Source organism: Brassica napus, chromosome C8, assembly GCF_020379485.1.
Source record: "Brassica napus cultivar Da-Ae chromosome C8, Da-Ae, whole genome shotgun sequence".
Classification (NCBI taxonomy): Eukaryota; Viridiplantae; Streptophyta; class Magnoliopsida; order Brassicales; family Brassicaceae; genus Brassica; species Brassica napus.
In genome coordinates, this window is record NC_063451.1 from 15373018 (window position 1) to 15445106 (window position 72089).

Below are 72089 nucleotides of genomic sequence, written 5' to 3' on the forward strand. Positions count from 1 at the left end.
GCATTGTTTTAGATATTTAATGCATCAGAAATATTGTCGGTTTGTTTACTTTTTTCCCCTAAAATACTCACAGACATCTTCATCGCTCTTTTGTTTAGTTTATAGCTTAATCCATAACTGTTCATATATGAGTGAGACAATTTAGTTTCTTACTGAAAACTACAATTATGGAAAGAAATAGACTGAACTGTGTATTTGTGATGAGAGGAAGTTTGCAACTAAGTAAGACCATCTCCAATGTTTTACTTTATTTTAGAGTAGTTTTTACTCTAAAATAAAGTAAGGTTTATCTCCAATGGTTTACTCTATATTTAACTCTAAAAATAAATATTCTTAAATATATTCTTTTTTATTTTATGATTAATACCTTTTGCTTACAAAATTTACAAATTGATCCTTTATATTTTATTTTTCACAAAGTTCTTATAAACTATATATTTATATCAAACATTTATTATCTTAAAAATTACATTACATTATATTAAAACATAATACATTTAACTTAAGCATCACCATTAGTTATCTTTCCCACAAATGATCTATTAACGAATTTCGAAACGCAAAATTAGATTCTTTATCTTTGATTTTTCTAATCCGACCAAACGAGCAGGAAGACTATAGAATCTCGATCTCAAGAACAAAGTAAATAACTCAAACTCAATCTCTTTATTAATCTTACAATCCTTAAGAAAACTCTCTCAAAAACTTAAGCTCTCAACTCACGCAACTTACAATGTGAGATATCAAATTAAGTCCCACATTGGAGAATTAGACAAAGAGTGTCTAATATATAAAGATATGTCCAACTCTAATTAGTACGAAGCCTTTTGGAAAGGAAACCAAAAGTAAATCCATGCGGACTTGCCAATTAGGCCCAAAGTGGACAATATCGTACTAATAGGATAATAAAGAGTTGGACACGGGCTTTCGCAATCCCAACAAAGACCATATGCTAACATCCGAAATGAGGCCGTTACTTTTTGCAAAGATGATAATCCAACCATGCCCGCTGCATTTCTTTTTATGTGAAGTAGTTGTCATAACTTTCAACGGCTTCGATTATACGAAGGAATAGAGGACGCGACATACGATCTCCTACGAAACATAACATCATTGTACATTGGCATCTCCGAAAAGTAATTAATCGTTGAACAATCTATACCTTGGTGATAAAAAACATCGGTTATCAATACCTTAAAAGAAGGAAATACTGAATTCTTTGAACAACTAAAGAAAACAAGAGCACAACGAGAATACCACTTGGAGATTCAAAACAAGAATTATGCTTTGAATGAGCTGGAGGAAGAAAACAAATATTTATTTTGTGACTTGAATTCAGTGCAAGGTCCAGAAGTTCGTGCATATTTTCAAGAGGAACGAACACGAATTTTGCACACAAAAAAAGACGTGGCCAACAACATGAACAAGAAGCTACTCCTTCATCTACCTCATTTGAACAATACTTTAACAATCTTGGTGGATCTGGAGGCAATTTACCAGAATATTAAATCACAATTATCTATGATTTTAATTTTATGTTATGTTTCTTATTTCTAATTTTAGTATTTGTTTTCTTTGACTAATTTTATAAAATTATTTTTAATTTTAATGCTTGTTTTCTTTGGCTAATAATAATAAGTTTCAAACGTTTGTATATTGTCTTGAAGAGAATTATGTGATGTTTGTATAATTAAATTACATAAATAGTTACAAAATGAAAAGATTAAAAAATTAAACGGACTAAAGTATAAATAAAAAGTTTCAAATAGAGTTAGTTACTCCAAATATAGAGTAAGAAATAGAGTTACACTATTTTAAAGTGAGATATAGAGTGGGGTTGGAGAAGATTTTACTCTATAATAGAGTTTGGTGTAGAAAATAGAGTGGGGTTGAAGATACCCTAAGGCGAGGCAATTTTTGGATATTTTGAGTTGATTATTACTGCCGTGTGACTAAATTTACATTAGATATGATCTAAAGCCAGAAGGATCAACTCAATTTGCGCAAGGGTGTGTAGTGATATCAATTTTAAAGCATTATTTTGGCTTGATTTTATTTTTAGTAAATAATTTATTACTCTGCGGAATGTCGCTTTAGGTGTTTGTATTGGCAAGGAACAAACATTCATAAAGTTGTTACATGAACAATGTTATAAAGGGTTACCAGAAAAATGTGGGAAATTACCAAAAAAATAACACATTTATAATAGAGAGAATTGAGTAAATATACTCACCTGAAGACAAAATTAGAGACTTACCTATGAAAAGATGTAATGGAAAATTACTCTACCTCTTATGTCTTGAAATGCCAAAACTGCCCTTATCTCTTTCTTCTTCATTAATTTTTTTCTGCATCTCAATTCAATAAGAACTTTCACTCTATTCTTTTAAATGGGAGATCTTCCAAAGAAATTCATCACTCTTATACTTTTCTAATTTTCATTCACTCTTATCTCTTTCGCGACGTTTACCCCATAGAAGCTCGCAACGTTTACTCCGACGTTTACCCCTTGCAATGATTTTCACTCTTACAATCTCTTCCTTAAATCCACCTCCACCAATCTCATCTATGAATCTCTCACTCGCCAGCTATTATATTTTCAGCTTTAATCCTCAAGTTAACACTTCTCAATATCACCTCTGTCAATGTCATTGAAGAAGATAATGATTTATTAATATAAAAATAGATAACTTAATTGTTAGCGGTTAATGATCATGTTAGCTGAATAAAGAATCAGTAACAATTATTTAAAAAATAGGTAACAATTGGGAGACCATTAACAAAGATATTTATTAATATTAAAAGAATCAATACTTTACTTAATTATGAATATTTATTTTTTGGTATCAAATCATATATCAGCTACAAAAGCACATATCAGGTAACAATCCACGTATCGACTAACATATCAAATAACAATTCATGCATCAACTAACAAACTATGTACCAAAAAATGTATCAGGTAACAAATCATGTATCGATTACTAGACCATGTATCAGTTAATGAAAACTATTTTGTAACATCTAATTAATCATTTATCAAATAGCCACAATCTATTTGTAACAGTCAACAATCCATGTATCAATTAATAAATCAGGTATCAGCTAATGATAACTATTTTATAAAATTTTATCGATCATTTATCAGTTAGTCGCCATCTATTTGTAACAGCTAACACAAATATGTATCTTAAATGACCATATAGAATTGAGAATCTCTTAAAAAATAAATAATATTGGGTAAGTAATAAAATACCGACGAACGTATATGTTATCTAAAGAAGAAACTTCATGAACTCTTAATCCACCACCTCCATCACCGCTTGAGTCATGGTTGACGAACTCGTCAAACCTTACCCAGTGAGTTACCCAACCACGTTGGAACAAGACCACAACACATATTTTTGGGATTGGAAACTTAAAGCATGTTGTGATTCAAAATTGAAACCAATGGTATTGGTGGGAGATGATGAGATGACGAACTCGTCAAGATTAGCAAGTTACTCGACCACTTCAGTAAAAGAGCACAACACATAATTTTTGTTGGGATTGGAAGCTTATAAAAGCTGGTTATGATTCGAAATTTGGAAACTATGGTATTGGTGGGAGATAATAAGATTAACATTATGGGTGTCAATGGAATCAGAGTAAAAAAAATAGAAATTTGTGATGAATAATGGAGGAGCTGAAGATACACGGTGAATTAGAAGAGGATTTGAAGAATTTGAATTTAATTAATGATTGGGTAAAGAGAAAATGCACGAGAGTTGAAGAGATTATAACATAGAAAAGAGAGAGATCTAGGGAGATAAGGGTAGTATGGTCATAAAAATGTTATAAAAAAAAGAGAATTGCCTAATTAGTGATGCTTCTGTGTGCATAGACACCAATTTCTTTTTATAATACCACTTTTCATGTTTACACTAATCACTTTTACGTTTACTTTTAAAGAGAGAAAAAGACATTTATAACCATAAGATTAATTAATCTAGACTTAAAGTTTAGAATTGAGGGGCGATGTAGGATTTTTGGAATGTCAAAATTAGAATTCTAATAAATATATAAATAAATAACCAACAAATTTTAAAAAAATTTAAAAAACTTTTAAAATTTTTTAAAAACAGTTTCAATTTTTTCGAATTTAAAAAAGAAATTATGAAAAAAGTTAGAAAAAAAATCAAAAAAATGTTTATAAAAAATTTTAATTTAAAAAGTATAACACAAAAAAAACTTATTTTTTTTTATATTTTTTTATTTAAATAATTATTTATTATATATATATATATATATATATATATAAAGGATATAAGAGTCTTTTACCTCTTAATGAATAATATATTTTTTGAAAATGTATTTTTAGTGGTGGTAAACATGAATAATTGTACTAACAAAGTGGTAAACATGAAAATTTCTCAAAAAATGTTATAAACAAAATGTAGAAGAAAAAAAAAGAAGAAGAGAGAGCTTAAAAAAATAGTAAGAAACAAAATCATGGAACTCCAACCAATGGATCACAGTAATACAACATCAAATATTTTCAAAACTACCACAAATTCATCAAACCAAATTATACATAATGTTGCACAAATATCAAATAACCCGCGCGAAGCGCGGACATACCACTAGTAACTAGTAAGTAATAATATAATTAATAGCATTAGAAAAGGGTCTAAGACTAGTCCTATAAAAGAAACTCTACAATCGATAGAACATGGAACCACCGCACATTCTAGTAGATTTAAACTTCGAGCTATCCTCAGTGACATCTCTGCTCAGATTCAAATCAGTCTCAAAAAGATGTAACTAGACAGTTGAAACTCATTATCTTATACGTCAGCAATTACAAGATACTGATTTCCTTCTTGTTGATGATAATTGAATTATCTTCAGAACTAGGAGAAGTCTCTTTGATTCGATCCCTAGCCTTGACCTTCAGTCGGCTGAGCTAGAGTTTGCAATTGAGACCATCTTTGATGATTTTTCTTCAAGTTGTGATGGTCTCATGTGCATATGTGATATATATATATATATATATATGTGTGTGTGTGTGTGTGGCCAATCCAAGCATTAGATGGTATCGACAAGTGCATGTCCCTTAAGTGAGGATTCAAGCACTCTTTCCAAAGTACAAACATAACCTACGGCAAAGATGTATTAACATGTCGGGACTAGCCTTAGAAGGTGGTCCTACTTGTGAAGTTTTTGATTTTGACATCAATTCTTGGAGGCATGTAGAGTCTCCTCCATACAAGATTATTGATGATAAATATGATCCTACTTACGTAGATGGATCACTTTATTGGTTCATCTGTGAGGAAAATACCAAAAGAAAAGTATTATCTTTTTATTGTCACACAAAGATTTTTCTAGTGATATCAGAGTTTCTAGCAATATGATGTATACATACATGTGCAATCTGAATAATCATTTGTGTATATCACAAGGGAATGGCTTAAGAAAAGACATATGGTTACTAGATCATCTGAACAAGACATGGGAGAAAGCATATACAATATATCATTTTTCTTTATCTTCTGAAGTGGACGTTCCAATCAGGGTAGCTCCCCCCTCTTGCAATTATTAAGAAGAAGAACTCTTGCTTTTTTTTTGAATGTGAAGTCCAAAAACTCATGGTTTATGATCTTGAAAAGCGATAACATTCTTTATCTTTAGAAGCCAAATCTGTGATATGGGTTCAGCCTTATTTTGCTAGCTTAATCTTGATTATATAATTATGTTTAATTATTGAGTTCTATTAATGTAATTTCAGAGAATGGCAGTAGTTTGCCTCTAGTTTAAATGTTCTTTCCTTCTAGTCTACTTTAAAATTGAATGATGCAAGTTGTAGACAGGACATGCTTTTTTTCTACGATGTAATCATGTAAATGTTATACGATTTAACAATATATATATTGAATTATCATGAAATGCTTTGTCAAATCACATATTCTTCTATAAGCAAACGTAATCGAGCAAACAATATTCGACCGAGGTTTCAAGTCATCACCATGGTTCGGTTTGAGATGTTTTTTCCATGCAAGTAGTCTTGAAGATTAATGATCTCGTTGAAATCAACCAAGGAAGAGGATGTCTACTTTGTTTGAAGAGTAGTATATATAATTATCTATCCTAGTATTTTTTTTGACTCATTTAAAAAGACCACCCTTAATGATGGCCTAACTCGTAAATCATTTGTTTTCCGCTGAATTTTTGTTTGTTTCATAGAAACACATTTTCCATATTTTCAAATATGGGCAAAGCACATTGAACGTTATACCGTAGGATCTTGGTGGGTCTATTTCGGGTTTATAAATAAGTGTTAGGGTTGAAAAAAATATAAGTTTTAGGGTAAAGAGGCTAGGATTTTCGGTGATACCAGAGGCAATCTTCAGTTCTAACATCCCCACCGTTCCAATGGCTTCTCTGTAAGGTTTCTTGAGTGATGTCAGGCCTCACAAGTGAGACGATCCACACTCCTTGCATGGCTGCTTGGTTTAGGATCTCGGCTCCACTGATCTGTTCGGTTTGCCACTCTGCACTTGTATCTCAGCTCCTCCGATCTGCTCCGTTTCAGTATCTCCATCATCTTCGCACCACCAACGGTCCAACGCCTCTCTCCTGTTTTGTCAGCCGTCCCCTAACAAATTTGTCTGATATACTTAGTTTGTCTTTGAGATCAATTGTTATTCTTATGTATAGACAAGTTTATCATCAATTAGACAATTATTGGCTCTAGGGATGAGACAGAAAGTGCATTTTGGTTTTGAGATTAGAGCATGGGAAGATCTATGGATTCCATCAATTCCTGCGAGGCTAGCTGGCCCAATATTCAGTTGTTCATCCAAGGATGGAAATGAGTGACTTTATTCATAATGAGCCTAAATAGTGGGATGTAGAACTTGGAGAGTCTAGTTTTACTGGAAGATATACCACTTATTCGGAGTTTGGCTGTAAGTCAATTCACTCAAGATGATAAGTTTTGTTGGAGTTATGCATTCCTTACTATTCCTAAATTTTTTTACCATTTATAAGTAATAGTTTTTCCTTTGCATTCCTTCTCATTCCTTTTATTTTAGAGGAATATAGAACAAATTTGTTCCTCCCTAAAATTGATAAAGAATCATTTTCCTTTTCATTCCTCTAAATTTATTCCTCTGCATTTTTCCCCTACTCATTCCTAATGTTCCTATAATGGTCACCAGTTAGACCCAAAGAGTAGTCATTATACTGTAAAATCGGGATATTGGGTGGATATGAATATTCTAAACCACAAACCTGAGGTCATGGTAACTGAACCTAGCATCACTAAGCTTCAAACTTTTCTTGAAAAAGTAGTGCTTCTAAGAAGATATGTCATCTTATATGGTAGATCATAACATGATATTTAACGGTAACGGAGAATCTGACATGTCGTTATATGCGATGTGATAAAAATTGTTCTCGGTGTGGGGGTATAGATGAATATGTAATCATGTGATTTTCGAGTGTCTCCCAGCTTTGGAAACTTGGGCATAATCATCTAAGCCTTCTTGCACATCTATTTTTCTTATTTCTAGCGTTTACACCAACTTGGACTATCTGTTCTAGCGGAAAAACGATATTGAACAACCAGAACTGTATCCTTATTCATGGGTAATCTAGTATCTACATAAAGCTCGATACAATTATTTAGAGGAATCACAAGAAATCCTCTAGAGCTAGTAAGCCACGTGGAGGGTGAATGTCAAGTGTGGTAAGCAAAATGTAAAGGACACAGCAGAGATGCAATCACTACATCATCCAATCCAATGACAACTCAAACCTTAATCTTGTTGAACATTTTTTTGGTGGATGGGGACTGTTGAATCACAATTCAGTGAATGTGAATGTGTTTGGAAAGATTCTTCAGGACATGACCAACTTTTGAAAATAAGGAATCAAAGGAGGCCTTGGCATATCTACATACAGAGTTGGAAACACTTTCTTGGGGTATAGAAATAATCTTACAATACTCAATATGTCATTATTTTTTGAAAGAATTGCAAAGACATGATTTCAATGATCCAAGAACCAACATCATGGCCAACCTTTTTAAAGGAATTGAAGGAGTTAGATATAATAAAATAAAGATTTCAAATTTTTTGTATTCCTTATATATTAAAAGATAAGCATTTGTAATAAATGTGTTCACACACTAATTGACAAATGACAGCTTTACAATCATTAAAAAATGAATGCTGACATGACAACCTCACAATTATTTAAAAAAATAATGTGTTAACACACTAATTTTCTTAACTCTAGCGAATACAATTTAATGTAATCACACAATAATTTTTTTTTATCAAATCATTTTAAGTTCTTGCATTTTTAACCTTTGTATTAGTGAATTGAAGTTATCTTCGTGCTACTATTGAATAATACCATTGTTGAAGAAAAAAATTACAAAATAATCAAAATTCGCATCAACTAAAATATTGGAATGAAAATGTTTTTTAGAAATTGAAAGTTTTGTACCTTGTTGTACTTGGCCATTGTTGAGGTTTTTTTTACACGAAGGCAGCAAATAATTGTGATTGGTTATGAATTAAGGAAACTGAGGTGAAAAACACCACACACAAAGTCAGATCTTTAGTTTAGCCAAATATTGATTTTCTTTACAGAATTTTCATTTCATACCAAAAATTTGAAATATAATCAAATTGCTCGAAAAAATCAGAATCGTAAAAGCTTTAAAAGAAAAGAAAATTCGCGAAATCGATTGAAAAATAGAATTCAAGTGTTGGGTGAACATATCACATTATTTTTGACGCAAATGCTAACCCTCTTTTCATCCATTGTATCGTGTTTTATTATATTTACCAAGATTTTTTATAAGAAAGTGCATGTTATTGGTTATAGACTACGTCAATTTTGCAATATACCAACGATATTGACACGACGTCCAACCATTTTTATTGGTATTCTTAATGTATGGTCAAATAATTATGTATGTAAAATAAGCCCAAAAATATATGCTTTACATTTATTTTATTTTGCTTTATAATAATATAAGAGATTAATTCTAGGAAAAGTATCTAGATCCGAAGAAAAGAACCAAACTTGATTTCAAACTAATACTAAACACAACTTAAAACTGATTAAGTACTCATATGGATCTAAAATATTAATATTTGATCCAAACTGAAATATTTTGGTTAACGAAAATATTTAAATCACAATTATATACTTGAATATATATAAATTATTTTTAATTTTATGCCTATTAGATATTCAAAAATATGAAAATATCTAAAAAGTATCAAAGTACTCACAAGTAAATATCTAAAAAACAATATTCAAAATACTGAAAATATATACTTGTTCTCCATCCAACTATTTAATTTGAACTAATTTTTATGTGAATTTAAGTATTTAGTTTTACATTATTCAAATTTTCATGTTTTATATTATTTTTATTTTTGGATTTTGAGGACTTAAGCATATTTGCATTTTTGTTAAAAACATAATTAAAATGGGTACCCAAACTTGAATCCGAACCGAACCCGCAATGATTCAAACCAAATCCAAAAAAAAATCAAACCGAAATTTGTAAATGTCCTAATTAGATTTAAATTTCTAACTCTAAAAAACCAAAATTCGAATAGATCAGTTGAATCCGAATGGATATCTCAATGTCAATCTCTAGAAAAAGCTATACGACAAATCCCTAAATACAACGTAAAATAAATAATCTGATCAATTGTTTCACTCTGCACACAGTGCGGATCGCTACCTAATTGTCTACTCCTCGAATGCAAAAGCGGAGTGCAAAATCTTTAGCAAACATTATATGTGTGTTTCACGTAGATTTGTTTTCTGTTGGTTGTTATATTCCATTTTTATTCTGTTATATTTCATTCATGCACTTCCTTTTCAAGTGGTCTATCTTTTGTCAGGTCCGGCCCATGCCCCAAGCAATGTAAGCAATGGTTTAGAGCTCAAAAAAAGTTTTTGAGGTTTTTAAGCTGAAGAAAAAAAAAACTGGGGTTTCTAGCTCTTGTGGTAAAGGGCTCACGGCTGTTAGTTCCGCCACCTGAGTTCGAAACCCGGCCATTTGGGAATTTACATGCGGACCCCCCAGCGCCCGAGACCGAAGACCGTTCACGGTGAGCCACATGGTGACGCCCTGGCAGCGTCCTTGCTCGCTTCGGTCTCTAGTCTGTACCACCACGGTGGGGCCAGGACACTCAGTTATCAAAAAAAAGAAAAAAAAAACCATATACTCGGAAAAACTGTTTATTTGGATTGCACTTGATGATGATCTGATTGGGAATCATTTAAGCAACCAATTTTTTTAAGAGCACTTAAATGTTCAAAAAGAAAATTTCTGTAGCTTAAGATCTATACATAAATCAAGTGCTTTGATTCATCGTCGCTGATTACATATTAACCATCATCAACCGTTAACATTAGCAAAATGTGTATATATGAGTTGATGTGTTGAAGAGGTTAATTAACTAAAGATTTTGAAGAGACTCGTATTTCTATATTGCTAGAGGTATTGAGTTTGTATTCTCTCTCTGTTCTGCTCCCACCACGTCTTTGCATGCACTTCCCCAAACCGTTCCCGGCTGTTGATTAAACAATAAAAATCGGGTTAGTTACGGTCTGATGTTGAGTTACAAGATGTATCACGTCATCTCTTTGTTAACCGACATTCTAAACTGGTATCCTAAACCGGTAACCAGAGTAATCAGAGGCTTTAAGCATTAAACGATTCACCCCAACTGTAAAGTCTTTTCGATGTTTGTTATACCTGAATCTGATCCGACGTAGCTCTCTAGTCCCCTCTGCTTGTTGTCTGATGGTAATGTAAACGCCAGTCTCATCCTCTTCGATCCACTCGGCCTGCATTTCACTAGCGTTGCTCACTGACGGTGGTTCATCTCTTGAAAAGGTGGTTGTTTGTGCTGCATCCATTGTAGGTACTCCATGATGACCATAGTTGCTAGAGCGACCATAGAAGTGATGAGGGACATTAACTCCTGGAGGTCTGAAGTTGTGTCTTGGAGTCCAGTCTTTGCTCTCTCTCGCTGATTCCATCTTGGAGTAAGTTGAATCTCTCTCTGACTGAAAAAAAAAACAATCAAGACAAAGATTCACTAAACGTTCTTGTCTGAAGAAGACCAAAGGAGAAGAAGGAGAAGAAGAACTCATCGCTCGCTGGAGCTTACTCAAATTGAAGAGAATTTAAGGCTGTTGACGAGAACAGAGGAGGAGGATGTTATCTTATGGAAAGGGAAGAATGATATCTAGTGTTGGCCTAATTATTAAGCTTAATGGCTCAAATAATATATGGAAAAATGTGAAAACGAAATGGGTCTATGGGTTCTTATAAAAAGTCTTGTTGGCTTTAATGAAATGAAGTTAACAACATTTCACATTGGTTGGGAGAGTTGATTTTGAGGAGTATATATATGTCTTCATGACATAAGAGGTTAAACAGCTCAGAGGAAGAGAGAGCTCCCCACGCGCGCGCCGCCGCCGCCGTCCGGCTCGGCTCGGCGTGGGCTTGGGTCTTGGGTCTTGGTGGAGGGCCTCCGGCCCGATAAGAATATTCTTTTTGGACCAAGTTAAGCTTAACATTTTATTTTAAACAACACGTAGTTCGTTTAAAACAACACGCTGTCTCTCTTCTTGACGATAAGTTTAAACGAGAAAAGATCTTGCGGAGGAAGTTTCGTAACGCCTCGCCTTCGAGATCCTCGCGAGATTTCCGCCAACGTGCGCACGTGCGGCATTAGTTACGGAAAATGGCTCGTCTTCTCTTCTTTATAAACTCGTCTCCTCCTTCATTTCTCTTTAAGTTTTTACGCAACAAAAAATCACCAGATCCCTCAACGTAAGTCTAGAGAGTGTTTCGTAGAGTTTATAGTTCAATAGAGCGATCACGAGTGAGGCGTGATTCGTCTGCCATGGTTGTATCCTGTGACTCTATATTCGTACAGTCCCGTCTCACCAACGGAGCGAATATTTTGAGTTAAGGAAAGAGATCATATCTCGACTCCATGTCTCTTTGCGAATACGATTTCTTATCGTTCTTGTATTCGTCTTTTACATTCGTTTATTTCCTTAACATCGCTTTTATTCTATCGTTTATGTCAGTCCGGTTTTCCGGCTTCTACAATCTTAACTCAAAATCGCTTTATGTTTAAAGCTTTAATCGGGTTGATAAACGATTAATATAAACGGGTTTTGGAACCGTGTTTGCGATTTGCTTTCTAGCATTTCCGCGAAACGTTTTGTTCTTATCTCACAACGATGTTTGCGATTTTCTATACGCTTATCCGCGAAACGTTTCTGCCTAAATGTGTTTGCGATTTGCCTTAGAGCACTTCCGCGAAACGTTTCTGGTTTATTTCATTACGCTTTGCGGATTGCTTTCTAGCATTTTTCGCAAAACGTTGATACATTCTTCAAACGTTATATACATGAATCGTTTCAGTAACCGTTTTCTTAAGCGAGTTTGTGAAACATTCTAAGTCTATAAAAATGGTTTCTGCGAACGCTTTTAAGCGAGTTTGCAAAACGTTTTTCCCAGACTTATATCGATATGATTTGGTTCAAATACCAAAAATGAACATCGATTTTAGACTATTATTTTTTTTAAAATAATATGTTATTTGTTGAATGGAGTACTAATCCGTTTTTTCATGTTTTCTCTACAGAAAAATGACAAACGATAACAACACCCCCATTGACACCACGAATGTCATTCAGACTCCACTCAACGCTGCAGCAACTGATGCAACTGGCGTGACAACCGCTACGACAAACATCACAGCATCTACCGCTGCAGCAACAACAAGCATTATCCTCCCTGCGGGAAATGCTGCTGATGAAACCACTCGCCGTAGCCTATTTGGTGCTGGTCTTTATCAGACGGGTTCAGTATCAGCATCTGCAAGTGCTCCGGTGGCAGTTCAAACTCCTCCGGCTGTACCTAGCTTGTTCACTCAAGGACTGATGCCAGACAAGTTTGATGGCAAAGGCTTCAAAACGTGGCAGAAGAAGATGATGTTCTTTCTGACAACGATGAAACTGGACAAGTTCATCCAGGAGGACAAGCCCCTGATTCCGTACGGAATAGATGATGTTCACAGTCTTGCAACTGTCGACATATGGGTGCATTCCGACTTCATCTGCAAAGGTTACATTTTGGGTCGTCTCATTGACCCATTGTACCGTGTCTACTGTGAGATCCCCACGGCGAAAGAGCTATGGAGATCACTGGACAAGAAGTACAGAGGTGAGGACGCTGGCTGCCAGAAGTATGTGGTCTCAAAGTTCCACGACTTCAAAATGGTGGATTCAAAACCCATCATGGATCAGGTGGAAGCGCTTCAGCTCATTTGCCATGAAATCGCTGCTGAAGGAATGTCCATCTGCGAGACATTCACAACTCTCAGCTTCATTGAAAAGCTTCCTCCAAGCTATGCGGATTTCAAGAACTACTTGAAGCACAAGAAGAAGAAGATGGGGCTCGAGGAGCTCATCATGAGGCTTCAGATGGAATCCAGAAACCGAATTGCTGACAAGGTCACTGCTAAGGAGCACAGTGTCAACATGGCTGAGCACAAAGGCAAAGGAAAGGCACACGCCCATTCTCCTGCCAAGCCTTCCAAAACTGCTGCAGCCCTGAAGGCTTCTGGAAAAAACTTCAAGAACAAAGGCATTGAAATCAATGCGAATGCGAATGTGGAGAAGTTCAGGGGGAAATGTCACTACTGCCACAAAGTGGGGCACAAGACTGTTGAGTGTCGCAAAAAGATCAAGGATGAGAAGGCTCAGGCAAATCTCACAGAGGAGGATCTCGTTGCTGTGGTGACTGAAGCCAACATGGTTGAAAGCAACAACCCCAAGGAATGGTGGTATGACACTGGTGCAACCACCCACATTTGCACCGATAGGGCGATGTTCAGCACCTATCAGAAAAGCATGACTGAGGAGAAGCTCAAGATGGGAAACACTGCAGTCTCCAAGATTGAAGGACGCGGCAATGTGATTTTGAAGATGACATCTGGACATGAGGTCACTCTGACGAATGTGAAGCATGTGCCTGACATGAGGAAGAACCTGGTCTCGGGAACCTTGCTCAGCAAGAATGGATTCGCCACAAATTTTGAGGCGGACAAGCTCGTGATTAGGAAAAATGGGATGTATTTGGGAAGAGGGTATGTTAAGGGTGGACTTGTCAAGTTGAATGTAATGACAGTCCCTCCGAAAGTTGTAGCTTCAAAAGTTTCAATGAATAAGAAAGAGCCAGTTGCTTATTTGGTTGAGTCTTTTAATATATGGCATGAAAGATTAGGCCATGTAAACTACAAATCTATACAAAGATTAATGAATTTAAATCTAATTCCTAAATGCAAAACAAGTAAACAAAAATGTGAAGTATGCGTACAGGCTAAGCTCACGAAAACGCCATCACCTCGTGTTGAAAGAACTAATAAACCTCTAGATTTAATTCACACAGATTTATGTGATTTAAAATACTTACAAACTAGAGGTGGTAAAAAGTACTTTGTGACCTTCATAGATGACTGCACAAAATATTGTTATGTATATTTATTACATAGCAAAGACGAAACCTTAGAAAAATTTAAAGAATTTAAACTCGAGGTCGAAAATCAGCTTAAAACAACTATTAAAGTAGTTAGAAGCGACAGAGGAGGCGAGTATGATGGTCCATTCAATGCATTCTGTAAAGAACATGGAATAATCCATCAAACTACAGCTCCTTACTCACCAGAATCTAATGGAGTTGCTGAACGCAAAAATCGAACTCTAAAAGAGATGATGAATGCAATGTTGCAGGAATCTGGGTTACCCCAGAACATGTGGGGGGAAGCATTGCTTACCACTAATTATATCCTCAACAAAATTCCACACAAAGTAACTGGTAAAACTCCATATGAATTATGGAAAGGTAATTTACCTTCGTATAAATACCTCAAAGTGTGGGGGTGCCTAGCAAAAGTTGCAGTACCGCCACCAAAGAAGGTCACTATTGGACCTAAAACAGTGGATTGCATCTTCATCGGATATGCACATAACAGTAATGCTTATCGATTTCTGGTACATAAATCTGAAATATCAGACATTCATGAAAATACAGTCATGGAATCAAGAAATGCATCTTTTTTCGAAAATATTTTTCCATATAAGGAAAAACAAGGTTCAAAACGAACTCGAGAAGAAAGAGACAATGACAAAAACTCAGAAACTGAGACAAACGTCGAGATTTCTATAAATGATATTTCAAAAAATGAAGAAAAAGATGAACCTCGAAGGAGCAAAAGAGCTCGAAAAGAAAAATCTTTTGGAGAAGATTTCCTAATGGCATTTTTAGTAGAAAATGTTCCAAAAACTTTGGCAGAAGCCATGGCTTCACCAGAAGCTCCATTCTGGAACGAAGCGGTCAGGAGTGAATTTGATTCGATCATGCAAAATTATACTTATTACATAACGGATTTACCACCTGGCTGCAAAGCATTAGGGAATAAATGGATAATGACACGAAAACCTGGTGGAAAATACAAGTCTAGGCTTGTAGTTCAAGGATTTTGACAAAAGGAAGGCCTTGACTATTTTGATACATATTCTCCAGTGACGAGAATAACATCAATAAGACTGATGATAGCAATCACAGCCTTAAGAGACATAGAAATCCATCAAATGGATGTAAAAACTGCTTTTCTAAATGGTGATTTAGAAGAGGAAATTTACATGAAACAACCTGAAGGTTTTGTCATTCCCGGACAGGAAGACAAAGTATGTCGACTTGTAAAGTCACTTTATGGGCTTAAACAAGCTCCTAAACAATGGCACAGAAAATTTGACAATACAATGATGTCAAATGGTTTCAAAATTAATGAATGTGACAAATGCATATATTACAAAACAACCAAAAATGCGTATGTTTTGCTATGTCTATATGTAGATGATATGCTCATTATTGGAAGCAATAAAGACATTATCAATCAAACAAAGAACATGCTCAAAGGGAAATTTGAGATGAAAGACTTGGGATTAGTAGATGTAATTCTCGGGGTTAAAGTCACAAGAAATTCAAACGGAATTATCCTAACCCAATCTCATTATGCTGAAACAATATTAGAGAGATTTAAAAATTACTCTAAGAGTACGGCAAAAACTCCGTTAGATCCCCAAATGCACTTGACAAAGAATTCAGGTGAAGCGGTTTCACAAAACGAGTATGCACGTGTGATCGGAAGTCTCATGTACTTGACCAATTGTACTAGACCGGATCTGGCGCATGCAGTAAACGTACTTAGTCGATATACAAGTAATCCAGGTCATACACACTGGAAAGCTATAACGAGGGTACTCAATTACTTGCGCTACACCAAAGATTTTGGGCTTCACTATGGTAAAGAACCAGCAGTTTTAGAAGGATACAGTGATGCTAACTGGATATCAGATTCTAAAAACTCAAAATCCACGAGTGGATATGTCTTTACACTAGGAGGAGCAGCAATATCATGGAAATCTACCAAACAAACAGTGTTAGCCAGATCTACCATGGAATCTGAGTTCATAGCCTTAGACAAAGCAGCAGAAGAAGCTGAATGGCTTAGAAATTTTTTGGAAGATATTCCTATGTGGGAGAAACCTGTGCCAGCTATACGCATACATTGTGATAGTCAATCAGCAATAGCTCGGGCTCAGAATAATCTCTACAATGGTAAATCTCGTCACATCAGAAGACGACATAAAACCATTAGACAACTTATCTCAACTGGTGTAATCACAATAGACTACATCAAATCGGCTGACAACCTAGCGGATCCATTTACTAAAGGTTTGCCACGAGATGTTGTTGCTAAATCATCAAAAGGAATGGGTTTAAAGCCTATAACGAATGAGGATGCTTGATTGCAACCCTACCTATCATGACTGGAGATCCCAAGACGTAGGTTCAAAGGGAAAACAAAATCAAGCAGAATCTAACCAAAGCACTTGAGACAAAGTAGTCTCTTCCCAGCTCCTAAGATGATAAAAGTGCTAACAAATGTGTGAAGGATAAGCATAAGCTTTTAATGATTCCATAGCTTCTAAGCGGAGTATTACTCAATACTTTTCATGGTCAATCACCTAATGAGTGTGAAATGGGGCCGTTTCTAGGAGAATGAATGCAAGGCTATATTCTCTAAGTTCACTCATGAAAACCAGGAATAGTTCAGGGCCACAATGAACACAATAGAGAACTAAGTTCTACGAGAAAATGAAGCTGCGTTATGCCTGTTGTCTCGGTTTACATAAAACACCGGTTGGTTCAAGACATCATGTTCACCTTCTGGTAAAGTAAACCCGACAGATATTAACTATGAGTGGTTCAAGGCTTAAAAACGGCACCAACTCAAACACAGTGAATTTTTCGCAAACACTCTCGATAAGTTTGTCTAGTCTAGTAAAGATTAGAATAAGTATAGTTTTTAGAGTCTATCGAGTCTGCATTTAGTCTGCATATGTTTTAGAAGAGTCATTTCTATTCATGTGGGGGATTGTTGGGCCTAATTATTAAGCTTAATGGCTCAAATAATATAAGGAAAAATGTGAAAACGAAATGGGCCTATGGGTTCTTATAAAAAGTCTTGTTGGCTTTAATGAAATGAAGTTAACAACATCCCTTATTGGTTGGGAGAGTTGATTTTGAGGAGTATATATATGTCTTCATGACATGAGAGGTTAAACAGCTCAGAGGAAGAGAGAGCTCCCCACGCGCGCGCCGCCGCCGCCGTCCGGCTCGGCTCGGCTCGGCTCGGCTCGGCGTGGGCTTGGATCTTGGGTCTTGGGTCTTGGTGGAGGGCCTCCGGCCCGATAAGAATATTCTTTTTGGGCCAAGTTAAGCTTAACATTTTATTTTAAACAACACGTAGTTCGTTTAAAACAACACGCTGTCTCTCTTCTTGACGATAAGTTTAAACGAGAAAAGATCTTGCGGAGGAAGTTTCGTAACGCCTCGCCTCCGAGATCCTCGCGAGATTTCCGCCAATGTGCGCACGTGCGGCATTAGTTACGGAAAATGACTCGTCTTCTCTTCTTTATAAACTCGTCTCCTCCTTCATTTTTCTTTAAGTTTTTACGCAACAAAAAATCACCAGATCCCTCAACGTAAGTCTAGAGAGCGTTTCGTAGAGTTTATAGTTCGATAGGACGATCACGAGTGAGGCGTGATTCGTCTGCCATGGTTGTATCCTGGGACTCTATATTCGTACAGTCCTGTCTCACTAACGGAGCGAATATTTTGAGTTAAGGAAAGAGATCATATCTCGACTCCATGTCTCTTTGCGAATACGATTTCTTATCGTTCTTGTATTCGTCTTTTACATTCGTTTATTTCCTTAACATCGCTTTTATTCTATCATTTATGTCAGTCCGGTTTTCCGGCTTCTACATCTACAAGCCAAAGTTCACAGCTCGGGACACATGGAACCTATTCAGAACCACTGGAGGAAAGGTAACTTGGCACAAAGGTATCTGGTTTAGTCAAGCAACACCAAAGTTTTGGTTCTGTACGTGGCTAGCTCTGCATAATCGATTGGCAACAGGAGATAGAATGGTTTTGTGGAACACGGGAATTGACGGAAGTTGTATACTCTGTAATCAACATTTGGAAACACGCAACCATCTCTATTTTGAGTGTTCTTACTCCTCCACATTGTGGAAGAAGTTGGTACACAATCTAATGGGGAATTTTTATTCTACTAAATGGGAGGATATTGTACAACAGCTCACACAAGGAAGGACCTCACCAGTTCACAGATTCCTGTTTCGCTATGTATTTCAGGCTGCTGTATACATACTCTGGAGAGAACGAAATGGAAGGAAGCATGGAGACAACTCCCGTTCATTAGATGTTCTGCTTCGGTCAATCGACAGACAAGTGAAGAATAGAGTAATGACCCTAAAGTAAGACAAAAGGATGGTGAATGCTTATCAAAGCTGGATTGGTGTTTTGGGAACATAGGAAATTTTTATAGTGTTTCATTGTTAGAAACCAAGTCATAAAACAAAATAGCTCATGCTGTAAACAAGCTTATTTTTCTTTTGAATCTAATTTAACATTCTATTCAAAAAAAAAAAAAGAAGAAGACCGAAGTAACATTGCATATCAATATGTGTTTTTTTAATTACCTGGTCATCGGATCTTGCCGGCGTTTGAAGAGCTTGACGATTAAATCTCTGTACGTTGTAAAGCTCAACGATTTTTTCATAGTTTTCACCCCACCACCGTTGAGCCTGCCACTTGTCGAATGTCTCCCGGCTGTCAAAAACAAGACACAATTAATGGTTTGTTTTAGCTTCCAATGTCTTGAAGTGAAAACATCTGAATCACTTAGGGACATCAAATCTAGCAGAGTACTCCAAGTCTGCACCAAACCATCATACATATCGAAACAGAACATGCGGGCTCTCTTCTAGAAAACTCAAAGATCACACAGAGGGGTATGAGTACCTAAAGCGGATCCGTTTAAGATCATTTCCTCCACTGGGGAGAGAAGCAAATGTGATATGCACGCCTGGTTCTACTTGAGCCATCCACTCTTTAGGCCCTTCATCATCTAGTACCACATCACAAGACTGAGCAGAGATAGATTCCCGGTCGTTTCCATAGATTGAAGTGAACTTTGCCCCTGCTGGATGGTGAGAGGAGTTTATGAAGTCCCAAGCAGGAGTTGAACCGGCACTTCCACCCATGTAAGGGTAGGGAACACCTTCAGAAGCATTGTCAAAATCTGAGAACGGTCTATGTCCTTTCTTCATGGGGCTGCGAGGGGAACCAGTGCATGGCTTGCATTGTTTATAAGCACCAGAGAATTTCATAGCCATATCTTTAATCTGCATAACATTGGTTCCCAAAAACGCATTTTAAAACGCAATCATGTTGAATACAAACATTTCACTAACATTGAAGGAAAAACTCTCAGGCCTTTAAGCATCAAGAGAAGTTTATTTTTAGCCCCAAAGGAATTAAAAGGAGGTATACTATGATAATTCTTAAAAAACATCAATAAAGATATGAGATCTAACATCTAGTTAAAAGGATTGATATAAAAAAAAATCAGAACGGCCATCTCTTCCTTTTGTTTTTTCTTATTTGATTTACTAAAGAATTCCCCCTACTCTTTAAACCTTTTACTTTTTTTTCCTATCTAGGTAAGAATTCAGTAAAGCCTATTTGAGAAAATATAATTTGATCAGTCTTCATTAGCAATACTCGTAAGCTTTAATCAGCCATTATACTCCTAACAAATATTGAAGTAGATACATAAACTAAAGTTTTTTGAATCTGGGATTGAACTGTTTCAGTAGCTGTTTGACTTTCATGTCTAGTCAGATAGATGGGAAACAAACACTGACATAACCTATTAAAAGAGAGATTGGTGAAAGATTCCAAGCAAGTGAAGTTGCATTTCTGTCTAAACAACAGTGACCAAACTATATCTATAGGTATTTCAAAACAAATTCTCAAAGATAAAGAAACCAATATCAGTAAAATCTATGGAACATACGTCTCCTTATATATTGAAAGATTAATATTTTAATCTTCAGTGAGATAAGTTAATTGGACCCCCATCTGTGTCTTCGGTTAGTTTCACTGGCAAGGCAATTAGGGAAAAGCAACAAAAAAGTGAAAAAAATCGAAGGATAAACTAAGAAAGAAGAGAGACCTGTGTGGTTAAGCTTTTGACGGATTCTTTAGTATTGGGAGTAGTGCCTCCACGCGCTCCGAGTTCTTCACCACCGTCTGCTTTCGTACAAGCTATGCAAGTAAACATCTTTGCCTCTTTTTTCCTGTGTGTTCTCTTTGCCTTTACAGCCCTATAAGATTGTATAAAACAGAGTCTACTTAAAAATAAACATCACGCAACCAAACCTCAATGAATAGTACAACAAACCAATAAAAAATTACAAGTTGTTTAAATTAGAGAGCTAAGCAATAAAGGGACCCACAATCCGACATATAACACGGTAGATATATAGATTATGTAATCATAGTAGACATTTATTTTTGTTAAAAGTTAAGGTTTCTTATAGAATGTAATTAAAAAAGATAAATGGTCCTAGAAAATGAATAGTAGCACACAAATGTAAAACATTAGTTAGAAGTTAGAACATAGAAGGGGAATTTGGATGCCAATTGTCGTTTTTTCTCTAACGAAAAGCACAAGACAAAAGGACAAAGTTGTGACGCATCTCTCTTCTGGTTAGAAAACAACTACTCCAAAGAAAACAGAGACTTGACAGAATGCATTTAAGAAATAAAAATGGAAAAACATTCCACCATGGTTGGACGTGCGTGTTACCTCACAGGAATAAAAAAATAAGCTACGGAGGTTTATTAACTTAGTGGAGTGATCTTGATTGATACAAAAGTGTTGAAATATAGTTAAAACTACAAATTTGTTAACCTTTGGATCGCTCGTAACCAAGAGATTATGATTTGTAATCTTTCCAGTTATCTATGACGGTGTAATTTCCTATATAAGAAACCTCCATGTTATGAATAAAGATAGATTTTTCCATTACTTTTATAACACGTTATCAGCACGAAACTCTAAATCCCTAAGGTAATACCCAAATTGAAAAACCTTAAAACCCTAACCCTAGCCGGCGATCCGACGAACCTTAAACCCAGATCGCGTATCTTGTTCCCGCATATGTTCCAGCTCGCGTCCCCGATTAGCTTCAGCCCAAGGCATTCCTGATCCTAGCTCAGACGTTCCCGACCCGAGAGCAGCTCTAGCATGCGACCTCTTCCTCGTTCACGACAGCATCAGACAGCTCGCGTCTGACGATCAAGGCGTTCCCGATCAAGCAACAAAGGACGTCCGCGACCCGATAGAAGCGACTCGATCCATTCCAGCTCGCGTTCCGTTCGTGTCTAGCTCGCGGCTCAACTCCTTTGGTGGTGATTCAACAATCATCTAAGGTTAAAAGGTAATTCAAAACCTAAAAACCCATAATCGAACATGGATTAATTGATAAAGAATGAAACCCTAAAATCCTAATCTTTATGAAAACCATAGGGTAATAGATCAAAACCCTATTGAGTAAATCGAAGCTCAAAAGTTCGATACCCCAAACCCTAAATCGAGATTGATCTATTGATCAATTAAAATCAAAAATCATTAATGGTTTTGAATCTAAAATCAAACCCCTTTGATCTGAAGATCAAATTCGAAACCCCAAACCCTAATTCGAATTGATAAACTCTAAATAGAATTCGTGTATTGCATAATCCGAATTGAATGTTTTGAGGTTTCATATTATACTAGGTTAATAGTTTCATGATATAATCATCTGTTCTGAGGTTTAAGATTATTTGCTAGAAGCTGATTGATTGATAAAACCCTAATTTCGAATTGAAACCCTAAAACCTAATTTGCGTATTCCTAAAATCAGATTGCTTGATTCGATCTTGCTAATATCAGCCTTGAAACTGATAAATATCAGCCTTGAAACTGATTAATAAAATTGATAGAATCAGCCTTGAAACTGATTGTTTAGGTTTTTCATGATTGAAACCCTATTTTTGGATCGAAACCCTAAATTATGTAATGCTTGAATTCGTTTGATTATTTTTGATTATTGATCCAATTGCTAGTCTTGATAAAACCTAATTGAATCTGATTGTTAGTCTGGCTAAATCTCATACCTGAAACTGATTGATTAATTGCTAAACCTTGATTGAATGTTTTAATATTACCCTTGCACATATAGAATCTGATTGCTAAGATTGAGTGCATCATATCTACTTGGCCGTGTGGCCAGTTTGCATCATTTATCATCCTGACCAACATGTTTATGTTATACTCATGATCTGATTATTATCACATTTGCATGATCTGATTGTTTTAAATTGAGGTTCCATAATTCCACTCTTGTACATATAGAATCAATATGCTAGGCTTGCATTATAACCATATGGCCACATGAAAACATATAGAAATTGCTTGTTTGGTCGATACCCTTGCTTGATAAATCTGTGTGGCCTTATTGCATTATATCATATTTGGTCGTGTGGCTTGTTTGCTTATTAGAAATGTATTGACTTGATAGCATGTCTTGTTTATGGCCGTATTTTAAATATTTTATGAGATCTAAAATTGATTAATATATGATTTGAGATGTCGAAAATAAACTTGGATTTTGCTGCCATAAATCTCTCAGGAGATAATTATTTGAAATGCGCACTGGATACTGAGTTTATCCTAAAGTCAAAGGATTCGGTGAATGAATCACAAAAGGCGATAATGCCAAATGAGAAAGATTGATACATGGCAATATTAATTATTAGCCATCATCTTATTAAGAGTTTCAAAGATCAGTATCTGACTATAGAGAATCCTCTAGACCTTTGGACAGAGTTAAAAAAAATTGAGATATGATCACCAAAGAACGGTGTTATTACCAATGCCCTATTTGATTGGAGGAATCCCAGAATCCAGGACTATAAGTCCGTGGATGAGTCTATTGCTAGCTGGGCAAAATAATGGATTACTGATGAGAAACAATGAATTGAGACCTCCTGGATTAACCCCATTACCTGATACCAATAAGGCCGCAGAAAAAAAAAAAGGTAACCACGTCCATAATGATAGACCACACGGTCATGGCCGTGGAGGGTGGAAAGGACGTGGCCATGGCCACTATAACACATTTGGCTGTGGGAATCACTATGGCAGAGGCCGTGAGTATCAACCCAATTTGAGCCATGGTCAAGGCAGTGGCCGTGGTATATCCTTTAAACCACAAAGCTCGACCAAATCAGTGTACCATAGATGTGGAATGGGGAACCATTGGGCTAAGATATGAAGGACTCTCAAACATTTTTGTGACCTCTATCAAAGAGAGTCTGAAAGGGAAGAATCATGAAACCCACTTGGTCTATAAAGATGGTGAAATAATTTTGAACATGATCAAGATGATCTTATGGAATATGAGACTTATGATTGCCTAAAAGAATCAAGTTGATAATCTGATTTCGACCTCAAACTTGTGTGATTGCTTTGCTTGTATGCTTTCTCTGATTTTTATCTCCTTGAATTTATTTCTATTACATTGTCTGCTTAGATTAAATGAATGAATGATTTTTCTATATGAGTACACTGAAAAATGCCAATATAAGTACTAAAGCAGGTATCGCCAGTCTGAAAGAAGACTATGGCTAGGCTAATATATAATTGCCTAAGGGTATGCATCTAGAAATCAGTGATGCATTATATTCACCCAGCTCTAAGAGCAAGAGCAGACTATTGAGTTAAAGATATAAGAATGAATGATTTCCATATTGAAACAATGGGCGAAGGAAACAAAGAGTTCCTTCAGATATATGTATAAAATCGCCCAAGGCCATAATAAGTCCTAAAGACTATACCTGGATTCTCTACTGACCTAGACTATGCATAGATCAGTATGATAGAGGCAAAAAGCGTGCAAAAATATACACTTTATGGCACGACCGGATTGGCCATCCTGGTCCAAACATGATGCGAAAATTGATATTCAAAAGGCACACATTAAAAGATAAGAAGAGTTATCCCAAAGAATCTCACGTGTGTAGCATGTGCACAAGGGAAACTCATTAGGCCATCACCAGTAAAAAGGCTACGAGCCCCTTTTTCATAAATAAAGACTATATGTCTAGATAATACTGGTGAATACATGTCCCAAGCGTTTAAATGATTATGGTATGTCCATGGGGGTAAGTGTGGACAATTCTGTGATACATGTCCATACCAAGAACGGCTTGGCCGAAATCTTTTAAAACGCAAATAGCTAATTGATAGACCATAACTTATGAGGTCAAAACTCCCATTCACAGCTTGGGCCACGAAATTTACATGCATCTAAGTTAATACGCATCAGGACATTTAGTGAGCATAGATATCCCCTATCACAATTATTAACGGGTCAAGAGCCAGACATACCCCATCATAAGATATTTGGAAGTGCTGTCGATGTACTAATTGCTCCACCATAGAGAACTAAGATGGGACCTCAAAAGGAGGATGGGGATATATGTTGGATATGATTCTTCCCTTGGATATGATTCTTCCACAATAATAAAGTACTTTGAGCCAACTATGGGTGATTATATTTGAGGCCAGGTACACGGATTATTTTAAGACCATGAGGAGAAAAATAATAAAGCTGGTAAAAGAATGGTAAAAGAAATAGAATGAAATCAACTGTCAATGTCTTGGCAAGATCCTCGGACTAAAGAATGTGAAATAGACGTCCAAAGATTATACATTTACAAAGCTAGCTAATCAAATGCCAGACACATTTGCTGACCCGAAAAAGAATGACTAAGTCATATATAAACCAGCTTGTAAAGCACCAACGAATTTGATGTCCAAGAAGAGACACAGTCAAGTTGCTACAAAGTCTAGACAACGTATGAAACGTGGTAGACCAATAGGTTCCAAAAGATAAGAATCCTCGGAAACAAAAGAAAGGTGCAGAGAATGATAATCAAAATCAAAATCCGAGGTTATTAAGGAAACCATTCTAGACATGGAGATAAGGCCGGCCGGCTCTAAGGTACAGGTACCAAACAATGTATCTTGGGACGCCAAGCTGCAAAGTATTAAAGATCATTATAATAATGAATCTCAATCGATTATATCATGTCTGGAACATAATGGAACCAATAAGGAATGTCGACATAAGATGATTTATTTTCATACAAGGTAGCACTTGAATTTATGAATATAAGCGAGGATCATGAACCCACGTCAATATAAGAGTGCACACTCGTAGAACAGATTGGATTGAATGGAAACGTGGGGTTAAATAGTTTAAAGAAGAAAGACGTATTTGGCCATATGATTAAGACGTCATATGATGTTAAAACCAGTGGATATAAATGAGTCTTGTGAGGAATAGAAATCGTGAGATATAAAGCTGATGTTGCACAAGGATTCTCGCAAAGACCAGTAATAGATTATGAGGAGACATACTCCCATGTGGTGGACGCAACTACTTTTAGATTTCTCATAAGTCTGGCTATATAAGAGAGAAAATTAGACTTGCAACAAATTGATATAGTGACTGCATATTTATATGGTCCACTCGATAATGAAAGTACTAGAGGGTATTGAGCTGAAAGTACATCAAGTTCTCGAGAACAATATTGATAATCATCAAAGTATATGATCTGAATATCCTAGGAACCTCTGGATACAATTTTCCAAACAGTTGAATATCTCAAGAAATAGTTTGAGAAAAAAGATCTTGGAAAACAAAGTTTTGTTTGGGATTACAACTTGAGTACATTAACAATGAAATCCGTGTGCATCAAATAGTATATACAGAAAATAGTACTCAAGAGATTTAATATAGACCAGTCTCACCCATTATCTAGTACATGGGCGTGAGATCACTTGTTTTGGACACTGATCCATTCAGTCCAAAGGTGGACGATAAAGAAGTCAATTTAGTCCTGAGATGGACGATGCAAAAGTCTTGTTTTAGACACTGATCTGATTGGTCCATAAGAAGGACGATGAAGAAGCCTTTGATTTTGGTTTATTTTATACTAATCAGCCTAAAGAGGGGTTATTTGGTTTTGTTGATTTGTTTTCAGACAGGTTATGTTTTACACATGGTGGTACACGCATATCACAGCAACATCATCCAAGATTTCGTATGTGTGTATTTGAGGTCGATGACTCAATATGTTCGATCAGATTGTGGCATAGCCGATGGTAAAGAAGAACCAACTATCATGTTCGAGGACGAAGCATATTCTGCCCAAGATCTTCATCACCTAACGGATTGCAGAAAATAAGACAGGTCCAAGGGACCTTCAGTAATGTCCAAATCAGGGGGAGTAATGTGTGTTGTACCATTTTTCCTTCACCATGGTTTTGTCCCAATTGGGTTTTCCTGGTAAGGTTTTAATGAGGCAACATTAAAACACATTACAAGCTCTAAATGGTTGTGACATCCAATGGAGAGTGTTATGAACCAGATTGTGGATGGCTCATAACCAAGAGATTATGATTTGTAATATTTCCAGTTATCTATGATGGTGTAATCTTCTATATAAGGAACCTCTATGTTATGAATAAAGATAGACTTTTTCATTACTTTTATAACAAAATTAAACAGTTTTCCCTTTTTTAAAGAAAGATGTTGGAACTAGAAAAGAGACAGAACTTGGGGATCAGAGGATAGGACCCCAGTGAGGGAATAATTTTTTAATTGTGATTTTTTTTGTTAACCCTGAAAAATAACTTTAAAATTTTTCAAGTCCTTTTTTTTGTCAACAAAATTTTGCAAGTCCAAGCACCAAAAATGTTAGATATAATTTATTTACAAGTAACAGAATATTTAAAAGATGATGATAATAGATACAAATGCTTGTCTATCCTTTTTTAATTAAAAACTAGATGTCGCGCGGGTTTTTGTTTTCATTTATTTTTATATAAACATTTTGTTTTCAATTCTAAATTGGTATATATTATAATAGATATGTGTCTATCAATTTTTAAAACAAAATAAGTTTACAGTATATTCTTTCATTGAATAGATTGTTTCAAACTTTCACATGTATTTGTATCTTCTTATATATATATATATATTTTCGGATTATTATTTCATTATTAAAATCGTAACTATATATAAAGATTAATAAAATATTATTTTATTGTCATATTCAAAGATATTGTAACATTTCACAAATTTAGAAATTTTTTTTAAAAATAAACTTTTCCCTTCATAGATTTATATTATCGAGTAAATAATTAAACATTTAGTTTTTATTTAATGTTTAAATAAACTATATAGTTTAAAATTTGTTTTCATTAGTTTAAGGTAGTAAACATTGATCATTGTTAGATAATATGATTTTTGTTATTTAAAAAAAACTTTATAATTTTAAAAGTTAACATCGACAAATATTTAAATAATTAACATATGGAGGTATAGTATTACAACATTAAATTATATCTATTTAATTTATACTATCTATAAATTCAATAGATCATCTATTGTTTAAATCTAATTATTGATAGCCCATTAAAAATTTATGGTAGACCCAAAATTTAAATGATAAGATTATAAATTAAATGTAACATGACTTTGTAGAAATAGATCCATTAGATCCATTTTTTAAAAAATCACACATGAATTAAGATTGTTACTTATATTTTAATATATAAGATGGTTTGAAAGAAATGCTTGTGTTTGCAGCAAAGAGCCCATCGCTCAAGTAACATATCAAAAGTTGGAAGAATAAAGCATTTTTGCAGTAGCCGAGCCTGAAATTGATGACATTTTAAAATAAGATTATATTATTCGAGAGAATAGAATCAAATAATATGGTTCAGATTCTCCTCGTGTTTAACACCATTCAAGACAAGAAAACAAATATAAAAAAAAATATGAACACCATTGGAACCACTGGAAAAGAAAATAATCAAGAAAATGGAATCTTGACAGTCACGTGTATGGAAAAAGAAAAAGAAAAAGAGTTTAGTTTCTATATTTAGGGTTCCTTTGTGTGTTGATGGACCAATCTAAAGCGTGTCGAGAGATGAAAGCTACAGATAATGACTGTATTCTACCATACTCAGAATTTTTTTTTTTTCAGCAATCACGAATTAGGAAGAATCGTTGATAAGTAAATTTGATTTGGGTCATATTATTGGATTAACAAATCACTAATCATGTTTAGCCTAATCTTAATTCAAATTCTAGAATAATCTTCCACCTCTTTAAGTTAAAAAACTAGATATTTTTATAGAAAATTCTAGATAATTAAAGAAAAACAATGTTAGATATTTAAGTAGAACTAACCAGATTTAGGATTAAAATATGTAAGATATTTTTTAATTTGGAGGCTATAAATATTTACCCTCTCTTCTCATTTTAAATGATCAAGAAAGGATCCAAGTAATAAGAAATCTTCTTCTAAGTTATAAAAAGTTTTCTTCTTCACCTAAAACACTTTTTCTTCAAACACTTAAAACAATTTCTTCATTTTAACAAAGTTTTTCATTCCAGCAAGTGGTATCAGAACTACAAGTTCCTTTCGAAGATGGCAAATAGTGGTGTTCCCTTTCAAGTTCCATTGCTCACAAAGAGCAACTATGAAAATTGGAGTCTTAGGATGATGGCTATCCTAGGATTACATGATGTGTGGGAGATAGTCGAGAAAGGCTTCGTTGAACCGGAGAATGATGGTGGCTTATGTCAAACACAAATAGATGGTTTGAGAGATTCAAGGAAGATAGACAAGAAGGCTCTCTGTCTAATCTATCAAGGATTAGATGAAGATACATTTGAGAAGGTTGCTGGTGCAAGGACGTCCAAGGAAGCATGGGAGAAGCTTCAGACATCTTACAAGGGAACAGAACAAGTTAAGAAGTTACGACTTCAAACTCTAAGAGGAGAATTTGAAGCATTACAAATGAAGGAAGGAGAACTCATCTCAGATTACTTCTCAAGAGTCTTGATTGTTACTAATAATCTAAAGAGAAATGGTGAGAAGTTAGATGAGGTGAGAATCATGGAAAAAGTTCTTAGATCGTTGGATTCAAAATTTGAGCATATTGTCACCGTGATTGAAGAGACAAAAGACTTGGAGACTATGATGATGGAGCAACTTCTTGGATCACTGCAAGCTTATGAAGAAAAGAGAAGAAGAAGAAGAAGAAGAAGAAGAAGAAGAAGAAGAAGAAGAAGAAGAAGAAGAAGAAGAAGAAGAAAGAAGATAGTGTGGAGCAATTTCTCGAGATGAGAATTGATCAAAAGGAAGAAAGTGGCCAAAATCATCCGAGACGTGGTGGTAGTCATTTCCGAGGACGAGGTCGGTGATGGACGAGGTTGGAGACCATGTGAAGAAAAATTTAACCAAAGAGGAGATAATTCATCAAGAGGTCGTGGAAGAGGAAATACAAAATCAAGGTACGATAAATCAAGCATCAACTGCTATAGTTGCGGGAAATTTGGACATTATGCTTCTGAATGCAAAACTCCAAACAACAATAGAATTGAAGAGAAGTCCAACTATGTTGAAGAAAGGAGTAAAGAAAAAGATATGCTATTGATGGCTTACAAGAAGAATGAACCAAATGAGGTTCACAAGTGGTACCTTGATAGTGGTGCAAGAAATCACATGTGTGGGAATAAGAGCATGTTTGTGGAGCTTGATGAATCGGTGAAAACCAATGTGGCTTTGGGAGATGAATCGAAGATGGAAGTGACAGGTAAAGGAAATATTCTCATCCGCTTGAAGAATGAAAATCATCAATTCATTTACAACGTTTACTACATTCCAAGCATGAAGACCAACATCTTGAGCCTAGGACAACTCTTAGAGAAAGGTTATGACATTCGACTAAAGGATAATAGTCTTTCTTTAAGAGATAAAGAAAATAATCTCATCACAAAGGTGCCGATGTCAAGTAATAGAATGTTTTTTTCTAAACATTCAACATGACATCGCAAGGTGTCTCAAGATGTGCTACAAGGAAGAGTCTTGGCTTTGGCATCTTCGATTTGGGCATCTCAACTTTGAAAGCGTAGAGCTATGATATACCATGGATTTCACCCATTTTTAGTCATGGTATATAAGTGTTCTAAGATATATTTATCATGTTTTAGAATCTTTTCAAAGCAATTACAGGTTCAGTTACTTGATAGAAAGAAATGATGCTTTTGGGACACTTTGGAGTACTTTTACGCGTAGAGAATCGATCGATGCTTGAAGAGCAATATCGATCGACCGGAGCCAATTAAAATCGATCGACAGCCATTCAGCATCATCGATCAATATTGGATCACTCGAGGATTAATCACGAAATTAGAAGACTTCATTCCCATAAAGCTTATTAATTGCAACCTAAGCCCTTAGCCGTCTGTGAGGCTATATGTACTAGGGTTTTGTATTATTTTAGAGGCAGACTGGCCAAAAGACCTAGTGTGGAGAAAAAGCATTTTGGCTACCATTAGAAGAGCTTAGGATTGGAGAGATAAATCTGAGACTGCATAACAGAGAAGATCTTGAACTCCTTTATTTCTATTACTCTTACTTTATGTGTTCAATATTTCATTTGAGTTTGTTTCAAACCATCATGACTTTGTCTCTCATGAATATGTCTGAGTAAACCCAATTGTTAGATTTAGGTTTCTCATAAAGGTTGAAAGTATGTGCTGCTGATAAGACTGTTAAAAAGGTGTTTTGATTGTTCTTTCATGCTTGTTGAGCTTAATGCTAAAATTAGGATTCATCACCCTCATTTTAGATCTTAGGATTAATTGAGATAACCAACCGTTACCCTCAATACCTGAAATAGCCAGCGTGATCTAACTGACTAGATAACAACGAGAGTTGGTCTAGAAGGTTAGAGAACAGCTTCAAACCCGCTCGAAAAGCTTGCTAGAAGACCGTCGATCGACGCGACTATCGTTGTGTCGATCGATTGTTTGAAAGGTGTATCGAACGATGTGCATCAAGTCACATTGATCGACTCTTTCTTGAGATCAAAAGACAACAGTTGAGATCCGAGATCTAGTAATGAAATCCTATCTGGTTTTACCATTGTTTGAGTTCAAAAACCGTCACCCTTTAGTCTAAACTAAGTTGCATGTTTTTCATACCTGAGAATTTGCCTAAGTCTAGTTGTTTTCCCATCCTTAAAACAACTTCAACTTAAACCGCCGAACAATTGTCTTGTTCGACTTATCATTTACTGCTTTTAAACAATTAAACCTCTTAGTCTATCTTTATTTCTAATCCCTTAGATCTGTTGAGTAATCCTAGAGTCCTTGTGGATTCGATCCCTAAGTACTGCATCTGAACCTCTTATTTGAGAGAGTAATTCACTCCTTAGGGTAATTTGAGTGATATCAAATTTGGCGCCGTTGCCGGGGACTCTTTCTTATTACCATTAGATTTAATTTAGAATTTAGTATAGACTTGTTACGAAACACTTGCTAAGTTTTCTTTCTTTCCCTGTCTACGCAGACACTAAGAATGGAGAACATAGAACTCGACCGAGCATCGATCAACGAAGATGTAATGTTATCGAGCGACGTGGAGACCGAAGAATCGACTGACACAGAGCTCCCGACATCGATCGACACCGCCAAGCCGGAAGCAGGTAAGTCTTCTCTTACCGAGCTTATTAATGAGGAAGTAGTCTAAACTGAACCAATAGGTTAATTGAGCACTGAGACTAGCCAAACTAAACTGGGGACTGAAATCCCTGTTAAGATAAATCTCACCTTGATAAAAGGTGAAGAGATAAGATTGCCTTTGCAAGACTACCTAGACCCTGGTAGAACCTATTCCAATAGGTCCGCTATAAAAAACCAGGAGACGATACCAAGAAATCTAAGTTCAACGCAGATTACTACTGTATGGTTCGTCGAAACCCATTCCGTGGATCTCTCTCTGAGCACCCGCAAGATCACATCGAAGGTTTGGAAGAATTAATCCCAGACGAATACAATCGTTGCAAACTATTCTCATTTTCCCTAGAGGGAGAAGCTCTCAGATGGCTAAACTGTTTAGCAACAGGATCCCTTACTTGTTAGGAAGAGATTAGAAACGCCTTCCTTAAGAAATTTTTCGATGATGATCACTATTCGGAAGTAAGGAAACAAATATTTACATTCCGCCAAGATCCACGTGAATCGTTTAAAAACGCCTGGGAAGATTCAGGAGCTATGAACTTGAATGTCTCCACCATGGTTATTCAGAACCACAACTCCTTAACATCTTCTATGGAGGTGTTAACTTGAGCTACAAAACTACACTCGACACGGTGAGTGAAGGAAATTTTGTCACTAGGAGTCCCGAAGATGCTAGACGCCTTATCGAAAATGTAGCAACGGAAAAATCCTATGAAAAGATGGATGAAGAAGTAGGAAATTCGTTAAATTCAGAAGATAATTCAGATTTGGTAGAGATCCAGAATTCCCTCAATTCGCTTCACTCTTTTCTTCAGAATCAACACCGATCTGATATAGCCCAGATCGAAAATGATGCCTTGTCTGATATGAAAAATCAATTAGAAGACAAGGAAAAGTTCAATATCAGACAAGCACTTACTGGCAACCGTAAAACAAAGTCAGATTTTTACGGAAAAATAAATATGGTTTACGGAAAGTTAATGGAGAAAGCTCTTTGAGTGAACTTATCCGAAAATTAGAAAGTCAAGTAGCTGAAATTGCGACTGCCATTAAAAGAGAAACAGGACGTCTTCCCGGGAGAACTGATTTAAACCCGAGACGTCAAGTCAATGCCATAGTGTTGCGTAGCGGAAAACGTCTCGCGACAAACACGAAGAACAAAACCGAAATTGGCAATTCTGCCAATGATGATGAAACAGGCAAGAGCAATTCTCAGCCTATACTTCTTGATGACCCTGACCCAAAACCTTCTCGCGAAAACAGGAAGTCTACCGCTGAAAAAAATGAGGAAAAGACTATAGACTTAGAAGTAGAAGACGATTCAAAAATTGTGGCCGAAATCGATCGACAGTATGGTAACCACGTCGATTGACCGGTGAAGCCTGTCGTCGATCAACATTCAAATAACCCTATCGATCGACGTTCTACTCAACCCGAACCAACGATTGAAAGAGTCTTTAGAACCCTACCCCATTTTCCTCCTAAAACGCAGACTAAGAAATCATTAGAAAATGTGATCTGCAAGAAAGCATTGGATAGAATTACTATGGAGATGTCCCTTAGTGATGCTATGAAAATAGCACCTTCGATAAAGAAGTATGTGAAGGATATGACGTCTCCAAATTATCCAACTGCGGAAAAAAGCGTGATGATGGTGTCAGAGGAAGTAAGTGCCATGATTCAAGGAGAAACTTCAACTAAAAGGCCTGATCCTGGTAGTTTCGTCCTAGATTGCAATATACAGAACACGCGTTTTCCTCGATCACTATGTAATCTTGGCTCTAGCGTAAATCTTATGCCTTATTCCGTCGTATTAACCTTGGGATATAACGAGTTTATGTCAACTCCGATAACCTTGGTTCTAGCTGATCGGTCTATCAGAGTACCTGAAGGGATTCTCGAAGACGTTCCCGTAAAAATTAATAATTGCTTCATGCCTACGGATTTTGTTGTGTTAAAATACAGACATGAACCAAAAGACCCCCTCATTCTGGGTCGGCCATTCCTAGCTACAGCTGGAGCGATCATTGATGTGAAAGAATGACGATTAAATTTGAACATCGGGGACATCTCGATGACCTTTGATATGGAAAAGCTAATCAAGCGATCCTTGATAGATGACCAAGCCTTTTATGTGGAAGAAGTTTTTGAGCTGGATAAGGAATCTTTCATAGACATGTGCTCAGACGGCCCCTTAGAAAATGCTCTTACCCATGTGGAAAAAGAAATTTTCAGCATAGATAATAGGACAGACGATTACGTGCGACTGATGAATGCAAGTATTGAGGTTTCGAACGTCGAAGAAGTTGATGATTCAGACATTATCGTCGATCGATATCTCAGAGAGGCCATCGATCGACAACCATCTTCACTATCTAATTGGTCTAAAGACAAAGCACCAAAGGTTGAATTAAAACCCCTCTGCAGTGGTCTTAAATATGCATTTCTTTATGACCAATCCTACCCTGTTATTGTCAACGCCAACCTCACTAGCGGAGAACTTGCGTTATTATTAAATAAACTACGCAAGTACAGGTAAGCAATCAGGTATTCTCTCGATGATATTTCTGGTATTTCTCCTGATCTTTGCATGCACCGTATTCATTTGGAAGATGATGCAAAAACGTCGATAGAACAACAAAGGAGATTAAATCCGAATCTAAAGGAAGTAGTCAAAAATGAAATTATTAAACTTCTGGATGTTGGAGTTATCTATCCTATTTCGGATAGTAAATGGGTAAGCCCCGTACATGTTGTACCCAAAAAGGGAGGTATTACAGTAGTGAAGAACGAAAACGATGAACTCATCCCGACTCGTACCGTCACTGGACATCGGATGTGTATCGACTATAAGAAATTATATGCCGCTACTAGGAAAGATCACTTTCCCCTGCCCTTTATTGATCAAATGCTGGAGCGTTTAGCCAATCACCAGTATTATTGTTTTCTCGATGGATATTCTGAATTTTTTCAAATTCCCATACATCCGGATGATCAAGAAAAGACAACCTTTACATGCCCCTATGGAACATTTGCGTATCACAGAATGCCATTTGACCTTTGTAATGCTCCCGCCACTTTCCAACGTTGCATGATGTCAATTTTTACAGACATGATCGAGGACTTTATGGAAGTCTTTATGGATGACTTTTCAGTCTACGGATCAAATTTTAAGAGTTGCCTCGATAATTTATGCAAGGTCTTGGAAAGATGCGAAGAAAAGAACCTTGTCCTAAATTGGGAAAAATGCCATTTTATGGTTAACGATGGCATCGTATTAGGACATAAGGTTTCCGTCGTTGGTATAGAGGTAGATAGAGATAAAATCGAAGTGATGACTGGTCTACCAGCACCCAAAAATGTTAAAGACGTACGAAGTTTTCTCGGACACGCCGGATTTTATAGGAGGTTTATACAAGACTTTAGCAAAATTGCTAGACCTTTAAATAACCTCTTGTGCAAGGAAGTAAAGTTCGACTTTACCCCAGAATGCATGAAAGCTTTCGAAGATTTAAAAAAATCCCTTATAACTGCCCCCGTCGTTCAAGCCCCCGACTGGAATCTCCCTTTCGAGATCATATGCGATGCGAGTAATTTTGCGATAGGAGCAGTTGTGGGCCAAAGAAAAGATAAAAAGCTGCATGCCATCTACTACGCCAGTCGTACGCTTGATGAAGCGCAACGGAATTATGAAACAACAGAAAAGAACTACTCGCCGTAGTTTATGCATTTGAAAAATTCCGTCAATATCTAATTGGCACACGTGTGATAGTTCACACTGACCACGCTGCCATTAAATATTTGATGCAAAAGAAAGATGCAAAACCTCGACTCATACGCTGGATTTTACTACTCCAAGAGTTTGATATTGAAATTAAAGATAAACGAGGAGTAGATAATGGAGTCGCTGACCATCTTTCTCGAATCAGAATAGAGGATAACGTCCCTATAGACGATTTCTTCCCAACAGAGAACGTTGCACAAATAGACACATCTTTCGTAGGTCAAATATCTCTCACTTCCGATGAGACATCGATCGATGCGAAAGAGAACATATCGATCGATTCTAGAAGTGATACATCGATCGATAATGACAGTATCGCAACGCCTCGATTCCCTAGTAACCACAATCACGACACCTCGTCTATAAAAATAAATATTGACATAAAGGTTAATGTTGCTGGTGATAAGATAAATCTCACACCTGATGAAGAATCGCAACGAGAGGTGCACGCAATTGGTAGGAACTCGAAAGATCGACCTTGGTATGCTGATATAGTCAACTATTTGGCAGCCGAAGTCGAGCCTGAAGAACTCAAGGGGTATATGAGGAATAAATTCTTCACAGAAGTTAGAAGATATCATTGGGATGAACCATACCTCAACAGGCATGGCTCTGATGGGATATACAGACGATGCGTATCTGAAGCTGAAATTCTGGACATTATATACCAATGTCATGGATCTGACTATACAGGACATTTTGCCACCTACAAAACAGTTTCGAAAATCCCTCAAGCAGGATTCTGGTGGCCGACGACTTTTCGCGATGTCCATGCATTTATAACACAATGTGATAGATGCCAAAGACGAGGAAAAATCAACAAAAGACACGAAATGGAATAGAAGTTCATTCTGGAAGTAGAAGTCTTTGATTGCTGGGGGATAGATTTCATGGGTCCTTTCCCATCCTCATACGAAAACAAGTATATACTAGTCGCTGTAGACTACGTATCCAAATAGGTTGAAGCAGTAGCTTCCCCAACCAATGACGCATTTGTAGTTATTAAGCTTTTCAAGAGCATAATCTTTCCGTGGTTTGGAGTTCCTAGAATAGTCATTAGTGACGGTGGAACCCATTTCATCTATAAGGTCTTTGAATATATTGCTTAAAAAGAACGGTGTTCAGCATAGAGTAGCTACGCCCTAACACCCACAAACCAGTGGACATGTAGAAGTCTCTAATCGGCAAATCAAAGAAATTCTAGAGAAAACTATAGGAATTTCCAGAAAGGATTAGTCTAGGAAACTAGATAATGCACTTTGGGCCTACAGGACCGCCTATAAGACACCGTTGGGAACAACACCATTCCACCTCCTTGATGGCAAATCCTGTCATTTACCAGTCGAACTGGAGCATAAAGCAGCTTGGGCCACTAAACTTCTGAATTTTGATATAAAGCCTGCTGCTGAAAGGAGAATCATCCAGCTTAACGAGCTTGATGAAGTCAAACATTTAGCCTATGAGAATTCGAAACTATATAAAGAAAGGACTAAAGCGTACCACGATAAGAAGATCTTATCCCGACACTTTGAACCGGATGATCAAGTCCTTCTCTATAATTCTCGGCTAACGCTATTTCCTGGAAAGCTTAAATCTCGTTGGTCCGGACCATTCACAGTAACAGAAGTAAAACCCTCCGGAACCATAACTCTAAAAAGTGATAAAGGGGGTGAGTTTACAGTGGACGGCCAACGAGTGAAACATTATTGGGCCAAACCGTCAGCAAATCAGCCCATTATTCTAGAACCCCCTGATAACTAGTTTATTCAGGAAGTCGAGCTAAAGACTTTAAAATTTAAGCGCTGAATGGGAGGCAACCCATTTTCTTGGCTAAAAAAAAAATTTTAATTATATTTTTATTTATATCTATATTTATATTTATATCTTATTATTAGTAAAATATTAGGAGTAATAGAAATCAAGAGTAGTTTATTTGGAGAAATATCGATCGATGTAACTGTCTTGCCATCGATCGATGCAGACATATCGAGGGTTAACCTCATTTAACTCGACATCCGCTTCTTTCTCCTCTCATTCGCTAAACCCTGACGAAATCAAAACCTCTCTTTTCTCTCTCGATTCTTCACGGAATTCCTACGTCTCTCGCCCTAATCCACTCGATTTCTCATTCTCTATCTGTTTAGTTCATTCACTCACCCGATCTACAAGGCTTGACTTCGAAACTCTCTTTTGTTAGGAATTTTTAGAGTTGAGTTTTGAGATGAACTAGAACTTACGATTAGGCGCGGATTTGGGATGGTTTTGGAGTTTCTAATGATTATCTAGTGTTAGGATTGTGGATTTTTTGCTGTTGATGCCTTGAAAGTGCGATTTGGAATTGAGTGATCTTTGCAGGTTTCGCAATTCGACATCGATCGATGCGAACTCTAAAGCGTCGATCGATACCCCTATTGTCGACTAATTCTTAACGACATATATCGATCGATATCTCACATACTTCATCGATCGATATCACAATATATCGACAACACTATCTCACTTCTACTCTCTTTTCTGTTTGTTTTCAGATGAGCTCAGACGCAGATGCAGAAAGACGTGAGAGGAGGACGAAGAGGAGATACGATGAAGCTAGCACCTCAATACAGCACCGCGATCCTTGGCCTCGTGACGACAAAACACCCATCGACACATTCGAGGAGTTCGCTGACTTGAAGAAAGCGGTCAACAGCAAGGAGTGCATCAACCGCGTGCTCAAGGACGAGTGGGAAGACTACGACAGCTTGTTCTACAATGCTTGGCTTGGCGTCTCTATCGAGCCCACATGGTTCATCGACCCATACATCTTACGGAAGCTCCGGATCGAGACAGACATCAGGGAGATGATCACGCAGCTCGGACTTGGCACCATGGCCACTCGCGCATACGATCTCCACGTCGACTTGGTCAGACAGTTTATGGCCACAGTCGAGCTCACCTACAGCACCTCGAAGGCGAGAGTAGCAGGAGGTGGTACACTGACCTTCTTTGCCAGGGGAATTCGATACAGGATCTCCATCCCCGAGATCTGCCGCATCTACGGTTTCCAGGAGGATGCAGCTGCGAGCAAGATTCCACCCTTCCTAGGCCTCAACGGATTCTGGGAGATAATCGGCACGGGGGCGTGGGACTCAAACTCCGCTACGCAGACAGACATTCGTTACCCCACCCTCAGGTACTTTCTACGGGCTCTTGCAAACACGTTGGTTTGCAAGATGGAGCCCAACAAGGTCAGGATACAGGAGCTTACACTACTCTTCTGTGGAGTAAACAGTTTGGTGAACCTGACTCATCTCGATGAGAACGACGACGTGGTGACCCCAAACCTCGAAGCCACTTTTGCTGCACACTTGGTGGACCTGAAGAAAAAGCCCTTCACGGGGAAAGGCAGGAAGAAGGAGATGGTTGGGAGTTTGCTGACACCAATTTTTAAGTATCTAGGCATCCGCCTAGACCCGCGCACAGCCGACCGCTCCCACCGCTTCTTGGACGAGAAACACCTGATGAACTCAGGTTGGCTTAAGGAGGAACTTCTCTGGAGTTTTAGGATCGGGAACCAGCACCGTCTACTGCCGATGCCGAACAGGATGATCACAGACTTCGATGACAAGATTGATAGGCTCCGGTTCCCGATTCCCAGCTCCTCCGCGATCTTCCAGCTATCCCGCGCAGACATCCCGGAGTGCGTCGAGCCAGAGCTACACAAGGACCACCGGAGGCACCTCTTCCTGATTTCCCGATCATACCAGACATCCCTATGCGCGATCAGATAGACTTTCAGAGGGTAGTTGTGGATGCTCTTCGTGCCATCTGGGCTCGAGTATCCTTCACGAGCAGGAGGACCATCAGAGCTCACTCACCAGCAGCAGGAGGACCTTCTAGGCAGCGCAGGGATCCTTCGTCCGGGAGCCACGACGAGACCAGCGAGGACACCGACTAGTCCTCCCATTTCTATCTCTTTCCCTTATGAACTTGTTTTCTTTTCTATTTTTTGAACTTGTAGGATTTATATTTTAGACATATCTATGCTTTATGTTTGAGACTGTTTACTTATTTCTTATGTTTGGAGTGTCTGACAGAGCTAACCACACTGACAGATTATATGAGTTCGATTCCAGACATGACGCATAATTTTTTGTTCCTCGCCATCGATCAACACAGAAAGTATGGTATCGATCGATGTGCGGGACAGAGAGGTACAACACTTTGCTTTAACATCTCGAACATCTAACTTTGCTTATCACCACCTTTGGACACTTTACACCGAGACGGTGTAATTTAAGTCTGGGGGAGGTAGTACTAACACCATCTTCTTGAGTTTTGTCAAAATCTTTTCAAAAATAATTTTATTGAGTTAAGAAGGGGACTATGAACTTATGATTTCTACTTGAATTTCTAACCACTTTTAGCACCATTCTAGATTTACTGATTGTAGATAGTACTAAAGATGCTAAAGTGGATCAACCTGTCAACTATACACACTTGCCTAGCTTGTTTGAAAGAACCAAAGCTAACCTCCAACACTAAACCTGACACAACTGCTTGTCTTGGGCTTGGTATACATGGGATCAGATTCTTCAAACAAGTCTGGAAGGTAAATCCTTGTGTAGATTTATCACATTTTCTCTCTCTATTTCGACCCTAGATTTATAGGTAGAGATATTTATTTTCAAAAAAAAAAAAAAAAAAATAAATAAATATATATATATATATATATATATATATATAATAAGTGTTAGTTAGGTGGAATCCGAACAGGACTTGGTGGCTACAACTATTAAGGCTTGCTTCATAAGGATTCCAACAAAAAGAATTCGAACGGGACTTGGTGGCGGCAATCTTCAAGGCTCGATTCATATGAATTCTTGGATATAAGTCAAAAAGCAGTGACCAAGACTTGGTGGCAACCACCATTAAGTTTTGATTCATGGAAGCCTGTCCAATCTTGGTCATTGATCTTGCAATATAAGCAGACTTTGACTAAAGAGAGAAATTAGTAGAGAGAAAATATAGGAACTAACTTTTACCTGCAGATCCAGATACTTGTTTGAAAATCTTTGAATCCTGTGATCGATACTCCCAAGGTAAAGCCTGCACTTTTATTTATGCTAAGAAATGAGGTTGGTCAAGGGGAATGTCAGATAAGATTTGCTAAGTTGTTGGCTAGATGAATTTGGTTGCTAAGCTAGGATATTGCATAATGTGCTTTTGTGATTAGGTGTGGAATGCGATATTGTAGAGGTGATGACTTCTATGTTTTGAATCTGTGAGCCCCAGCTATTTTCAAACCTCTTTCAGAGAGACTGTCTGTTTGTTTTGCTTGAGGATAAGCAAAATGATAAGTCTGGGGGAGTTGATATACCATGGATTTCACCCATTTTTAGTCATGGTATATAAGTGTTCTAAGATATATTTATCATGTTTTAGAGTCTTTTCAAAGCAATTACAGGTTCAGTTACTTGATAGAAAGAAATGATGCTTTTCGGACACTTTGGAGTACTTTTACGCGTAGAGAATCGATCGATGCTTGAAGAGCAATATCGATCGACCGGAGCCAATTAAAATCGATCGACAGCCATTCAGCATCATCGATCAATATTGGATCACTCGAGGATTAATCACGAAATTAGAAGACTTCATTCCCATAAAGTTTATTAATTGCAACATAGGCCCTTAGCCGTCTGTGAGGCTATATGTACTAGGGTTTTGTATCATTTTAGAGGCAGACTGGCTAAAAGACCTAGTGAGGAGAAGAAGCATTTTGGCTACCATTAGAAGAGCTTAGGATTGGAGAGATAGATCTGAGACTGCATAACAGAGAAGATCTTGAACTCCTTTATTTCTATTACTCTTACTTTCTGTGTTCAATATTTCATTTGAGTTTTATTCAAACCATCATGACTTTGTCTCTCATGAATATGTCTGAGTAAACTGAATTGTTAAATTTAGGTTTCTCATAAAGGTTGAAAGTATGTGCTGCTAATAAGACTGTTAAAAAGGTGTTTTGATTGTTCTTTCATGCTTGTTGAGCTTAATGCTAAAATTAGGATTGATCACCCTCATTTTAGATCTTAGGATTAATTGAGATAACCAACCGTTACCCTCAATACCTGAAATAGCCAGCGTGATTTAACTGACTAGGTAACAACGAGAGTTGGTCTAGAAGGTTAGAGAACAGCTTCAACCCGCTCGAAAAACTTGCTTGAAGAACCGTCGATCGACGCGACTATCGTTGTGTCGATCGATTGTTTGAAAGGTGTATCGAACGATGTGCATCAAGTCACATCGATCGACTCTTTCTCGAGATCAAAAGACGACAGTTGAGATCCGAGATCTAGTAATGAAATCTTATCTGGTTTTACCATTGTTTGAGTTCAAAAACCGTCAAACCCTTTAGTCTAAACTAAGTTGCATGCTTTTCATACCTAAGAATTTGCCTAAGTCTAGCTGTTTTCCCATCCTTACAACAACTTCAACTTAAACCGCCGAACAATTGTCTTGTTCGACTTATCATTTACTGCTTTTAAACAATCAAACCTCTTAGTCTATATTTATTTCTAATCCCTTAGATATGTTGAGTAATCCTAGAGTCCTTGTGGATTCGATCCCTAAGTACTGCATCTTAACTTCTTATTTGAGAGAGTAATTCACTCCTTAGGGTAATTTGAGTGATATCAAGCTACTTTCCAAGAAAGAAATGGTGAAAAGATTACCTTGCATCAATCATCCAAATCAAGTGTGTGAAGGTTGCTTACTTGGAAAGCAATTCAAGATGAGTTTTCCAAAGGAGTCGGAGACAAGAGCAAGAAAGTCACTAGAACTCATACATACATATGTATGTGGACCGATCGAACCAAGTTCACTTGGTAAGAGTAACTACTTCCTTCTCTTTATTGATGGCTTTTCAAGAAAAACATGGGTTTACTTTTTGAAACAAAAATCAGAAGTGTTTTTTAAATTTCAAAAAGTTTAAAGCCCATGTTGAGAAGGAAAGTGACCTTAAGATCAAATCCATGAGGTCGGATCGAGCAGGAGAATTCATGTCTAAGGAGTTTCTGAAGCATTGTGAAAATAATGGCATCCGAAGACAATTTACGGTGCCGAGAACCCCTAAACAAAATGGAGTAGCGGAAAGAAAGAATAGGACAATACTTGAGATGGCAAGAAGCATGCTCAAAAGTAAGAAGCTACCAAAGGAGTTGTGGGCAGAAGCAGTTGCTTGTGCGGTTTATATATCAAACCGTTATCCAACAAAGAGTGTTCTAGAAAAGACACCACAAGAATCTTGGAGCGGAAGGAAGCCTGGAGTCTCACACTTAAGAGTCTTTGGAAGCATTGCTCAAGCTCATGTTCAGACGAGAAGCGGAGCAAACTAGATGATAAAAGTGAGAAGTACATCTTCATTGGGTATGACACTAACTCCAAAGGCTACAAGCTCTACAATCCTGAAACAAAGAAGACAATCATTAGTCGGAATGTCATCTTTGATGAAGAAGGAGAATGGGATTGTAGATCAAATAATGAAGACTACAACTTCCTTCTATCCTTTGAAGAAGAGAATGTGGAGCAACCGAGAGAAGAGACAGCTAGACAACCAAGTTAACCAACAACAAATTCTCAAGGAGATGAAAGTTCAAGTGAAAGGACTCCACGTTTTAGAAGTCTACAAGACATCTACGAGGTAACTGAAAATCAAGACAATCTTACCTTATTTTGACTATTTGCGGATTGTGAGCCTATGAACTTTGAAGAAGCTCAAGAAAATAAATCATGGAGAAGTGCAATGGATGAAAAAATCAAATCGATCAAAAAGAATGATACATGGGAGTTAAATTCACTTCCAAATGGGCATAAAGCAATCAGTGTGAAGTGGGTGTACAAGGCACAGAAGAACTCTAAAGGAGAAGTTGAAAGATACAAGGCAAGATTGGTGACAGAAGGCTATAGTCAAAGAGCCGGGATCGACTATGATGAGGTATTTGCTTCAGTTGCTCGCTTAGAAACGGTTAGACTAATCATTTCATTGGCAGCCCAAAATAGTTGGAGGATACATCAAATGGATGTCAAATCAACCTTCTTAAATGGAGACCTTAAGGAAGAAGTCTACATTGAGCAACCACAAGGTTACACAATCAAAGGAGAAGAAGACAAAGTCTTAAGGCTGAAGAAGGCGCTTTATGGATTAAAGCAAGCACCAAGAGCATAAAACACTCGGATTGATAAGTACTTCAAGGAGAAAGGCTTCAGCAAGTGTCCATATGAGCATGCACTTTATATCAAAACTCAAAACAATGATATTCTGATTGCATGCTTGTATAAGGATGACTTGATATTCATCGACAACAATCCGATTATGTTTGAAGATTTCAAGATTGAGATGACAAAGGAGTTCGAGATGACATATATTGGAATGATGTCATACTACCTTGGCATTGAAGTAAAGCAAGAAGAAAATGGAATCTTCATTACTCAACAAGGCTATGCTAAAGAGGTGCTTAAGAAGTTCAAGATGGATGACTCAAATCCAGTTTGCACGCCAATGGAATGTCGAGTCAATTTATCAAAGGAAGAAGAAGGAGAGACTGTCGATCCAACGCTCTTTAAGAGTTTGGTTGGAAGCTTAAGATATCTAACGTGCACAAGACCTGACATCATGCACGCAGTTGGAGTAGTAAGTCGATACATGGAGCATCGAACAACAAATCACTTCAAGACAGTTAAGAGGATCCTACGCTCTATCAAAGGTACAATCAACTTTGGCTTGTACTACTCTATCTTTGAAGATTACAAGCTTGTTGGATATAGCGATAGCTATTGGGGTGGAGATGTAGATGACCGGAAAATCACAAGTGGCTTTGTGTTTTTCATTGGAGAAACCGCTTTCACATGGATGTCAAAGAAGCAACCAATTGTCACTCTTTCTACTTGTGAAGCGGAGTATGTGGCAGCTACTTCATGTGTTTGCCATGCTATTTGGTTACGAAACTTGCTAAAGGAGTTGAACCTACCACAAGAGGAGCCAACGAAGATCTTTGTGGATAACAAGTCGGTAATAACATTGGCGAAAAATCCAGTCTTTCATGATCGAAGTAAGCACATCAACACTCGTTATCACTACATTCAAAAATGTGTTACTAAGATGGATGTACAATTGTAGTATGTGAAGACAAATGATCTAGTAGCTGATATTTTCACCAAGCCACTCAAGCGAGAAGACTTCATCAAAATGAGGAGCTTACTTGAAGTAACCAAATCAAGTTTAAGAAGGGATGTTGAGAAGTAAACTTGATTTGGGTCACATTATTGGGCTAACAAATCACTAATCATGTTTAGCCCAACCTTAACCCAAATTCTAGAATAATCTTCCACTCCTTATGTTAAAAATCTAGATATTTTCATAGAAAATTCTAGATAATTAAAGAAAAATAATCTTAGATATTTAAGTATAATTATCTAGATTTAGAATTAAAATATGTAAGATATTTTGTACTTTTGAAGCTATAAATACATCACTCTCTTCTCATTTTGAATGATCAAGAAAGAATTCAAGTTTGTAACAAAACATCGAAGTAATAAGAAATCATTTTCTAAGTTATAAAAATATTTTTTCTTCACACAAAACACTTTCTCTTCGAACACTTAAAACAATTTCTCTATTTTAACAAAGTTTTTCATTCCAACAAGAATGTGTTCTTGAGATTAAAAGCAAATTTAAAAAAAAAAAAAATTGAAACAAGATTCTTTTTTCAGGCATTCAATTTGATTTTTCGGAAGGCATTAAATTTGTTTTGAATGGGGATATGGGTTTTACTGACCTTTGTTATCGATATCTGAATTTGATTATAGTAGCTCTGCTTTTGTTTCCGCTTTTAAGATTTGGTCTTATTTTGATAGCCGGCACGAGTGGGGTGTGTTCTGTGCCTAAGCCTATAGATAGCTGCAGAAGAGTAGTAGCGTTCCAGAGAGTTCATCGTAGTAAATGTGAAAGAAACAAAATCAATTGATGATGATGAATTTAGCTTAACAATGGCAGAGAAAAAAATCGGCGGTATTCTTTTTTTCTTTAAAGTAAAATGTTATTAGGGAACAATTAATACCCGCGAAACTTTTGAAGTGATGAACATATATACAAATTTTCCTGGAAAGCTATAGAAAAAAAATCTGTATGGATGCTTAGAAATCTGAAACTGGAGAAATTTTTAGAAACTTAATCTTTTTTGCGATCTTATATAGAAAAAAAGGATGAAATCAAAGAGAGAGAGAAGTGAGGGATCATAACTGTCAAAATCAAATCCATCAAGTGACAGTTGATGAAAATATGCAGCAGGTAAAGGCATCAAAAATCCTTTTTTTATTTACCAAAAAAATAGTTTGAAAAGATCGATCGTTAAAAACAGTTGCAAAAAAATCTCAATTTCTTTTGTTTTTTGAACCCTGTTTATTTCTTAACCGCTTCTACAGAAGAGAAATTTCAAAAATAAAACAAGCAAAGAATCTTTGATTTTCTTTTCTCGAGAAAAATAGTAAAGATGATGATATCTCAGAACAGCTGGTTACTGACCTGAAATGTCTTCTTCGCAGCGAAGTCGAATCAAATCTCCGCTCTCACGAACTCACACTGAACAAGACAAACTCCAAACCAAACCACTTCTAGCCTCCTCCAGTATCAAACAAAAACGGGCGGAGAATTCGGGTTAATGAATCAAACGAGAACTGAAACGGAGCTCCGACATTTTGATTTCTCACTATAAATTATGACCAAGAGCAAGAGTGGAGACAAGAGCATCTCTGGGTATTTATACGTGGAGGAGAGACAAATTTATAACGGCGCTAACAGATAAAAGAAACAAGAAAATACCGTGAGTTTTTTAACGGTGTGTACATGAAAATTGGTCTAGTTAAGAGACGGCAGCGAGGGCCCAATGTTGTCTACACGGTGACGGAGATTGCTTACGTGTGCTGGAAGTAGATTACGTGGTATTTAGTGATTGGATGAAGACAGCTGAAACCGGGTCGGGTTATAGTTACGATATATTTGACAGGCCAAGGGAACGGTCGCATCACCATTTGCTTTCTCGTGGCCTTGTGGGTTCTCTTCTCTTTTCATTTTCTTTTTAAATTTTAATACTGTGTATACTATTTGTATCATCGTTTTGTCTTGTTTTAGATCTTATCATGTGTGGGATTTTTTTTGTTTTTATCTTTCTCCTAAATGAGTAAAGAACATGGGCTAAAAAATGTTATATATCATAAGAGTTATTTCTTTAGTCAATAGTATATATTATGTCAATTTGAATAATGACATAAACGATAACATCAGCACAAACATTGGGCTATAAAATGTTATATATGTCTATGTACATTTATTGTCTAAAAGCATTTTTCCAATGTATTATTTGATTTGTTGTTTCTTTGAAATGGAATAAGTACATGTTAAAGTTGAGTTTCCTTCCAACTCATTTTATAATAAATAGAATAGTAAATAAAATAAAATAAAATTTTATTTAAACGTAAATATCATACAATTTTTTTTTAATTTATTTATAAAATGGAAAATGAAATAGCTTGGGAGAAGATTACTCCAAACTTTATTTTAAATTAAAAAGTAGATTCTAACCAGCGCAGTTGCGCGAGATTATTTATAATTTATGTTTTAAACTACAGTTTTATGATTGATAATATTTTATACACTCTAGTTCACATGTATACTGTATTTATTGTTTTTGGTTTGGTTCCAGTTCAATAGTAAATTTTGGTTTTCAGTTTATGAAGTATATAAATATTTAGGTTATTTATGAATTAGGGTTTGGATTGAGTTTTGTTTGGGTTGGTTCAAATAGTAATGTTAGACATCCGATAAAATTTCTAGTTTATTTTGGTTTTGTTTAAATAACAATGTTAGAAATCATATAATATTTCGAGTTCAATTTGAACTCGTGGATCTGGATGGGAATATGAAATTCTTGATTTTAATTATGATTTAGATAGTTATATTTTCGGTTACATTTTCTGGTCGTGCCCGGTTAAATTTCATTTTAATGGTTTATATTATGTGTTATGTACATGGTGTTATTTTTTATGTCTCAAAAATTATTGTTTTTCATAATTATTTTTTTTTTGTTGAACTGTTAAATTCATTTATCAACAAAAGAAAATATTACAAACTTTTGGTTTTAAACGTTTTAAACCAAAAGAGATGAAGTAAACCAATAGATGAACTCTATGTGGTTAAACAGAAACATTTTAGTAAAACCAAAACAAAGTTGCAGAGTTTCTTTTCGTGACTTCCGTCCATCTCAGCAAGAGTTTCTCACCCTCATCATCATTACTGTTTCGTCTCAGTGCAAGAAGACGGTTATGAATCTCAACTCGGATTGTGTGAGTCATAGACTGAATTGAGTTAGGAGGTCGCTGATGTCTCCTGCCATTTCGCTCTCTCCATATCCAGTATACTGCAGCTTGGAAAGCCAGCTTAGCGAGCATTGCATCATGTTTGTTGAGTCGATTCCTCATCAAACTATTCAGAGTTCTGGTCCAGTCCGGATTCAATCTCGAGCCCAGCAGTTTTTCCGTCAGCGTGGACCAGATCATGAATGAGTAAGGGTCGCAAAGAACAAATGATCTCTAGTTTCATTGATCTCACCGCACAAGACACAAGCTTGCGTAACGCCCCAACGTCTCATTAGCTCCCCTGTAGAAAATAATTAATTATTTTCTATTCATTACAATTTCCTTTTGCTGGTCACCCGTGGAAATCTGTAAATTTTAAGACAAAAAATAAGTTGCTACTATGCCATAATGAATTGTAGATGGATTAAAAAAAGTTGGCTTTGAAATTTTTTTTGTTGGCACACGAAAACAATATCTGAAATCTAACGGTGGGAAACTTTTTCGTATCCCTTATATATTAAAGAAGAAACATTGTAATGTGTAGAGAGATCCTCAGCCAAACTCTACATAAATATGTTCACACTATGTATTTTACGTTTTTTCAGTATAAAACACACATGCAGAGTTTCAATAAAACTCACATTATCCGGATGTTTCGGTTCGAATCAAAACGGATAGCGAATTGAAAGACAATATTATATATATATTATTATTATTTTTATTTTTTACAGATAAAACTGGGAAAAATATTCATAAATTTTGATTCGATTCGTTATTCATTTTGACTGTAACAAAAAAATCCAGATATGCGTGACTATATGAAGCAATCAAATACTAAAAGGAAATATCCATAATAAAAAGAAGCAAATCACAGATACCTATATTTTTAGGAACATATATCCAATCTGATCCGTTATATGCATATATATACATATACTTAAAGAATTATATATAGAAGTTATATATATTATAGTTTATGTAATTTTTACAATATTTTTATGTATTTAATTTATTATATTATGTATTAGAATTTTAAAAGTTAAATAATGTTTTATTTTTGTAATAACATATTATTATTTTATATTATTATTATATTTTTTATTTATTTTTAAATTTTTATTTACTTTTAAAATTTTTCTGGATACGTGAGACATTGGAAATGCAGGTGGCTACGGATCAAATCAACATGAATGCCTCCAAATACCCAGATACTTGATACGTGCCCATCTATTTACATATACAATTTGATTTTCTTTATATGAAAAAAAATCACTAACATCTAGGCCTATTTTATTTTAAATAAATTTATTTTAAGAATTCTATTTTTCATGTGTTATTTTGAACAAAAATATCATTTAATATTAATTAACAATATATTTATATATTTATCAATCACCTTTATAGACTTTTACATATACATAGCACATTGATGTGAGCACCTTCTAACTAAATATTCATAACAACTGAAATACTTAATTCTTTTTGAAGTTAAAATATTTTTTTCTTAATTTTTCTATTCATTATCGAACAAATTGTAGTGTGATGATTTGTCTTACTAATTTTCTTTTCATTTTCATTAATAATTATCTGTTTAGAAACTCTAATATAAAACCATTAGTTCAACATCAGAGCTATATAAAATAACATGAAAACAAACAAATAATAGTAATTTTTGGTTCACCGGAAAAACCAAAAACATCAAACATTTTAACATAACAAACCAAAATAAATATTCATTAGAATGATAGTTATATTTTAGGAGATTAACAAAACAAATTTAAGCGCGGTTTATGTGCTTTTAAAACTTTAATCATTCTATATTTTTATGAATATGTGAATTATTATATTTTATATTATATTTAATTTAAAAAAATTAGTTGTTATCTTTGGATGCGGTTTAGATAAACATTTTTATTATAAATGTTTTCAAATTATTTTATTCTTGTTTACTTTAAATAAATATAAATAATTTAGAATAAATAAACAGGAAAATGAATATAATAGTAATGAAGATGAATATATGTTAGTCTTTTGATGGTATTTTCTTGTTGATCTATAGTATTTTATCCTCTTATAGTAGTTTAATATGATTCAATTTGTTCGTTTGAAGCTGCTAATAAAGTTTATGGTTTACGAAATGTGTTGTAAGTGGGTAAACACAGCAGTTGATTGTAAGTTTGAACCCAAACATAATAAAGTATATTGCATTTTCTTTTCTTTATTTTTTTTTTTAAAAAGGGCATTTTATTTGGACGTAGGCTTTAGTCATATTATATTGCATTTTCTTTTATTGTATATATCATGGTATACTGTATGATCTGAATGATAATGGATGCAGCGTTAGCTTGTACTTTTTGATATTTGAATGTTAACATAAATTTGGAGACTTCATACGTTTTTCATCCTTCATAAGTCTTAAATTCTTTTAGTTTCTGTGATTTGTTATTGTGCACAAATGGTTGATGCAGACGATAATTGTAATTTTGGTAGGTCGAGTGAAAGTTTTTTGATGTTTTTATTTTTTGAAAAGATATTTTTGGATATTTAGAATGCACCCTTTGCACTCTTAACAACGGAAGAGTAGTGGTAACTATAAATAAATTGCTAATTTTGCAGACATACATTTAGTCTAGTTGTGAACTATTGGAAATATAGTGAAGATGAATTTAGCCGATTATTATATTCGGTTGTGTGTGTGGTTAACTTTTTTGGGGTTTTTCTGTTCTATATCCGATGACCTTGGTAGTAGAGTTATCTATGTTTTAGCTGTTTCATATTTTTGTGTTTCTTTGTCTACTATTTTTGTTCGCCAAAGGTTCTCAGTTTTATCTAGTTGTCAATCTCTTACTTTGTGTACACGAACTTCCTTTTTTTATTCTTTCCTAGTCAGCTGGAAATCGAAATGCAGCGAATGAAGCAAACCAGCCTATTCATAGACAATGGTCTTCTTGGTTTTGGACTCTCTCTTCTTTTCTTTTTAGTTTTTTTCAATGTATAATTTATTCATGGTTTGTCTGCACGTGAGATTTACTCGCAGTCGCAGTTTATAAAAAAACGTACATAGAAAAAATACAAAAAGTGTTTGGATTTTATACCATGTTTCTTCTCCTCCATGTGACTTTCAAAATGTAGACACACTGAGATGTGAATCAGAAATTAGAAGTTAACGCGGCTGTCATTATGACAAACACATGTTACGTAAGAGTACATGGAATAGTGATACATCAACATTTGAGAATATGTGGTTGAAGCACTGAAACTAATATGGGACATTGTCAGAGTACATGGAAGTTAACGCTACGATCATTATTGCTACACATTGTCTCGCCTCTCTTATTCATCTTCACTGTGTCTTTTTCAGACACCATATATAGACCAAGTCTTTTGTACCTGAGAATTTACCATTTGGAAACAAAATCTTGATGAAGATGGAGAACATTGCCCAAATTTACAATAACGTGTTATGATCTGTCACAGACACTACAATATGGTGATCAGTGCCGGCTTTACAACAGTGAACATTGTATGCAAAATTGATAATACCGAACCTAAGACCGAGGTAGGTAGGTGAGAAGCACTTCTGATCCTTCAGATACTCTATGTTTGGAATGAACCATGGTGCTTATGCATGTGAACTATACACTTGATTTCGACATGTTTTATTAACAACATCATTAGAGAACCGGACTGGAGTTCCAATTGCGAATCGCAGAGCAGACTCAGCAGAGTGTCTTGACGTTGACTTTGAGTCCATCAGCCGCAATCTCTGGTTCGTCCATTATCTCATGCTATTTTTCTTCAATAAGATAAAAATCAAAAGTATTCAATCACTTTAGAATAACCTGCTTGCTTCCTACAAAGCAACCAAGAGATTTTTAAAATAAGATTTATTTATAATTCGAATTATCAAGTGTCTTAAATAGTGGCTGACACTTCCTCTATTGTTGGAACATTTTCCCTTGGTCTCTAGAAGCTATGTACCTAAATCTCTCGGGATTACATGCTACCGTGCCACATGCTTAATTAAACTCAAAAATAGTAGGGACCACAAATGCATCCAAGAACAATACATAAAAGAAATGATTATGAAGTATATACAGCTGTATATATATATCATGGGACTTTTCTCCTGTCAAATTAGAGAATGGCCCGTTTTATGTGAAAAGCAATATAAAGTAGTGACAATAATTTCATGTCTTTTCCTTTGCATTGAGTAAAGCTTGTAGCTAAAGCCTATAATATTACATTTTATATCACTAATACCTCTGATGAGCATCTCTGTTATTGTTTCTCCTATCAGGAAAGATCTCTATTAGTTCATCAAAGCATCAATACTCAAAAAGAGTATGTATCGAGCATATGTAGGGACCTGACGACAAAGGGAAATATCAGTCCTTGTGTTATGCAAAAAGAACTTTTTCCCAAGTAATGGAACAAAATGGGGGGGGGGGGGGGGGGGGGGGGGGGGGGGGGGGGGGGTGGGGTGTGTGTGGCAAAAAATCAAAAACTAATCATTCTCGCGTGTTCCATTTAGTTCTCTTAAGAGGATTGCAAATTTCTGCGATATCTTTGAATCAAGCATTTTGTTCTCATTCTCAGCTGGAGGCATCACTAACCTTCTCATATCTATGTTCACTGTCGGAAAACGTTGGTACGGAATTCCTGAGGCTAGCGCTTGTAATCACGTCAGCTTAATACAATAAACTAAGCATTATGAGATAAAACAAAAAATTAGGAAGGAATTGAAATCAGCACACCCACTACAAGAAAACAACGACATACCGAGGGAAAAAATCGTCGATATGTCGTCGGAATAACGTTATTCCGACGACATACCGACGAAACAAGTCCTCGGAAATAACTCCTCGGAAATTCATTTTTCCTCGGAAATCCCTCGTACGGAATTCCTGAGGCTAGCGCTTGTAATCACGTCAGCTTAATACAATAAACTAAGCATTATGAGATAAAACAAAAAATTAGGAAGAAATTGAAATCAGCACACCCACTACAAGAAAACAGCGACATACCGAGGGAAAAAATCGTCGATATGTCATCGGAATAACGTTATTCCGACGACATACCAACGAAACAAGTCCTCGGAAATAACTCCTCGGAAATTCATTTTTCCTCGGAAATCCCTCGGAAATTTCCGACGGAATTCTGAGGAAATGAATTTCCGAGGGAACTCTGAGGACCACCAGTTCGTCGGAAAGGTCCTCAGAATATACCGAGGGAGAACTTCCTCGGAATATTTCGATGGACTTTCCGATGGTCCAATCCTCGGAAGTTCCGACGAAATGTTCCTCAAAATTTTCATCGGGAATTTTCGAGGAACGGAGCCCTCGGAAAATTCCAAGGAAGGAGTCACTCGGTATATTCCGACGACTTATTCTGAGGAAATGTTCGTCGGAAATTTCTGAGGGTTCATTTCCTCGGAATTTCAAAAAAAATTAATTTTTTTTTTTAAAATAAAATTTTTTGAAATTTAAATTCGAAAATATAAAATTAAAGTTAAAATTGAAAACATATTAGATAATATTAAAAGTTGTACAAATAAAAATAAAACATTCTGAGTTTTTGAAAAAAAAAAACTACGGGTCTTGCACGTTCGGGAACACCTCGTTCGGGTACATCCTCTGCATCATCTCCATCATTTGCTGGTTCAGCCTCTTCTGTGCCTCATAGTCCGCCTGTTGAGCCGTCATCTGGGTCTCCAACAAAGATATGCGATCATCCTTGTCTTTCAACTGAGCCGTAAGTACTTCTGGATCAACAAAGGGCGGTGGTGCAGAAGAAGGAGGAACCGACCGGGGGCGACGACCCAAACCGACCAAACGTCCCTTCTTCTTTGGAACCGACTGAAATAGAAAATAGCCAAATTTAAATAATATAAAAAGATGATAAAATAAAAATCAAGAAATAAATGAATTGAACTTTAAAAAAAAGAACTTACCGATTCAACGATTTCGTTGATTCGAAACCGGGACAAGTTGGTCGAAGCCGTCGAATCGTCATCCTCGGTTTGAAGCTGAGACACTTCGTCTTGCACCTGAGTTTGGACCAGGGTGACCACTTCCCTCACAAGACCATCATCAATCTGGCCGGTCTTCTTGTTGGTATACGCCCTCTTCATTAGGGCGAGATCATCAACCGGCTCGCCATCATTTTCTTCCGCCTTAAAAAAACATAAATTAAACAAACATTAGAAATTATAAGAAATGCACAAAAAATAAAATTTCAAAACTTAAATAATTGAAGAAAAAGCGGCTGAACTTACATTGCGATCCCCCAGAGTGGCAATAGATTGAGCACCCAAGTTATGCTTGAAGACGCCCTTCCCTTTACGGTCGCTCCTGCGTTTGGTGGAGTTGGTGGAAGAAGTTTCTTTCGTCTCTTCCTTATCCCAATGCACACACAACTCCGTCCAGACCGTGTTGTTCATCGACTTTGGAACATTTTAAAAATAAAAAAAGAAAATAGTTTAATAAATAAAAAAATAGTTTAATAAATTAAAAAATTGTTTAATAAATTAAAAACAACCTTGTTGATTTCCCACTTCTTCTTCCACTCGTGCATCTGCTTCCCATAGTTGTCCATAACTTTATGGACGAAGTGGTGATAGATAAAGAGCGTATCATCGGAATTCCAGTTGAATTCTTGCTGAAAAAAACACAATTAGTAGAAAATTTATATTAAAGATTAAAAATATAAGTAAAAAATTAGAATACTTACCGCAAACTGACGAAACCACAGATGCTGCTTGTCGGTAGGGAAGTCAGTGAAAGTCGGATGTCCCTTGTCGAGGGCCGAGTACATCATACGGTTGATCCATGCGCTGATCCCGTTCCCGGATCAGTTGAACCTAATAAAAAGAACAAATTATTAATAATGAATCAAATTTTAATGAAAAAAAATACGTTTAATTACCATGTTTGACCCCGTCCATGTGGATACGGAGTGAGATAGGGAAGATGGTCACGACCGGGCTGTCGAACCAACTCCGCAACACTCATCACTCCCGGAGGACCCGGAGGAGCAGGAGCGGGTGCAGCAGCGGGAGCGAGAGGAGCAGGAGCGGGAGCGGGAAATGGAGAGGGAGATGTATGGTAGGAGCTGTGGGGCGAAGCGGAATCCTGAATCTGGCTGGAATCCCGAGACTGGCTCCCCGTACCACCACGACCACGACGCTGTCGAGGCCGGGTCTGATCATCATTAGACCTGTAAATTAAGAAAAACATATTTAAAAATTAGTTCTAATAGTTTTAATAAATAAAAAACATATTTAAAAAATAGTTTTTAATCACAAAAATATAAATAGTTTAATAATTACAAAAAATAGTTTTAATAAATAAAAAATAGTTTAATAATTACAAAAAATAGTTTTAATAAATAAAAAATAGTTTAATAATTACAAAAAATAGTTTTAATAATATTAAAAATGTTTAATAAATATAGAAATTTATATTATATATATATATATATATAAATATTTTTTTAAAAAAAATCCCAAATAATAGTTTTTAATCACAAAAAAAGTTTTATAGATATTAAAAATGTTTAATAAATATATAAATGATTTTATAATGCAAAAAATAGATTTTATATACAAAAAGCGTTTTTATAACCACAAAATTAATAAAAATCTATAAATATCATTCCAAAATCATCAGATCTACTTAAAAACCTAACAAATCTAATCTAAGAGAGTGGGATAGGGTTCATACATGATCAGTGACTGAAATTGAAGAGGATTAGGGCGGAAATCGCGAGAGAGAAGAGAGAGTTCGGCGGAAACCGCGAGAGAGAAGGAGAGCTTCAGCGGAGAGGAAGAGAGAAATGGGGAAGAAGATCTGGTTCGACCTAATAAAATGAGGCGTCCGACGGAAACTGTCCGTCGGAATTTCCTCGGAATGATTAAAAATTTTCGTCGGAATTTCCTCGAAAATCATTAATTCAATTTTCGCAAAATATTTGGCGGCTTGGTTTACCCGGTTAAATGAAAATATTCCGAGGAACCATGTTTCCTCGGAATACCCTCGGTAATTACCGAGGAAATTCCGAGGAAACAGGGTTTGGGGTTTCAAAACATCGATTTTTTTTGCCGTATTTAATTTCTTATACAATTGTAATGCATACCATTGAGGATTCTTTGTATAGATGATCATAAACCATGAAATAACAAAATTTCAAAAATAATTGTAAGTATTCCCTTTACCGTTTATGAAAGTGTATAAGTGTTTCTCTTATATTGTGTGGTTTTCGTTCATGCAATCGTAAAAGTGTTTGTTATTGGGTAAAACACCAAAGTTTGACTTCATAATCTGGTTAAGACACTTAATGAAGGTTATATACGTGTTATTCAATCCGCAAAACGTTGTTTTCGGTTAAAAACCCCTAGTTCCTCGGAATATTCCAAGGGAATTCCGAGGAAACCCTTATCTTCCTCGGAATTCCGTCGGAAAATTCTGAGGAAACTCCGAGAAAAAAGACTCTATAATCAAATCCCTAAATCGACAAGGTCTATTCCGAGAAAATTCCGAGGAAAACCTATCTTCCCTCTGAATTTCCTCGGTATTTCTATTAAAAAAAAAAGTCGATGCTAGTCTGTTTCTGAGTCATCATCACCAGATGAATCTGAGTCTGGATCTTGGTGAAACTCTGCAATCACTGGTTCATCCTCTACATGAATGACGGCTTCCTCTCCGAAGTCGGTTAAATCGACTACAAGGCCAACTCCAGCTAAATCTTCTGCTGCACTTAAGTTGCCCGATGTGCTTGGTTGTAGTGGGTCTTCCAGCTCAGAACTTCCCTGAACTCGGCCTCTCAGGTTGAGTCTTGTAACAGTAACCCATGGATCATCTCTGTTCCTTACCCGGGGTACTTGATATAACAAACCTGTAACATTTAAAAAATTATTAGTAAAATTATAAATTAATACACATGATGATGAATCATTCTGAATAATTAACATTTAATTACCTGATCGGCCTGAGAAGCAAGAATGAAAGAATCATAATATTGCAGCTTTCGCCTCGAATTTACTGATGTAACACCAAATGCATCTGTTCTCACACCTCGATCTAGAGTATTGTCGTGCCAATCACAATAGAAAAAAGTACAGCGCAATCCAACCATGCCCAAATACTTGATTTCCAAAATCTCATGTATGTGTCCGTAGTATACATCATCTCCTGATGCAGAACAAACGCCAGCATCATAAGTTGTACTCGAACGTCTCCTCTTCTAAGTTGTGAATGGATATTCTCGAGTACAAAATCTCGGATATGACTTCACAACAAAGTTTGGTCCAACGACCATCTCGCGTATCCAATCGTCAAATGTTTCACCTCTGGCCAAACCAGCAGACACCTATTAATAGCACATATATATGTTATATCAATAAATGTGAATTAGTATAAATATGTGATAAATGATATTTTAATTTGTTTAAAGCACTCACTTAAGTAAACATCCATCCAACAAATTCTATCTGCTTCATTTCTTCTAGTTCGTCTTCTGTGGCGTATCTATATTTGAACCGCTTTTCTGCCATGAAAATCCTGTACATATGATGACAATAATGTAATTAATTATGATTTAAATTTCAACTTGTTAAAATAAAAATTTGTAAGCTAATTTATTTACCTCTCATATTGAAGAACATCTTCGCAATTGGTGAGCAAATATGTTTGCAAATTACTGCGCTCCTGCTCAGTAAGTCGACGGTCCTTTGGTTTTCCGCTAAGTCGTCCAACGTCTGTGAAAATGTCTGGAACCGTAACATGATATGTTGCCTGTTCGCCTCTATCATCATGCCGAGCAGGTCTTCTATTTTTGGTCTGAACTTCTGCTGGAAAGTAGTACTCGACAAAGTTTGAAGTTTCTTCATTGATCATCTGTGCGACTATAGAACCTTCCACTCTACTTAAATTTTTCACAATCTTCTTCAAATGGAACATATACCGCTCATACAGATACATCCATCTATACTGCACAGGACCACCAAGTTCCAATTCTCTTGCCAGGTGAGTAACAAGATGCTCCATAACATCAAAAAATGAGGGAGGAAATATCTTCTCAAGGTTGCACTGAATCACGGCTATGTTAGTCTTCAAATTTTCAATACCTTCAAGAGTCACTCATCTCGTGCATAAATCGCGGAAGAAACCACTTATCCCTGCAATTGCTTCATGAACTTTTCGTGGTAATAGTTCCTTGAAGGCAAACGAAAGGAGGCGCTGCATCATTACATGGCAATCGTGGCTTTTCAAGCCAGTAAACTTTCCTTCATTTCTGTCGATACAGTTACGCAAATTAGATGCGTAACCGTCTGGAAATTCCACATCATTTGAAATCCAATCAAAGAACGCATCTTTTCCCTCTGCATCAAGTCGGTATATGGGAAAATGAGCCCTACCATTCTCATCAACATGAAGTTCTGAACGAGCACATATATCGACTAAATCCAGTCTTGACTTCAAATTATCCTTTGTTTTACCTTGAACATTAAAGATCGTGTTCATGAGATTGTCAAAAAAGTTCTTCTCAATATGCATGACATCTAAATTATGCCTTAGCAGATGATCCTCCCAGTATGGCAGATCCCAGAAAATACTTTTTTTGTGCCAGTTATGTAGGTCTCCAACAGCATCTACCGGAAAACGCTCATGTCCACCGACGTCTGGCGTCCTTTCTGCACCAAAATCTCTTAGTTGTGTCTTCAAATCTTTCCCACAAATTTCTGGAGGTGGACTGTCAAACACCCTCTTGTTCTTCGTAAACAAATTCCTACTCCTACGATATGGATGATCAGGTGGTAGGAATCTTCTGTGACAGTCAAACCAACACGTTTTCCTTCCGTGTTTTAGTTGGAAAGCACCAGTGTTATCTTCACAATATGGACATGATAGCCTTCCATGCGTTGTCCATCCAGATAACATACCATATGCTGGAAAATCACTTATTGTCCACATTAGTACTGCCCGCATTTGAAAGTTTTCTTTACACGAAACATCGTATGTTTCAGCACTTTGAGCCCATAGTTGTTGCAACTCATATATTAGTGGCTGAAGAAACACATCAAGTGATCTCTTAGGATTCTCTGGTCCGGGAACGAGAATCGAGAGAAACAAATCTCTCGTCGCAAGCACAAGTTTGGGGGTAGGTTGTATGGTGTAAGAATGACTGGCCATAGAGAATACTGTCTTCCACTCTTGCCAAACGGGCTGAAACCATCAGTACATAATCCAAGGTAGACATTTCTTCTCTCATACGCAAAGTCGGGATACTTTGATTGGAAATGCTTCCACGCTTTTGCATCTGAAGGATGTCTGATCTCACCATCTGTTGAGTGCTCCGCATGCCATCTCATTGGTTGCGTTGTGCGTTCAGACAGATACAACCTCTGCAACCTTTCCGTCAAAGGCAAATACCACATCCTTTTATATGGCACTGGAACTCTTCCACTCGTATTTTTATAACGAAGCATCCCACAAAATTTGCATGTAACCCGCTGTTCATCCGCCCTCCAATAAATCATGCAGTTGTCGCTGCATACATCTATTACCTGATACGATAAACCAAGACCAGCTATGAGTTTCTGAACCTCGTAGTATGAACCAGGAGCTACATTATCCTCGGGTAGAATTCCTTTTACAAAATCAGCAATCGCATCCACACAGTCTTCAGCCAAATTATAATCTGTTTTAATGCCCATCAATCTTGTAGCAGATGATAAAGCTGAATGACCATCTCTTCAACCTTCGTACAATGGTTGCCTTCCAGCATCCAACATATCATAAAATCTCCTAGCTTGTGTATTGGGTAAATTTTCCCCTCTAAAATGATCATTTACCATCTGCTCAGTACCTACACCATAATCTACATCCGTTCTAATTGGTTCTTCTAATCTAACCGCTGGCTGAGGTTCGCTAGTACTACCATATTCATAATCAGTTTCCCCATGATGATACCAAATTTTGTAACTTTGTGTAAACCTACTCAAATATAGATGAGTCCAAACATCCCACTCTTTAATAACCTTTCTATTTTTACAATTAGAGCAAGGACATCTTAACATACCTGTTTTTGCTTCCGGTTGTCGGTGAACTAACCCCATGAATTCGGTTATACCTCGTTGGTATTCTTTCGTAAGCAATCTCGTGTTCGGATCCAAATGAGGTCGATCGATCCAAGAACGAAAATAATTTGAAGAAGACATGTTTTTTATGAATCAAATTCGTGTGTAAAGAGAGTAAGAGGGAGGATGAAGATATGGAGTGAATGAAGAAGAAGAGGGGTGCTTGTATTTATAGTTGAAATCTTGCCGACAGACCGAGGAAATTCCGACGGAATTCCGACGCCAACGGCTAGTTCGTCGGAATTTCCTCAGAATTTTTAAAATCCCCCCAATGGCTCTCCAACGGCTCTCTAACGGCTATAACATATCCTCGGAATTCATCGGTTTTTTTCCGAGGAATACATTTTTCCTCGGTATTCCATAAGAATATTCCGACGGATTGATATTTCCTCGGAATTTCGTCGGTATATTCCGAGTAAATTCTGAGGAAACCAAATTTTGTGTTTCCTCGGAATATCCTCGGAAATTCCTCGGGATATTCCGAGGATTTCATTTTCCGTCGGAATGTCCGTCAGAATACCGCTGTTTTCTTGTAGTGACCTTCTCTTTTTCAGCCGCATCTTCTTCGTGAGCCTGAAACATATTATCCAATTGGCTGCAATATCAATCATTCAAGCCTCGCCTTAAGCAGAGCCAACGTATCTCTTCTCTCCATTTCCTGCTCCCCAAATAGAGTAATGGGCTCTCCAAGTCATCTAAGGTTGTTTCTAAGAGATTTGTCAAAAAGCAGCAGTGTGACGCTTCACCAAGGTCTGGCATGTGAATTGTCTACAGTGAAAGAGTGAACCAATTAGACACCCCAAGCTCATGTAATGCAACGACTGAAAACATACTACCAAAATGCCTTGAAATGCGAACATGGTGACAAAATATTTTATATATTGTAGTGTCTGTGACAGATCATAACAACATTTGTAACTTGCAAGAGACAAACAAAGGCTACTTATGTGTTCTGATGGTCAAGACTTCCTCCATGGCTTTGCCTTTCACCCATTCAGTGGCTGAGAACATTAAATCAATCTACATTACAAAACTGCAACGTTACTATTCACACAAAAATCTAACCTCTAACCAGAATCTTTTCGTTTTCATATGAAGATCGCATCGCAAACATAGGACATATCACATAAAAGGGAAAATATTTAAGAAATTTGTTTTTGGCAAACACAAAGTTTTTAAATTTACGATTGAATGTCACCATATATATATCTACTTGCCTCTAAAAGTAAGAGAATGGACATACCGATCGATGAAAACAAAGGTCTAGAAGCGAGCATCGACGAATAGACCGGTATTCTCATCGACCTTGATCTGAAGCTTAGTAACATCACTATTTTTTTTTGTTAACTTGATATGATGCCAAGTATAAGATAAAACACATTAACTCTATAATAGCTATATCGAAGCCGAGACGATGGATTTTTCCGGGGTAACATTGAACGTGGGAAGCCAAAAGAAGATATTAAAGGGGTTACATATATGTTTTTTTGATCAGGGAAATTCAAAGGGTAGAGAAAGAGAAGAAGGATAACGTAGAGAGAATAGAGTCGATTTACATATTTATACTATTATTGTTTTTTAATTGTTTTCTTAGGTGGAGCTTTGATTGATTTTGAATTTTGTATCCTAGGTGGATAGATTGAATGGAGCTCATATCCCCCTTTTAGTATTATGTGAAAGAGTGAACCAATTAGAAACCCCAAGTTCATGTAATGCAACGACTGAAAACATACTACGAAAATGCCTTGAAACGCGAACATGGTGACAAAATATTTTATATGTTTGTGACAGATCATAACAACATTTGTAACTTGCAAGAGACAAACACAGGCTACTTATGTGTTCTGATGGTCAGGACTTCCTCCATGGCTTTTCCTTTCACCCATTCAGTGGCTGAGAATGTTAAATCAATCAACATTAGAAAACTGCAACGTTACTATTCACACAAAAATCTAACCTCTAACTAGAATCTTTTCGTTTTCATATGAAGACCGCATCGCAAAAATAAGAAATATCACATAAAAGGGAAAGTATTTAAGAAATTTGTTTTTGGCAAACAGAAAGTTTTTAAATTTATGATTGAATGTCACCATATATATATATATCCACTCGCCTCTAAAAGTAATAGAATGGACATACCGACCGATGAAAAAAAAGGTCTAGAAGCGAGCATCGACGAATAGACCGGTATTCTCATCGACCTTGATCTGAAGCTTAGTAACATCACTATTTTTTTTTTGTTAACTTGATCTGATGCTAAGTATAAGATAAAACACAATAACTCTATAATACCTATATCGAAGCCGAAACGATGGATTTTTCCGGGGTAACAATGAACGTGGGAAGCCAAAAGAATAGATTAAAAGGGTTACATATATTTTTTTTTTATCGGGGAAATTCAAAGGGTAGAAAAAGAGAAGAAGGATATCGTAGAGAGAATAGAGTCGATTTACATATTTATACTATTATTGTTTTTTTAATTGTTTGCTTATGTGCACTTTGATTGGTTTTGAATTTTTTATTCTAGGTGGATAGACAAAATGGAGCTTATATCCCCTTTTAGTACTGTAAGATTTCTTTAAAAGCGAAATTAGCCATGAAATTATAATTGGATTTGAAGCCTAAATTCTAAATAAAATACATTAAGCCATTATCCTTGACGTGTCTTTTAGTGTTAGGTGACTAATATCAGTCCTTTTATTGCTTTTTCCGCAGTGTCTCCTCAATATTTTTAGCATTCCTTAAGACTTGCTGCGTGAGATACATTTTCTCTACAAGCAACACGTGTTGACAGATATGATAGATTGATTGTCTAGATTTGCTAACCAGTTGTTGCAAAAATTGTAGATTTTAAAGCTTTTGTCTTATAGATTACAAAACATATGTAACTCACAAACCATGAGTACGTAGTCTGATCCATGTTTTCTTTTCCTACCAATGGTTCTGAATGTATGCCAACACCGTCTTTGCAAGTTCAAAACACATGGAGAAGTTACATTGTCTAATATCAAAACCTTCCTTAGTAACGCATGCGGCAACAAAAAGTGTCATCAATCATACGAAAGAGAAAAAGACTTGTCAAAAGAAAAGATAAACTTCTTAATGTTTATCCAAAAGAACTATATGAAACAAAGACAACTATTCATACATGCCAATATCTTTATTTCAGATGATTGGGCTGTTATTGTGCCCAATCTTGCTGGCGCACCGTATAAAACTAAGAGAAGGCAACTGTCGAAACCTGAAAAGAAATCCAAGCTCAGAAATACTCACAGTAAAGATGTATCATGTAATCAACACTATCAAATTTCTTTTCACTTTCATCCTAACCTTTAGAAGAACCAAGCAAATTCTCATCAAATAAATAGCATGAAAGTGTGCTGATCCTGATACTTGAGGAGTTGTTTGATCAACGATTGAACTTTTGGAGTAACTGTCCCATCAGCCACTGCAGCACCTATTACCTTTTCAACGTGCTTCCCTCAAAAGATCTAGGGAGCTCTCCTTCCTAGATCCCATCATTTGCATTACAATTTTCTGGTTTGTTAGATTCTGTGGCTGCCTTTTCAGCCTAGGCTCCTTCCAAAATCTTACATTTTAAGGACACCACTTCGCCGAGGTATGATTCTTGCTTGGTATCCACTTGGAAATTCACATTCTAGTCACTTTGCATTGTAGTCAAGAATGATTATGCCACTTTAAAAGAGAAAAAACAATAAAATAATCTCACATACAGAAAAATTTCACATACAATGGTCATCATCAAGAAACATATTTACACAAATAAAATTTGTATTCAAAAGGTCATATTCATGTCTTGTTCTGTCTCACAAAGCGAGCAAATTACCTGAAAAAACTAATCAAATAACATTGGGAATAACTCCGGTAAGATCTATGGAGCTCCCACGGTTTATCACTCCGCCTCGTGCTACACAACTCCAATATGAGCTTTCCATTGCCCGATGATGAACAGAGTAAACGTAGTTAGCTGAATTTAACACCCATTACCGTAATGTCTCCTTTTCCATCACTTGCTTCTATGCTTCGTGTCGGGGTCAAAATCGGTCACGACGGAATCAATGTCAAAAATTCTGTTAGGGTCAAAACCGGTCACGACAGGATTAACATTCAAAAACCTTCGGAAAAAAAAACAGCCTTCGAAAATCTGCGATAAACTTAACCAAAGCATCCTCCGACTCGCACGATCGATCATAAAGACGTTCAGAACAAGATCGGGAAACAATCAAGGTTTCAAGATAATACGCAACAACCAGGCCCGAGCCTACAAAGATTAATCCGTGCGCCACAGGGCGATTGTTGACTCGCCGCCTTCGCGGTCGCCATGGGCGACCGTTGACTCGGCGACCGAGAACGCCATCCTCGCGGTCGCCACGGGCCACCGGCGTCGCCTCCCTCGCGGTCGCCACGGGCCACCGGCGTCTCCTCCCTCGCGGTCGCCACGGGCCACCGGCGTCGCCTCCCTCGCGGTCGCCACGGGCAACCGGCGTCGCCTCCCTCGCGGTCGCCACGGGCCACCGGCGTCGCCTCCCTCGCGGTCGCCACGGGCCACCGGCGTCGCCTCCCTCGCGGTCGCCACGGGCGACCGGCGTCGGCTCCCTCGCGGTCGCCACGGGCGACCGGCGTCGGCTCCCTCGCGGTCGCCACGGGCGACCGGCGTCGGCTCCCTCGCGGTCGCCACGGGCGACCGGCGTCGCCTCCCTAGCGGACGCCACGAGCGACCGGCAGGCGTCTTCCTCGCGGTCGCCATGGGCGACCAGTTCCTCGCCTCTCCGGGCCGCCACGAGGCAATCAGCTCCTCGTTCTTCCGGGCCGGCATGGAGCGGTCAGTGCAACGCTTACGGATAACCCGCCAGTCATGTTCAACGTCCCGTTGATGTTACCGTTGGAGAATTACGATAAAACCACTAAAGTACGTCTTTCGAAGAATTCAAATGGACCGTGCGAAACAACAATGGTTAACTTAAACCGCGTGGGCCGCATAGCCGTTTTGAGTATTCAACAAAGACGATGCCGTATCAAGAACGTCTTCTCGGGAAATCATCCGTAAGCAAACCAACAAAGGTCCAAAGCTCGGAAGCAAGCCCATCTGCAAAGAAAAGAGCCCAAGGATATCATGACAGTATAATTATCGAATAACACATAGTCGAAAATCATATGATAAATTCTTCGTAACAAAACTCAGTCCTAACAACCAAACGGTTAACGGAAAACCTAAACTTGTCGACATTCGACCAAGTTTAATACGTTCCACCGATAACTTTAAAGCCAGTTATGTTTTACACGATAAAATACGGCATGTAAGAAAAAATCGTAACAGAGCTTCTAGAGCTATACGAAACATCCTTAAATGTACACGAAATCGATCTCGCAAAGCCAACACAGTACAAAGCACTACGAAGGAAAACACTTCTTCCCAGGGACAAATTTTCGCGACCCCTCGGTCCTAATTCCTCGATCGCAAATCAAATTATTAGCATCCAAACAGGAACAACAATTTTGGCTGCGAACATCTGTAGACAAACCTGAATGTTTCTCAAACGCAGGGTTAAGACTAAAACCTTGCAATATCGCGAAACATCTTCAAGCCCGCGAACATTTCGACCACGAAACGCGGCATACGAAAGAAAAAATCAATCTTCAGCATTGCGAGACGTCGCAGACGCCTGAAGAACCATTTTTAGACAAAATTACCTTCCTCGATAAAGGCACCTTCTTGGAAGGCCAAACAGTCATACATACTAACATCTTCTCAAACACCTATTCTTCGCGAAGACTCAAAAACGGTAATATCTACCGATAAGTTTCTTGCTGATCACAACAAACTCTTAACGTCCTAAACAAACTTAGCCAACTCGTTGAGATAGCTCTCGTACACCCGACACAAGGGTAATAGCGCAATATAAAAAATCCAAAATTTTGGTCAGCACTTTCGGGAGACTTAAAAATTATCCTCGAAGAGATGCTCGATTCCTACCATACAAGTCACGTAATCCGAGAACATATCGCAGACTTTAAAGCGGGATGGAATCAGGTCTAAAACGGTACAGGAAACGTAAGCCGTGATTAGACCTAGGTCTTGCCCTAAACCCAGCAAACTGGTCTCTAACATCTCTAGGCATAGTATCAAACACCCTGGTACGAGATCCCAAAATTTGTCTATTGGCTAATATTCGAGCATCTTCAGAAATCCCGCAAGTTTATGCACTGCGGAAAACTCTCGAAATAGATCACGAATAAAGCAAGTCACATAGAGTTAGATTACGAGATGACAACTTGTAGTATTCCCTCTACACCAATATAAAATGCCATCGGCAGCAACATGCCTGATAACCTCTACACGACATATAAATTGGACCATAAAGTTCTCATTGGAAAACAGGTCTTAAGAATCTCAACTCCAGGGCGAACTACGAAAGGCTTGATCCCTTCGACAAGGGTATGTAGGCAGCCTTCACAAGGCGCAGACTCAATCTTATCGCATTCCACTCTCAGAAGAATGAGAAGACCACTTACGACAGACCTTTTCAACCATTAATTCCGCCTAACTTTCTTAACTTGCCTAACTTCCCAAGCCACTCGCTAGAACATCACGCTAAAAGCTCACAATTCTAACGAGCTGGGGGGCTAACTGTTGGGGTAAAAATCGGTCACGACGGAATCAATGTCTAAAAGTCTGTTGGGGTCAAAACCGGTCACGACAGGATTCACATTCCAAAACCTTCGGAAAAATAAAACAGCATTCGAAAATCTGCGATAAACTTAACCAAAGCATCCCCGACTCGCACGATCGATCATAAAGACGTTCAGAACAAGATCTGGATACGATCAAGGTTTCAAGATAATACGCAACAACCAGGCCCGAGACTACAATGATTAATCCGTGTGCCACAGGGCGACCGCTGACTCACCGCCCTCACGGTCGACGCGAGCGACCGAGCACGCCATCCTCGCGGTCGCCACGGGCGACCGACGTCGCCTCCCTCGCGGTCTCCAAGGGCGACCGGCGTCATCTCGCTCGCGGTCCCCACGGGCGACCGACGTCATCTCCCTCGCGGTCGCCACGGGCGACCGGCGTCGCCTCCCTCGTAGCCGCCACGGGCGACCGGCACGTGTCTTCATCGCGGTCACCATGGGCGACCAGTTCCTCGCCTCTCCGGGTCGCCACGAGGCAATTAGCTCCTCGTTCTTCCGGGCCGGCATGGAGCGGTCGGCGCAACGCTTACGGATAACCCGCCAGTCATGTTTAACGTCCCGTCGATGTTTACGTTGGAGAATTACGATAAAACCACTAAAATACATTTTTCAACGAATTCAAATGGACCGTGCGAAACAACAATGGTTAACATAAACCGTGTCAGTCGCATAGCCGGTTTGAGTATTCAACAAAGACGACGCCGTATCGAGAACACCTTCTCAGAAAACAATCCGTAAGCAAACCAACAAAGGTCCAATGCTCGGAAGCAAGTGTTGGAGTCAAAATCGGTCACAGCGGAATCAATGTCTTAAAATCCGTAAAAATCGGCATGAACGTTTTTACGAAAAATAAAACTTAGAAAAAGATTTATTTTTACGAAGAATCTTGCGGAGAAAAGACATTTACGAAAAATCGGAGAAAGACTCGAACAAGGTTGCCGCGTAGCAACCAGCGCAAAAGCTGGTCGCTACGTAGCGACAGAGCTCACACCAAACCTCGGTCACGGCTCGATCGCTACGTAGCGACCGAGATCTCCCCTAAGCTCGGTCGCTATGTAGCGACCGAGATCTCTCCTAAGCTCGGTCGCTACGTAGCGACCGAGCACGTACACGGCTCGGTCGCTACGTAGCGACCAAGCTCTTACCAAAGCGCAATCGCTACGTAGCGACCGAGCTCTTCCCAAAGCTTGGTCGCTACGTAGCGACAGTGCTTTCTTAAAAATCGATACGACACGAATCCATGCATTCTCGTCTACTCTTTAATGCTATCTCCCGAAGACCGTAGCCAACCCATTTCATGTTTCTCATCATTTGAAGTCATCAATCGAACTTTACGAAAAAAATCGCGGAAAGTTGGTTTTTATCAAAAGAAGCCGTAATAAACGTTTCGAGTCAAACAACGGCCCAAAGAGACCTAAGACGTGACTCGAAACCCACTTACGATTTCTTAGCCAAAAGCCCATAAACCGTAGGACAGTTTATGCTTGGTTTGCAAGGAAAGATAAATGTCAAGTTTCCGCGGATAAATACGAAGTATTCGAAGATAATTAGAAAAATGGGGAAAAATGGAATATCTCCATTTTAAAGTTATGACGGCTTAAGGACAGAAGAGGAAAAAGCGTAAACCGACCTAGGAGCGAGTATATAAGGAGTCCTAGGCGAGAGGCACGTGACAACTTTTTTATACTCAGAACTCTCGGCACTTAGAAATTCTGAGGCATTATTCTCGGCATGCTCTGTTCCATGACTGGCACCCGATTACCAGACGAACGCGCACAAGCAGTTCGATCTCCTTGTTCACTCTTGAACTACGTTTGGCTTGATCCTCAAAAGGGGTACGTAGGCAGCCTTTCATAAGGTTCAGTCCGAAATCAATTAAAAACCTTTTCTGTATTTTGTTCGTCTTTAGTTATCGAGCTGCGACTCAACTAGATTTGAGCTTTTAGGCCGCTAGAACTAGGTAACTCGCTGACAGCCTTTGCGGCCAAAGCTTTTATGATCTCTTGTAATGATCGCAACGCTCTTACGTGGACTCGAAATAAGATCTATTGTTTTCTCTAAACTCGTTTGTTATCTTTTCACGATTTCCGCATATATTTGGTCACTTGCCGTCGGCTCTCGCAGAGATCTGGGACTTCTGGGAAATTAGGGTTTTCCTAGTTTCCTAATTTAAACGGAAATCGACAGTGCGAATTTCGGTTCCCACAGTTTGGCGCTAGAAGGAGGGGAGGTATGGATTACTCTAACTCATAGCCGCAAAACGCTTGATCAAAACAATGTCTGGAAATACGAAAGAGAAAATCGCAGTTCGCAACGACGCTGGTAAGAAAACTCCAGCCGCCACTGCGCCTATGGCCAACGCCTACACAAACGCCATAGTTCTTAAGAAAATCGAAAACCTTGCTGCGACTTTTCGTCACAGGAAGTGCAATGAAACGAGCTCGCGATTTCTCTTTTTAAACATAAAGGGAAACGATAACTCTTGTCAAACCCCGTAAGTTTGGCTCATTACCGAACAAAATAAATCTCAATGCGTAAGGGTTTTACCAAAACACGTTTTCCGAAAACGTTCCGGAATGGTAAAACTTGTTCTCCCAAAAGCCGCAGAAAACCCCTAGGTTAATCGCGGAAAAAGGAAGCGCAACAAATCGATTACACAGCTCGGTCGCTACGAGCAAGCACACGGCTCGGTTGCTATGTAGCGACCAAGCTCAAGCCAAGCTCGGTCACTACGTAGCGACCGAGCACGTACACAGCTCGGTCGCGACGTAGCGACCGAGCTCCAGCCAAGCTCGGTCGCTACGTAACGACCGAGCACGGACACAGCTCGGTCGCTACGTAGAGACCGAGCACGCACACGGCTCGGTCGCTACGTAGCGACTGAGCACGCACACGGCTCGGTCGCTACGTAGCGACTGAGCACGCACATGGCTCGGTCGCGACGTAGCGACCGAGAATGTTGCGACCGAGCTCAAGCCAACTCTCCACTCACTACGTAGTGACCTGTCAGGCCTAAAATGGGTCCTCCTTTGCGTTCTCTTTTGAATCCTCATCGTAACGCTTTTTGTTTCGTCTCAATCGGAGTTTCCGTTGAGATTTTACGACGAAAACAAGTAGGACTCTTCATGGCTTGCTTCCACTCGCTACGTAGCAACCTAACAGACCTCCACTCGCTACATAGCGACCTGTCAGGCCTCAGAAAAGTCCTCTTTTGCGTTCTCTTCTGAATCCTCATCGTAACGCTTTTCGTTTCGTCTCAATCGGAGTTTCCGTAGCGACTCTTCTGAATCCTTATGTAGGACTCTTCTTGGCTTGCTTCCACTCGCTACGTAGCGACCTGTCAGATCTCCAGCTCGCTACATAGCGACCTGTCAGGCCTCAAAAAGCTCTTCCTTTGTGTTCTCTTTTGAATCCCGATCGAAACGCTTTTCGTTTCGTCTCAATCGGAGTTTCCGTTGAGATTTTACGACGGAAACAAGTAAGACTCATCTAAACTCCTTCGCTTGCTCCTACTCGCCCTTACCTCCATCTTTGTGTTCTCCTTCAAATCTCGATCGAAACGTCTCTTGTTTCGTCTCGATTGGAGTTACCATTAAAACTTTACGATAAAAAAACCCGCAAAGACTAATTTTCTCGCGTGGATTCAAATTAATCGTATAATACGGCAACAGTTAACTTAACACCTTAGCCGCCTCAACTATACGATTACGTTGAACCTTTTTATTGACTTCGTATCAGTCAAGTTCGGAAGATAAATGTCAAGTTTCAAAGGATAAACACCAATATCGAAAAAAGGCGAACATACACGAGAAGAGGAAGGGGAAATGAGCAAGCAAAACTGAGAAGAGACAAAACTGCATCTTCGAGAGAACTAAGGTATTTGCGACTTGAAATTTTTGAAATCAGACTTGGAGTTTTCGTAGGAAATTACTAAGAAATAAAAATACCTTTGAGACTGCCATAGAGCTTTAGGGAACGTAAAACCTAGGTGGATAGTCTAGCGAACTAAGTCTTAGGTGATTTTTCCTGTCTCGATATATTATCCCATAACTGTTCGTCCAAATCTTGCAAACCGATCTAAACTCTCTGAAAATCGAGAAACGATCGCCACGACTATCAAGCTTGCTTCCTAAGGAGAGAAAAAACTAGAGACATGAACGTCGTCTTAAAACCGATTTGTTTCTGGCAATTCTCACGGAACCGACATATTTTAAGTCTTCAACCTGGAAACAACCAAATCACAGTCCAAGCGTCGTCTTCAAACCGACTCGGACTGTCGATCATTCTATTCCTCGAGAAAAAAGGGACGGACTAGGTGCGTATACTATACTCGTATACTCCCATACTTCAAAAACATATTCAAACAATGCGACGTCTCGTCAAGATCAAGAAAACGCTTTCGACAAGAAAACGCTTTCGACAAAACGAGCTCTCGTAGAAATATGCGGAAAAATATTCATACAATGCGGTGTCTCGTAAAGATCATCCTAAAAGCAAACGACAATCTGAGATTCGTCTAAACGCTAGGAACTGATCCAAACCATCTTGGAAAAATTCTCAAAGACTATACAGCATCTATCATCGCAATCATTCATTTAGAAAACCTCTGCCAAACTTCAGAATGAAAGTCGATGATTTGCTGAAATCATAAAAAATTTTCCGATTTGATAAAACGAGTTTCGTATAAGAATCATTATACGAGAAATCTTCAGGCATCAAAGCATCACTCTCGTTTTCCGTCGAACCAATTGACTCACGGAAAAACATCAAAAACATTTGCGACAAAGAGATCACGTCATCCCCGCTCGTCGACTAAGTATATCGCTGTTTAATTGATTCATTCAAGAAACCTGCAAAAATGTT

General features: G+C 37.5%; 2 protein-coding genes and 1 long non-coding RNA gene across 5 annotated transcripts; 1 reads left to right on the plus strand and 2 right to left on the minus strand.

Moving 5' to 3' along the window:
- Positions 1–10330: 10330 nt before the first annotated feature.
- LOC106381944 (protein BREVIS RADIX) lies at positions 10331–47252 on the minus strand. 2 transcript variants are annotated; one of them, XM_013821882.3, is made up of 7 exons: positions 46545–47252; positions 45799–45920; positions 20721–20871; positions 19505–19887; positions 19183–19312; positions 10778–11091; positions 10331–10592 (listed from the first exon to the last, which is right to left on the minus strand). In XM_013821882.3, the coding sequence occupies exons 3-7, from the start codon at positions 20826–20828 to the stop codon at positions 10514–10516; spliced, it is 1014 nt and encodes a 337-aa protein (XP_013677336.1). In that variant the 5' UTR covers positions 20829–20871; positions 45799–45920; positions 46545–47252; the 3' UTR covers positions 10331–10513. The 2 variants fall into 2 exon arrangements, with proteins under 2 accessions (XP_013677336.1, XP_048621481.1); XM_048765524.1 differs by lacking the exon at positions 45799–45920 and having other exon boundaries at positions 46545–47251.
- On the plus strand, positions 29102–33574 carry LOC106378545. Its single transcript, XM_048766763.1, has 5 exons — positions 29102–29682; positions 29818–30457; positions 32033–32168; positions 32770–33129; positions 33222–33574. Exons 1-5 carry the CDS (start codon positions 29102–29104, stop codon positions 33572–33574), a joined length of 2070 nt encoding a protein of 689 aa, XP_048622720.1.
- A 14013-nt stretch (positions 47253–61265) lies between the features above and the next one.
- Positions 61266–66368, minus strand: LOC125591375. 2 transcript variants are annotated; one of them, XR_007327363.1, is made up of 3 exons: positions 62805–66368; positions 62652–62719; positions 61266–62405 (listed from the first exon to the last, which is right to left on the minus strand). It is a non-coding gene; the product is annotated as an uncharacterized LOC125591375 (long non-coding RNA). The 2 variants fall into 2 exon arrangements; XR_007327364.1 differs by having other exon boundaries at positions 62652–66368.
- Between the last annotated feature and the right edge of the window lie 5721 nt (positions 66369–72089).

Excerpts from the sequence above, each read along its gene's own strand:
- LOC106381944 (XM_013821882.3), bottom strand. The coding sequence starts at position 20,828 with ATGTTTACTTGCATAGCTTGTACGAAAGCAGACGGTGGTGAAGAACTC. Across the intron at positions 19,888-20,720 it reads TCAAAAGCTTAACCACACAG|ATTAAAGATATGGCTATGAA; the intron begins GTCTCTCTTCTT and ends AATGTTATGCAG. Across the intron at positions 10,593-10,777 it reads CTACGTCGGATCAGATTCAG|CCGGGAACGGTTTGGGGAAG; the intron begins GTATAACAAACA and ends TTTAATCAACAG.
- LOC106378545 (XM_048766763.1), top strand. The coding sequence starts at position 29,102 with ATGGCAAATAGTGGTGTTCCCTTTCAAGTTCCATTGCTCACAAAGAGC. Across the intron at positions 29,683-29,817 it reads GAGCAACTTCTTGGATCACT|GAAGAAAGTGGCCAAAATCA; the intron begins GCAAGCTTATGA and ends ATTGATCAAAAG. Across the intron at positions 30,458-32,032 it reads AAAATAATCTCATCACAAAG|ACACTAAGAATGGAGAACAT; the intron begins GTGCCGATGTCA and ends CTGTCTACGCAG.